Source organism: Temnothorax longispinosus, chromosome 9, assembly GCF_030848805.1.
Source record: "Temnothorax longispinosus isolate EJ_2023e chromosome 9, Tlon_JGU_v1, whole genome shotgun sequence".
NCBI classification, from domain to species: domain Eukaryota; kingdom Metazoa; phylum Arthropoda; class Insecta; order Hymenoptera; family Formicidae; genus Temnothorax; species Temnothorax longispinosus.
Window position 1 is genome coordinate 13,104,550 of NC_092366.1, and position 72,089 is coordinate 13,176,638.

The 72,089-nt window shown below is 36.3% G+C and overlaps 2 protein-coding genes, 1 long non-coding RNA gene and 1 other non-coding gene across 4 annotated transcripts in view; 3 read left to right on the plus strand and 1 right to left on the minus strand.

Moving 5' to 3' along the window:
• Positions 1-457: 457 nt before the first annotated feature.
• LOC139819151 (uncharacterized) lies at positions 458-20,282 on the minus strand. The gene is made up of 6 exons (XM_071788352.1): positions 11,888-20,282; positions 2,782-3,171; positions 1,948-2,115; positions 1,299-1,411; positions 1,057-1,231; positions 458-533 (listed from the first exon to the last, which is right to left on the minus strand). The coding sequence occupies exon 1, from the start codon at positions 14,054-14,056 to the stop codon at positions 13,157-13,159; it is 900 nt and encodes a 299-aa protein (XP_071644453.1). The 5' UTR covers positions 14,057-20,282; the 3' UTR covers positions 458-533; positions 1,057-1,231; positions 1,299-1,411; positions 1,948-2,115; positions 2,782-3,171; positions 11,888-13,156.
• A 2,084-nt stretch (positions 20,283-22,366) lies between these two features.
• On the plus strand, positions 22,367-24,651 carry LOC139819384 (uncharacterized). Its single transcript, XR_011733708.1, has 2 exons — positions 22,367-23,675; positions 23,776-24,651. It is a non-coding gene; the product is annotated as an uncharacterized lncRNA (long non-coding RNA).
• Positions 24,652-40,946: 16,295 nt separating this feature from the next.
• Positions 40,947-72,089, plus strand: part of Sprt (PDZ domain-containing protein sprite) — a 183,010-nt gene continuing 151,867 nt past the window's right edge. The window contains exon 1 of the mRNA XM_071789285.1: positions 40,947-41,781. The gene's annotated coding sequence lies outside the window, so the exon portion shown is untranslated. The remainder of the gene's footprint in view (positions 41,782-72,089) is intronic.
• Trnav-uac (transfer RNA valine (anticodon UAC)) lies at positions 53,774-53,846 on the plus strand. The gene has a single exon. It is a non-coding gene; the product is annotated as a tRNA-Val (tRNA).

Below are 72,089 nucleotides of genomic sequence, written 5' to 3' on the forward strand. Positions count from 1 at the left end.
ATTATATAGAGAATCGCTATAACATTAAATGTAATAATAGTTATAATATAGAACTATTGTCTCCTATTCTTGAAATTTATTAAATATGTATTGATTAAATACGTATTTATTATATTTAATGTTATTCTTGCAATTCTCTATGTTAAGTGGATATAAATACACATATATATCGTATATATACATATATGTATATAACATTAACATGTTTTTTAAATCATGTTTATCTGCAATAATTAAATTATTTATATTAAACCAATTATTATTTTTAAAATAAAAAATTTACCTGACAATGTGATTATTCCTTATCCACTAATTATTAATTTTCAAATAAGTAATAATTTATGTATTAAAAACACATGAAGAATATAAAACGATGCGTGAAACTGGAAACTACTGGAACAGATTCGGGTCTGGACTAGTTATTTATTGGTTCGGATTCCTTGACTGCTTGAACAGATCGACTAAGAAAAAGTTTATTATAATGGACCATTTTCCCGAAAATATTACATACATGGATCCAACTTGTATCAAACCTATGAATATTAATACGTGATTATAATCGATATAATTGTATATATTTATTTTTGTACAGTTATCTTCAAGAAATGACAAGAAATGATACATTTAATATTTGTAAATAGATTTCTGTTAGAGGATCTGATCATGGATTAATATTTTAATACTGTTTCTGATTGTTATCGGAATGAATTAAAGTATGGTTTTGTATTTTCATATTGTAATTATTATATTCAAGTCATTAAACTATTCATGTATTTTTATTTTCCCTCCAAATATTTGCGAAAACTTAACTATTTAGTAGAGCTACATAATCGAGTAAATGAATTAAATATTATCACATAACTGAATGAATTAAAATCACAGTCCTTAAAAATACAATGTAGCTACAAATAATATATATATATATATATATATATATGTATATTATTATAAAATAATATATATATATATATATATATATATATATAATAATCAGCTGTTTTATAATGAATCAATTGTACGATGAAACAAAGTTATTTATCCGGTTATAATATTTACAGTCCTTGAATCTGAATCCTTTAAACAAAATTGGACAATTCGTTGAATCTAAGATCAGATTTTAGCTTTCTTCCTATTTTTATCCGACACTGTATACTTGTCGTAACTTTTCGTTGGATCAAAAGGTTTCCATCTACTCGCTGGAAAAATGTGTTTGTTCCTCTCGTACCATGATCTAATGAAAAAAATAAAAAAATAACATAAAAGAGAATTATACAAAGTATTCTTTTAATAATAAATACCTAAGTAAAACTTTTCCAACATGTGATTCCTCGGTTTCGACAGAAGCATCGTGCATAATACGAATATCATCGTGAACGTCAAATGTGAACAGAGGCCTGCTCTTTCCTCGTGCCTAATCGCAATATTACATACATTACATACGTTCTCCGGTCCTTATACTAAAGAAAATCGATTTTCTTAAGATTTTCTTGAAACTGTGAATATACGTTAATTTAGGTGTGCTTTATGCGTGGTATAAATTTCAGTACCTCTTCCGGGATAAAAAATAAAGATACTGAGCCTCAAAGTTTCAACTTTTACTAATGAAAAAGATTTCCAGGCCAAACGGTAAAAGATACGAGGTTGGCCAAAAGGACCAAAGTTGCTCCTCTTGTCGAGTTCTATAAGGAAAAAATGCCAAAACTAAAAAAAATTAAATTTTAAATTTTTTTTTGAAACTTTGAGGCTCAGTATCTTTATTTTTTATCCCGGAAGAGACACTGAAATTTATACCACGCATAAAGCACACCTAAATTAACGTATATTCACAGTTTCAAGAAAATCCTAAGAAAATCGATTTTCTCTAGTATAAGAACCGGAGAACGTCCTTAAAATAACATGCCAACATTGTGATATTGCTTCATAAGTTTTATCATTTAGTATATTTACCTTAGTTACGATAAAATCAGTTACAGTTGCAGTAAAACGTATAATGGTGCGGTAATATAAGATTCTTCTTGACATACATTAACTGATCTGCCATTACTGTTTTAAGCTCGCTGAATTCACGCCTCAGAACTTCTAAACATCTCTGAAGAACCTAATAGATAGAATTACCTGTATGTGAAAATTTAATTTATGCAGCAGAACATTATATATCATGCCAATGTTACTCCAAAAGTGACACTGGAGTACTTTAATAACTTAAACGTTCTCTAAACCACTGACAAGGGAACCTCGCGAAGTGGAAAATTCTGATTTTAATGAAACTTTCCACACATGTAGGGGGAGTAAAAAGATGAATTTAGATATTTTTTGTAGCGGCCCAAAAACGGTTTTAAGGGGTGAAACCACTCCTCATATGTAGAGCGGTTTTTTGCTTTTCTCGATATATTTCGAAAAGTATTCGAGATATAAAAAAATGTTTCAAATAAAAGTTTTATGGTAAAATCTCCTCTATTTAACAACATTAATATAATATTTTTTAAAAATAATTTTTTAAACAAAAATTTTTTTTTCAAAATTTTATTAATGTGGTTAAATAGAGATGTTTTTACCATAAAACTTTTATTTGAAACATTTTTTTATATCTCGAATACTTTTCGAAATATATCGAGAAAAGCAAAAAACCGCTCTACATATGAGGAGTGGTTTCACCCCTTAAAACCGTTTTTGGGCCGCTACAAAATTCTAAATTCATCTTTTTACTCCCCCTACATGTGTGTAAAGTTTCATTAAAATCAGAATTTTCCACTTCGCGAGGTTCCCTTGTGAGACATTCACCTTTCTTCATTATAACACTCCGACGATGGTCAGATCCATCCCAATAACTGAATGTGATCTCAATTTCTTCTTTTTTCAGCTTTTTAGTCTATTCTTGTCTCAATTCTTCCCTAAGTTTATTTTCTTCCTCGTCCCTTTCCCTACTGGCAAAAAACATGTATCTACATCTGGATTTTTCTAAATCTTCTTAATCGCAGGGCCATCAGATTGCACATTTTCTGACTGCGGGGATTTTTCGGCATTGTCTTCGTCAGAAGACATCTCAGCTTCATCTTCGTCTTCGTCCAGATTAAAAGACAAAGCTTGAATCTGTCTCTTCTGTTTGTTCTTTATTTCTGTCTGCTTCGCCGCTAGTGCTCTTTCCTTTTCCTGCTCTTTTTCACGTTCCTTCTATCAAAGCATAAAATACACGTACAAAAATACAAATTATGAGATAATCAGGATCATAAGAAGATTGTAAGGAATTACTTGTGGGTATCGGGATTTGTGAATGTTCGCTCAATTTAACGCCGGATTTTCTCTTGCATTCTGCGTGACCGACGGTACATACACATTTCGTGGCACCGTCGTTTTCCGAATAAGATTGGTGCAGCCAATCCCGAGATATGATAAAAATTAATGCAAATAAAAAAATTAAATAACTTTTAAACCAGTAAGAGAATTGTGCTGAAATTTTACACAGATACTTAGACTTAATAATAGAACAATCTGTGAAAATTTTAGATTTTTGGTAATGCTTTGAGATATGACACATACATCCTTAATATGTGAATTTAACAACTTATTTATTCTCTACTCAAAAAGAATAAATACCGGGTCAAAAAATAACATCACAGGAAGATTTGGTCAATTATTTTCCGAAAGCGACTTTCGATATTGATTAATTGATTAATATTTAACTCCCCCCCTCCGGGAAAGACGAGTTCTACGTCAAAACTACACACTCTATAGCACTCTCCTGAAAATTCTACCCCTATTTCATATACTTGTGGCAAAAATTCAGTCCAATAGTTTTTAAGTTAAAAACGTTCAAACATACATTTCTCGGGTGATGTATGTTTGAACGTTTTTAACTTAAAAACTATTGGACCGAATTTGTATTAAAACCACATAAAATAGGGGTAGAATTTTCCGGGGAGTGCTATAGGGTGTATAGTTTTTCGTTATCTATTTTCTGAAAACCGATTTCTTTAAAATTTTAAATTATTTTCTAAGATCTTATTCTAAAACTTTACACAATGTAAGCTAAAATTCAAATGACATTTTTTCAAAATTCCATTTATTTAAAAGCCATTTTTTAGCTTAATCTTGACGGATGACTAATATCAATTTATAAATAAATGCGTTATATATGATCATACGCAGTTACGACCGCACGCTGATATTACTTCGAATAACGATTATAAGATACGGAAGATACTTAAGAGCTAATAAAAGACGAATTATGATCTAGAAGATATTGATTACTACAAGAACCTTGTTACAAAAATCGATTTGTTACGTATTCTTTGAATGTCAAAGAGGGGACTTGTGTGACGATTCAACCGCTCGGCGAGTCCGACTGGTCAATATTTCACTTCTTAACGCCCTGTTAAATCTTCGAGAGCAACCGCAGCGAGAGCCAAAACTTATGCAAATATAGTTGCGCCGAAATCGCAGCGGGACGAGACTTTTAACGAGCAAAAACGCAACGGACGATCGATCTCGCAATAAATCCGAGGACCTGCAACGATGGCATGTAACGAGTACTGTTAGGCATCAGGATTATTCGTCACGTGGAGCACGACATTTGTGCCGGTAGACCGAGTTTTTTTAAGCTTCTTTGCTCGTTATGAGAATAACTTTTTTGTCACCCAGGATAAATCAGTTAGTTTTATTGTGATGCAAGGCTGAACAGATTAAAGAAACAAATTCCAATTTTATTTTATATTGTATTTAAATGCCCGCTTGTTATATTATATAACTATTTATATAGAGATGAATTGTTGTTATATAGAAATAATTTTATTTTCGCCATGCTTTAGCAAAAATTTAATTAAAATAAAGTACAATGTAACAATCACATTATTTTTATATTTACAAAAACTTTAGGAGTACAGAAATAATCCCCCTTCTAATTTTTAAACATGAAAATAATGTAATTATTAAAGCAAAAGAAATTTTATAATTGCAGTTAGTACTTAAGTAAAATTTTTTTCTTAATCCAAAAATAATATTTTTACGCAATTTTATTATCTCCTTAAGTTCGAGACATTTAAACATTTATAAAGACATAATTATAATAACAATTGCCAGACACAATAAATACTAGAAAATTACTACTACTAAAAAAGATACAGCGACGTAATCATCATAGAGAAGGAGTCGTTCGAAGAGCATATGTTATTATCAATTAATATAATTCATTCACTCGACGGCGGTGGCCTTCGACCTGTAATAACACGTTGATGTCAAGTACGACATGGTCAATAGCAAGCTACATTTATCGTCGTCGTTAAGGGACACGCCGCGCGCGGGCATTTATTTCACTCTGTTTTGCCTATTAAAATGGTTGTTGCGTTCGGCGCGCATCAACCCTTTGCATATCGAGACAAACTGCCTCGTACGCGGGACGAGAAGGTGAAAGAGGGGACGCGCGGGGTGAGAAGGTCATAAAATAAACGTCAAGTCTAAACGCGCCGTAAAACACTCGCGAACGCGGCACCCGTGGGTGCTGGCTACACGCGCGTATCTCCTCTCTTTCTCTCTCACCTCACAAGCCCTTAGCCGGCATTCTGCGATTCGCACCGTCGAGAGTTTACGATGATCGCTGTTTATTCTTCCCGTGGGGTAATTGAAGAAACGGACGCGCGATGCGTCGCATCGCGACGCCTCGCGCAAAACGGATCTCTGGAAATTGAACGCGAGACCAAAGAGAAAAGCGTTTCTCGTAACCGGAGCTATATTCCATAGTCGGATATTTACGGCGACAGTTACGTATTCATCGGGACGTGATCGGGGATCCTCACGTCCCGCGAGGACTCGTAATACGGCGATGTCGCGGCGAGTTCGTCAAATAAATCGATCGCGATAGCGTACAATTCCCTCTATAGAAAATGACCTCTCGTCAAATCGGTGAATTACCTATATACCTTTGAATACCATTCTACGTACCAAGTATGCACTAAGTTCTCGGCATTATTGAAAATTTAATTCCTCGAACATGTGATATTTTATTCGTATATACTTACCGTCACGTTACCTTTACAACGATAATTCTACGCAGAATAAGAAATTTCTGAATCAAATGATGTTTATCGAACGATAATGCAAGTTATTCTAATTTTAGTGCTACAAAAAATTCTTCGCTTATTAGCAGCATTTTCATAGATCGTAAGTTATTATAAAATCGTCTTTTAATATACAACATCTGTGGAAACAGATGTAGGGGAGACCGGGGCTAGTTGGTACACGGGGCAAGTTGGTACACGGTACTTATTATAAAAGTGACAAAAGATAATATTGCATAAAAAATATAGTATTTCCGCAAAAACATTGCGATAATGTTTCAATTAGTTATTTTAGGCTAAGTAGCGTATTTTTACAAACAGAAAATATTTTTAGTTTTGTATAGCTAAAAGTAAAATAAATTAGTGATGTATTAAATATTATATTTATAAATCTGGTCGTCATATCATAATTCTAACTGTGTCTTTAAAATCTTTACTTTAAACGTAGCAACTTCCAGTTATGTTAATGTCTTAAAACATTTTTTTGTTTAAACAATAATCAAAATATCTAAATATGACAGGTCGGAGCTGGTTGTGACGGGTAGGTTATTACTGTTTTTCTACTTATAATTTCGACCAACTCCGTCGATGTAACACATAACCTCGGTATAACCAGCGGCAGATATTTTAATCTTATGTGAGATTTCACCATTAACATCTCTTATTACGTAGGTATCAGAACCAGTCAATACAGAACATTAGTTAAATTATATCTATATTATAATTTTACACTCAACAATGTAAATGAATATAACACATATCGTTACATGTTGTTATTTCTTTTTATTAAATATATTATACTTTGAAAACTGGATCTTTCATAACTTAATCCAGGACTGTAACAACTTACCCCGTATATGGGGCTGGTTGTTACAAATATCGTCACCTTATAATTGTTATTAGTGCAACAAAATTAATTATATACTATTCAGTTAAAAAAATAATTTTTGTGTTGTATAAGCATGCGGCTATTGAAAAATTCTTTTGCGGCTTGTATTCCATTTATTAGTTACGTGTAAAAAAAAATCTTTAAAAAAAGTGTACAACTAGCGGTCTCCCCTAATAAAAATTGGTTTAGCCAACATTTTATAAATAAATCATAGAATTTTATCCCAGATGTCCAAAGATTGAAAAAAGAGGCAATAAATTCTGACATTTATATGCATTATATACTTACGCCCGATTGTTATATACTTAGCTAAAAATAACCGCTACTTTTGCTAAGATTTACGTAGGATTATTTATTAATGAACAGAACTGCCATCCACTATTCACCGACAATCTACATAAGCTACCGATACATTGTCAATAGCAATTTATTCACCATCGCCATCGATTTCGCAGGCAGTGGCAAACCACGACACTCGTACGTTAATAATTTACACGTGATAATTTACTTATCCCTCATTCATTGATGTTTCTATGGATACTATATTTATCTACGAAACGATTTATAACCATAATCCACGCAAATTAACAATAAAAGAAAATTGGATTGGAAAATGCTGTCGCGTTTTACATTCGAATCAAATGTAACATGCTTCTTGCTAATTGCCACTTAATATATATTTTGAATAAAACATGACCGAAACTCCTACATGCTATATATTTTATAGAACTCGTGAAAAATAGAAAATATAAATGTACAAGAAGATATTGCGTTTCCAAAACTTTTTCAAGCCATATTTTATGATTAAATTAACTCATGTATTTTTTTTCTTTTGTAGAAAAATCGAATCGCAATATTTCGTCTTTTTACAGTTTTTTAGAATGCAAAACTTTGAATTTTTAAATAAACTTCTATATTCGTAACTTCAACACAATCAGAATTGTGCGGAATACAAAACGACATTTAACCGTAGGATATAAAGTTCGCAGTCGGCACGCCATTAATCAGTTTAAATTTACTTTTCAAGTTTGCGAACTACGTTACTAAAGTTGTAATGTTCGTTCCGAAGTGGATGCGGAGCCATTGCGATATTTCGTGAGAAACGGAAGCGACATGCCACAGTGCGATCCTGCTGCGCAAAAAAGCGGGAGACAATGAATGGGTTCTTAAAACGGAGCAGTCGGGAGCGCGCGTAATGATATCTTGATATTCCCTTGCACATAATGATATCTTGATACCTCCCTTCCGTTTGATATCTTTACCGCTTGCGTTCCTTGTCGTATCAACCTGACGCAATTTCTGCACGGTTGGTTGGAATGGAGTAACCACATCGAAATAACAACATCGCGTTATTATCTCCTGAAAATTCGCAATCAAGGACTCGACAAATATAAAAGATTTAAATCGCATACTGCAAAATCGTATATTTTTATCAAAGATAAAAATTTTTTTGTTCGAGAAACGTGTCCAACAATTCCTCCCTTGTTTCGGTGAACAAGGGAAAAATTATGTCCTACATATGTACCTACTCAATGACATACATAACTGTACATACCTATATATCTGAGCTATCATTTACGTCTTTGTGTAGTCATCGATCGAATTATGTAGTAAGGTGAGCACCCCGTGACGACAGAATACAGATAGAACGCATTAAAGCGAAACTATCGCGGTGTACATTAAAGTTTATCGCGGGATAGGTAAGATTGCAGTGATTGCATTATAATAAAAAAAAGTTTTTGAATTACTTGATATTTAACAAAGTAATTTGGGAAATAATGTTATTTCTGGGGGCCCCTCAATTTGATAGGTATGTTTGATAGGCACTGAGAAAAAGAATGCCGCAAATCACAATGCGCTACGATGCATAGTTTTCGAGATATCGATTTTTAAATGTAATAATAACAATGTCGAACAGTTGTTTGGTGGAACTTAGCGTTACCCGGAATGTGCCGCGTGGAGGCGTTCACCGTGCATTCCAACACATAGGACAAGAAAAAGACAAATACAGGACAGAACTAAGATTAAGACAGACATATAAGACGTGGACATTTAATTTTTGGACATTTTTTAGTTTAAAAATTTTTTGGGGTTTTTGGTTTTATTTGTCAATATTTACACTATTTATAAATCTACATTGTACATGTAGATTTTTTTCTAAGGTGGGGGGGGGGGACACAGGAGCTCGTAAAGCACGCCACGAACCCATGTGGCACTTCATTTCGCGTGGAAAGTGTATGCGTGGAAGCAGTAGGTTCCGCTCCTCTGCGGGGGGCTCCACTACTGTTAAACTAGACACATAGTGTGCCTTGCAAAGTACATGCGTGAACTTTCTACGCGTGGTAAATTACAAAAACCCATGTAATACAACAAAATATTGCTATTATTACATTTAAAAATCGATATCTCGAAAACTATGCATCGTAGCGCATTGTGATTTGCGGCATTCTTTTTCTCAGTGAAAGATCTATCAAACACACCTATCAAATTGAAGAGCCCCGGAAATAACATTATCCCCTTTTTTACATGTTAGACAAATTTAGATCTTTTTTTACTATTTTTCAAGATTCTCAAGGTAACAAGATTACAAATAATATTTATATATCATTCAAATTCAATAGTTTCTGAATAAATTAGATGAGATAATAATACTCATCAAATTATTATATAAGTATTATACAGAAGAAATGATATGATTTCAGGATTTCTATACAAATATTTGAGCAGATTCGCACGGTTTATTCAATATTATTAAATAAAATTATTAAATCATTAATTAACAGCATTCAATTAATAATTAGAGCATATCGGTAAAATTAAAAATTTTCCTAAATTAAAACCTGAGATAGCATCCATGTGAACGCAAAGTTTCATCGGGCAATTTCTCACATTTCTAAAATTTATCACCGGTACTTGCTCTATGAATTCCGAACGACAAGCATTGCACTAGGCACCACCGTTGCAAATTCCATCCCATCATTCTTCCGATCTCGTGCTGCTTGCCATCGTCTCGCTGCTTGTCGGGCGTTATCCGTTAGTGCGATTATTCATAGAGCATGAATAATGGAAGACTCATCGGCGGAATTGCAGATAACTGTCCTTAGTTTCGAGAGGAGATCAAGACGGTATTCGCATACAACTCGATTCTCGTGCCGACAACTGTAACGACAGGAGCGATGACGAATCTGCCGGAGATCACAGCATCGTAACCGTCGACGGAACGAGATTGCTTCGCGTGCCAATTCGTAAATCTATATCACGACAAAATCTGTGTGTCTAGCTATCGGCAAGAAAATTATTACGAAGACTGTTATCGTGCGACACGCGGTGATTTGACCTACCGGTAAATAATTGAGCTAGACTCGCACGATATATAAGCGCGGTATATCTCGAAGTGCTTCCTACATCTTAAACCTCGCATACGCTTTCCTTCACCTTGCTATACCTATATCATCAATTACACGGGACGAAGTGAAACTCACTCCACGGAATCTCGCGTGCGAATATGGCGGGATTATGCATCTCTTCACGGAATACGCTGTGGGGGGAATAATTTAATAATGATTTCCCGAAATGGAAAAAGACGGAAGAGTCTCAGTGCGCTGAAATGTTAATAAGTAGCGATAGACTCAATTTCATTACCTTTCATAATATCAATTTTCTCTCATCGTATTGTGTGTCGCACAATAAGAATATTAAAGTTTGAATAATAAAATTAATAAGTTCAAATTATAATTGGAGATAAGATTTATATATCTATATATATAAGTACCAGACGTCTGTCTGTCTGTCTGTCTGTCTGACCGCGAACTACTCATTTGTTAGTGAACCAAATTTTTATCAAGGGTACATGAAATAGGGGTAGAATTTCCCGGGGAGTGCCATAAAGTGTATAGTTTTTCTCTATATATATAAGTACCGTCGTCTGTGTGTATGTATGTATGTATGCTGTCTGACCGCGAACTACTCATTCGTTAGTGGACCGAAATTTTATTAAAAATATATGAAATAGGGGTAGAATTTCCCGGGGAGTGCCATAAAGTGTATAATTTTTTGTTACCAATTTTCTAAAAACCGGTTTTTTTAATTTTTCTAATTTTTTGGGATATAACTGACAGAATCTCAAAGTATTGTACATGAGACGGGGGTAGAATTTTCCGGGGAGTGCTATAAAGTGTATAATTTTTCGTTGCCGATCTTTTTGGAAGCCGGTACCGAAATTTTTCCAATTTTTCGGGAATTAAATGACCGAATCTCAAAGAATTGTATATGAAGTAGGTGTAGAATTTTTAGGGGAATGCCATAAAGTGTATAATTTTTCGTTACCGATCTTTGAGGAAATCGGTATTAGAAATTTTTCCAATCTTTCGGAAATTAATTGACCGAATCTCAAAGAATTGTATATGAACTAGAGGTAGAATTTTCTGGGGAGTGCTATAAAATGTATTATTTTTCGTTACCGATCTTTTTGGAAACCGGTTCAAAAATTTTTCCAATTTTTCGGGAAATAATTGACCGAATCTGAAAGAATTACATGAAATAGAAAGAACTAAAGAATGTAGTATCGATATTTAACGATATTAATATTTTGATTGTAGAGATTACAAAAATTGTAATTATAAATATTAATTAATTAATTGAGTTTTATTTAATCTTGCAAAACGTATATATAGTTCGTGGGTGTAAAAAAAATTTACTTTCAATAATATTTATATTTATTAAATAAATGTATATCTAAATATATATATAAATATAAAATAATATAATTAATAGTAAATAAATGTAATTGTTCGCGAAATCGCTGATTAATCCCGGCGATGGAAGCGGGATGAGAAGGACGCGCGTGGAAGGTATTAACTAAATATTCACTTTATTTTTGTGTAACTCAGACCACAGTCTGAGCCGTCTTTAATGCATCTTTAATGCGTCAAAATTGATACAATCTGACCTGAGAGTGATGAGCGGTGAACAAAGTGAGATGTATATAGAGTCCGTGTACATGAGAGGCAATTATATTAATTGCCGTCCTCTTCGATAAATCGCCCGTGAGCCGGTGAGACACGTGGCGGTCGGCACTCGCGCACATGTGAGCCTGAGTCGTCGTGTTGATGTACCCGAGTAGAGCTGGATGAGCGGTCGCTTTACATGTTAATGCAGTATCTCGGCAGCTGTTGTAATCACTGTGGTGGGCACTTCAATGTGTAGTCACAATCGAAAATGCACAGAGCACACGTCGTGCGTCTGATCACTGCGCGGCCATTTGTACGACTCTGAATATCGCGAGGAAGACGTTGGCGAGGTTGGCGATGAGCGCGCCCGTGCGTGCGCAAGCTGCCGCGGTGATCGGGAGTCGATACCCGATCGATGCTGCCATCTGATCGGACGGCGCAACGTTAACGGAATCTCGAACATTCCGCCCGCCATCAGCAACCTTGTTGATGATTCCTTACTCTTGATCCTTCATCCGGTTGAAATGGGTAATATGGCAAGCTTGGCACTTGGCCGAGTGAGTGTCGTGGTGGCCGTCTTGAGGGTAACCACCCTGGTAAGTCCATCCTTGCCGGGGTGCAGGTCCGTTACTCTGGCGAGTGGCCACTTGCACGGTGGAGAGCGTTCGTCGGTGAGCAGCACGATGGAACCCATCTTGATGTTGTTGTTAGGATGATGCCACTTGGATATCGCCTGCTGGCGTTGCAGATAATGAGCCGACCATTGTGCCCAAAAATGTTGAACATGCTGCTGAATGAGCTGCCACCGAGATAGTCGTGAGGTTCCTAGGTCATCAGAGATGGCTCGGGTATGGTAGTGATTGGAATGACCTGGTGTGAGCGCTGAGACGTCTTCAGGGTCGTCACTCAACGGTTCTAAAAGCCGCGAGTTGAGAATGGCCTCAATTTGCGTAAGCAACGTTGTGAGTTCTTCCGTCGTGAGTAGAGTCTCCCCGATAGTCCGTCTCAGATGAAACTTCAGACTTTACTATCGCCTCCCACTTGCCCCCCACGTGTAGAGCGCCTGGTGGGTTGAACTCCCATCCTGTGTCATTAAGTTGTAAAACTTTAGCAATCCGTGATGTTCTTGAGAGCCCTGGATGAACATTTTCTTGAGCGCGGCGTCTGCTCCAATGAATGTTGTCCCGCAGTCCGAATACATGGTCTGAGCAATTCTCCTTCTAGCTGAGAATCTTCGGAAGGCTGCTATGAATCCTTCTGATGAGTAGTCACTGACTACTTCGAGGTGAATTGCGGAGGTGGAGAAGCAGACGAACACAGATCCATCCCTTGTATGTTTTTGCACCTCGTCCCTTCCATGTCTTGATAGTGAGCGGTTTGGCATAGTCGACTTCTTGATGAGCAAACGGACGTGACGGCGTAACCCGAGAGAGTAGTTGGCCCATCAGTTGATGAGCACGGATCCCCCTCTGCCGAGCACACACGACACACCAAAAAATACAAGACTTCACCGGAGCCCGTCCACCGATGATCCAGTAATTTTGCCTGACATGAGCCAATGTCAGCGGTGTTCCTCCAGTCAGGGTGCGCAAATGAGCGTGAGCGATGATTAAGGTTGAGAAGCGTGAGTGGCGAGGTAAAATCGCCTGATGTTTGTTGTCTTGATCCAATGTTGGTTGATTGAGACGGCCGCCAACTCGGATGAGTCCTTGGGCGTCTATGTACGCAGTCAATCGACTGAATGCGTGAGCAGTTGGTGATCTCGAGTTGGCCGTGAGTATCTTGATCTCGTACGTGAAGTATGCCGCTTGAGTAGCCTTGATCCAGAAAAATCTGGCCTTCTCCAAAGCAGAGTGCGAGTCCAACGACCCGTCCCAGAACCCTCTCAAGAGAGCGATAAACCTGAAACAGAGAGCTGTTATTTTCAATAATTTATTGAAGGTTGAGTACTTGAATATGAGATCCCAATGATAGTTCGGCTGAGATGCAGCTGCATATAGAGCAATGCCAGGACGAGCCTCATGACCGTTCAATTCGTCCGGAAGCGCGGGTTGAGATGGCCATGCTTCAGGTGTGAGAATCCACGGTGGTCCCGTCCACCATAATGAGTGGCTTTGAAGTTGAGCAGTAGTTAATTCTCGTGATGCGCAGTCAGCTGGGTTGGACATACCTAGTACGTATTTCCAATGTGCGTTCGCAGTGAGCTCTTGAATTTAAGAAACTCGATTTCTCACGAAATCCTTCCAGCGCGATGCATGAGATTTGATCCACGTGAGTGTCACAACAGAGTCCGTCCACAGGTGAGTTGCTGTAACGTTCAACTTCGAGGTGGCTTGAACGTATGGCATGAGTCTTGAGAGCAGCAATGCTGCGGTGAGTTCAAGTCTCGGGATGGTGAGCCGTTTGAGCGGTGCTACCTTTGTTTTGGAGCACACCAATGAAATCGTGGCGCCATTAGAGCCGTGGACGGTGATAAATACGACTGCAGCCATTGCCAGTTGAGAAGTATCAGAAAAGCCGTGAGATTCCACTGACGAGGTACTCCATGTGATTTGAGAGGTGCTACCTTAGTTGTACCACCGAGGTATTGAGAGCTTGATCAAGCTTGTGAGTTCTTTTTTGATAATGAGCCACCGTGATGAGAGCTGGGATGGCAGTGGTTCATCCCATTGGAGCTTCATGTAGCCAAAACTCCTGCAAGAGCATCTTCGCCTTGATCACCACTGGTGATACAAAGCCCAATGGATCGAGTATCTGAGCCACTTCAGACCAAGCGAGGCGTTTGGTGAGATGATCGGTGTGCGACGAGATCCTTGTTGAGAATGTGAATGAATCTTCTTGAGGAAGCCATCGTAATCTGAGTCTTTTGGTTACGCAATCGTCAAATGTAATTTGTGAGCCCTGGTCTTTCTCTGCTTGAACCGCAGTGAGTACGTCTTGATGAGTCGCGTGCCACCTTGCTAATGGGAGGCCGCCCGCCATGCACAAGTCCGTTGAGCAGTATTGACTACCTGCTGAACGGTGTCGTCGCCTCCAGAATTGTCATCAACATATCGACCGTTGTTAGATGATATGGCACTTCATTGAGTTGTTCATCTATCCAGTGAGTCCGTTGTAACTTTCAGTCATCTTCATGCACGTTGATCTGCCTATACCCTTTGGTGATGTCAGTGGCAACTAAGTGCCGAACTTGTCGAATCCAGAGCAAGACATCGGTGATGTCGAAATGCAGTTTTGCTCCTGTGTGCATGAGATCATTAAGTGAGCGGCTGGATGTAGATGCACTCGAGCTATTAAATACCACACGTAATTTGGTGGTTGCACTGTCTGGTTTGAGCACTCCTTAATGGGGCAAATCTTGTGTGAGCTGACTGGAAACGGGTGAAGCCTTCTTCATGTGATTGAGCTCTCGATAGAGTATCATAAACTGATGATACAGACGTCGATAGTTGTCATCTCGTGAGAGTCTTCCTTGTAAACCTTTCAAATATCGATGCGCAGTGAGATACGAACCGCCAAGAGTATCAAGTGATGATTTCAAACAGTACTCTTGAAATGTTCTTCACATCTTTGCTCGTCAGGAGTAAGATCAAGATTGTTGCTTGCAGGCACTTCTTCTTGTGTCCAGATTTCGCCAGCAAGTCGTCAAGAGCATCTTCTCCCTCTTGAACGGAGGCATGATGTACGGTGGCAATTGCCGATGATGATGAATTAACAGGTCCGAGAACGAGCTATCCAAAAATTGAGAGCTGTGCAATTGGCATCAATGTATCTCGTTTGATGATGTTGGGCTCAATGATCTGTCCATATGAGTCAGCTCCAATGATGATATCCACTGGCCGTGGTGTCAGAAAATCTAGATCAGCCAAGGTTAACTTGGTGAGATGTGGCCATTCCTGGGGTGCCGCGTTGAATGATGGCAGGATGTTCGCTGACGCTTGCAGAACGTGAGCTTGAATAATGACGTCTGATCTTGAGTGAAGTGAGCGGAGCTTAAGCAATGCAACTCCTCGAGTTTGCGTTGCCTGTCCGCCACCAATTCCAGTGATGAGAATGACGGAATGATGACGAGTGATGTTGAGCTGGCGAACGAGAGATTCTGAAACAAAGGTAAGTTCTGAACCTGAATCAATGAGAGGCCATACGCATTGAGTATGAACAGATGAGCTGATCTGAGCCAGGGCCGTAGCTAGTAATGTTGAGTGTAATGAGCGGGCCAAAGATAAGTGAGCGACGATTGCACCATCTTCCTATTGAGCTGACGCAGCTGAGCTGGTGATCGGCTTCGCTGATGAGTTCGACTGATGAGCCTCATGCAGCATCGTGTCGGTTGGTGCACTTCTTGCACCCCCGTGAGCCTTTACATGAGCGGCCGTTGTGGCTGCCGAGGCATTTGAACCAAAGCCTCCGTGGTATGACTAATTTTTGTCGATTGCCTGTTGAAAGATTCCTAAATTACGTACACATCACAATGAAGTGAGTGCCGTTGCAACAATCGCACGGGTAAATTAGATGCTGCCGTGCGGGCCGGTTGAGCTGCCACATGCTGAGCTGTCAACGTGCGCTTTGCTGTTGAATGAGCGCCGACGGCTGTGAGGCTTCAAGATATGCATGCTCCTTGAGAAACGCCTTGTTCGCCTCTTCGAGATGCATTAAGATTTGGATGACCTCCTCTAACGGCATGTCCTCTGCACAAGTTGGCAGCGTGTCGCCAATATTCCGCACCGTTTTAAGAACGACGTATAAATGACGGAACTGCACAACTTATATCAGTTGTATCGTGGAGTCCACACTTTTATAATAAAATGTGACACACTTTTGGATTGATGTCAACGTTAATGTAACCTCATTTTTGAAGACTGATAATAATTAAATAAACAAAACATACATATATATATAACGCATGTATTTTATAACAAAACTCGTTTCTTAATTAATTATCAACCAGTCTGAAATCTGGCAACCAGTACTGGCGCAGTACTGAGCCGATAGTAAATCCTATACTGGGGCAGTACAAGTAGACAACGGCTGGGCCAGTACTGTCTGCCAGTATTGGACCGGAGTTATCATCCATGGTTGCACCAGTATTGTTTCGGTACGGTTACCAGTACTGTGCCAGTCTACCAACTCTGGGAAACAGTAATGGCTTAGTACTGGGCCGGTCATAAAATCCCATATGGGAGGTCGCTTGTGACAACGTGCCCCGGTCATCAAATGTAATTGCATGCAAAATGTTATCCAAACTGTATTCAACGTAAATATCAATATATTATAGTGCGCTGCAATGTAAAAAAGTAAAATCCTTCACAGAAACATTTATTTTATTTCAAAAAAGTACAAAAAGCACGAAGTTTTCGTTTTAATCTAAATACAAGAATTCCACTCGAATGCGCAACTTATTGATACACATTTTTTTTTTTATAATCATGTCGGTGATTAAACATAAAATCTTTTTACTCGTTATCGTCATCCGAAGATTCGCAATAAATTCCCATCAAATTCGTGCCCCGAGGGCATTTTTTTACTTCAAACAGCCTCATGGCCGACACGTTTGAGATATTCATAAGGTTAGATATTGCACGCGGTAGGTAAAAGTACATACTTTAAGATAATATAAAAGTCTATTCTGAAAAAACATAAGCTTCATGTCCAGTACGTTGAATATTAGACAATAAAATTTTACTTACAGTCGCAAAAAACTTTCAAGTTGATTTTACGTCAACACGGCTGGAGCAATCTCAACACTGTAAACCAAAGATGGGCATACACTAACACGTTTTGGGAATGACGGGTACTGCTCTCTGGTTATTAGTTTTTTAAATAAAGCCGATGTGACAACGTGCCCCGTGTGACAACGTGCCCCGGTCTACCCTATTGATTTTCTTAAAACTGGTGTTAAAAATTATTTAATTTTTCTGTCCGCGAAATATGTATTAACATTTTTTGACGTAGAACTACGTCTTTCCCGGAGGGTGAGAGGTAATTTCGGGTGCACGACTGCAACGTTTTCTTGTATATAAATAAGAGATGACTAAAATTTGAAATTTTTTTTTAAGTCTGTGGGATTTAGAAACAGCGTGGTTTTATATAAATTTTGAATTTTACATTATGTTATTTAGAAGATAGGCGCTTTAATATATACAAAAGCTAATTAATTAAATTTAATAGAAAAATACCCAGCTTATAATACCAGTAAGATGCCAATTATCCCGACAAGATAAAGAATATATTTTTATATATTTTTTCTTGATTACGTAAGCTTTTTCATTTTTTAAAAAAGAAAAATATCTCGAGATATTAAACAAATTAATACAAACAATATAAATATAATAAAAATAAATTTTTATGAAATCAAGAATTTTTTTTTACACATATGTATGTGTTTTTACGTATTAATCATCAAAAAGAATCAGTTTATTAGAACAAGTATTGTTAGAATAATTGATTTTTTTACTGTGATATTTATAATGACATTCGATTAATTAAGAAAACAGATTATTCGTGGAATAACGAAGGTTAGCTTATAAATAGAGAACGTTAGAAGGGTATTCTGTTATAGGAAAAAGAGCAAGACTATCCAATGAAACTGTAACATGTGATAAAATACGCTGAATGATTGAGACTGCATTCCGAGATCGAGAAATGCGCAATGCATCAGTTTTCAAATGGTAATAAATAACTAAACAAGAATTTTATTAATTTTGTTTTCAATAGACGGGAAAGGTAGAAGAATGTGCACAGAGGAGAATTTATTCCATGCCGATTAAGACTTCCTTGGAATCGACACTTCAGATATATATCGTTATTTACAGCGTACCGTAAAACACTCTTAGCTTTCCGCTACTTATAATATGTAACCAGCGTTAAAGCGTTTACTAATATAGGTGCGATGTATTTCAGGATAAGATACAGTAATATCTTAACTTCCTTCTTATGATATAATCCGCGAGTCCGTTTGTGAAATATTTGAAATTTTTTATTATTATTATTTCAGTTTAAAGTAATTATCATTGAACTATTGAATTATTGAAAAGTAAGTCTAAATTATTGTAGGTTTAGATTAAAATTATTGCAGCGTATGTGCGTAAGCTATAAAAAATACTTTATTGAAAACAAAGAGATTGCAAATTTTCTTTTCGAATAATTTGTCTCACATGACATTCGATTCTAGGCTTTTTATTGTTAGTCCGACTTATCTTCCTCATCACAAATTCAAACGAACGATTTCATATAAAAAAGAGGCGTCATTCGCGCAACTGCTGCCAGGAACGCAACGGTTACCGAAATCGTTGCGAGACAGACGCACTATTAAAGAGTGATATATCACTGCCAACGTAAACTAACACGGGGAGGAAGGTCCTATAATTCACGAAGAGACCAAGAAGGCCGGTCTGAATACCACGCTGATGGGCGAAATTGTCGCCAATTTCATTCGCGCTCCCGGCCTCGGGGAAGTCGGAAGGGCTCTCTTGTCCGAGATTTTTTTTCCCTGAGACTCCTCTGAATGCGAGGACATAAATCACGCGTCTTCGGCACGTGTCCTTGGAAGTGGTGTGAGAAACGTTAGGTAACTGTGATGAGAATACTATTATTATGTGAAATATATAATTATATGTAATTGAAAAAATTTTTAAAACGTTCTGATGGTGAAATAAATAGTTGCTCTCTAAAAAAGCCTAAGTTCATTTTCGAGTACATTGTTATATTAGGTAGATAACCACAGACGTACGCTTGGACAAAGGCTAAGCAAGGTAATTTGCGACAAGAAAACTCGCGATTATCGATTCTCCTCTCTCAGTGGCATGCAATTTGTCGAGCATTATACTGGAGCGATACCTCTGTCATATATTGTAATTGTCATGATCGCAACAGCTGAACTAACGCTTCGCAAATACGTCAGAACGCGCGGTAGAGTGGCGTGTTTGTAATAAGATGACTTTGGGCTTGGCAGATTTGCCAGCTCGCAAGTACCATGGGAAACAAGCCATCGCCAATTTTATTACTCGCGCCGTATTACATAAACGCCACAAACGCCATCCGTCAGCTCTGCTCGAATAGCTCGAGGTGTGAGTTTTTCGTTTCGGTGCGTCGAAGCGATTACATCTGATTTCGCCTTGCAGCATTGAATTATGAATGCTGAATGTTGCGCCGTTTTATTTGCGAACGTGTTGCCTGGATTCTGGATTCTTGTATCTCTCTATCATGTATCACGATTATATAATCCTGCGAGCGATTCATCTTGCATGGCGTTACTCTGTCAATAGAAAGTCCAAACGAGATCTTAACGAGTACAATATCTTCTAAGATTCAAAAAATAAGTTGAAAATGCAAATGTGAAAATATAAAATCAAATAGCGGAGTAAACGTTACTAACAAGGGAACAGTCAGAACTATCCCTCACCGATTTTTATAGGCCATGTCATAGAGCATAAAAAAATATAGAACCCATATTTTGTTAGCTGTTTATTTCAACAGATTTTTTTATTTTTAGCGAATATCTTCAAAAATATAAAGTAAAAAAATGTTTTATAAAATAGTTTTATGGTATTATATACTTTTTACAATAGTATAATTCATTTTTCGATATTCGCTAAAAATAAAAAAAGTCTGTTATTTTCGAGGGATTATTTCAACGCCTAAACATTGAGATAAGCAGCAAAAATATAGGTCTAATATTTTTTTATGCTAAAAAATCCATCAAAATCGATGAGGTATGTACACTTCCGTTTCCTTGTAAGTGTTATTAACTGCATTTTTGCACGTATTATTTTTTAATATGACTTAAATTTAAAGAGAGAAAGAATAATTTTTAATTATTTTTTTTTTATTTTTACTTTTCTTTAAGTTAGATTTATTAATCTAACGACATTTTAGGATTACTGGTTTTAACATAAATTTCTTTCACATAATCATTAAAAATTTCAAAAGGATTTTCGATTAATTGCTTTTCTAATAAACATGATCCAAACGTCCATGTTTATGTCATACTGTTATCCTGTGCAAAATTTGTCATTCTATGGTCATCCTATATCATCGAATGCCCAACGGCATAACGGTTACGTGAAACAGGATCGTAAAGATTTCCGTGGTATCATTACACTCGACAGTGGTGGCTTCATAAACAGATATATAGTTCCGCAGATTGCGAAAAAGGGTTGATGTATTCCGCCAATTATTTCCGCCCTACATGAGAGTAGTCACGCAACACGTGTAATTACGATTTTTATAGATTTTATATTCGTGCGTCATCGAAATCGCGTATTTAAAGCAGTAATAATACATTTAATTGTAATAAAGCGCTTTATTATTCTCTCCCTCTTTTTCTCTCTTTCTCGATTGTTAGATTTTTATTATATTTAAAATACAACTTTTTAAATAGAATTATGATTAAGAGAATTTTATCTTTCTTGAACTTTAGTAATGTTGAGATTATCTTTCCTGGATCTCAGTAGTATCACAGCGAAGAGGAATAACTAGACGACTGTTGACCGTATTGATCACTTTTATTATAGCGAAAGTAACAATAATAGCAAAAGAACTGAGACTTATAAACGGTGTATATGGAATACGTGGCGTTACGTGTAAAGGTGCGATTTCATTGACGCTAGAAACCAGCGGCAGCGTCAAGAAAATGTAGTGGGGGAAAAAGTTCTGTTGAATTTTGCGGTACGCTAAAAAGTTGATACGGTCTGAACTTCTTCCCCCACTACATTTTCTTGACGCTGCCGCTGGTTTCTAGCGTTAATGAAATCGCACCTTTAATAATCTAGATATCGTGATGATTCAACTTGCTCACGTATTTCAAATTACCCCAACTTCCTCTATACTTAAATAAAAACGTTTACGATACGACGCCGCGCGACATCAAGCTACATCAACTTCATCGGCTGCTACGGAACGTGATGATGAGGAAAGTCCGAAGCGGTAAGAATAGGATGACTCCTTCGCTCCTGGCGATTAGACAGACCTGTTCCAAATTATTGCACTTTATATGTACCGTTCGTCTCATTGTCTGAAGTTTCATTGTAAGATTGTAATGTACTAATGATGGGATATATCCCAATCTTCATCATCGTTGGATATATTTGTTTTCCGAAGACTCAATGGTGTCCAATAGATTGGTTATGTATTGTTTTCTTTCTTCTGCACTTAACCTAAAATAATAACATTAACTTTAGCAATAAGTAATATCTAAACATTTTAGCAAATATATTTGCTTGAAAAAAACTGTTTTTTTTTTAATAGTATGTAAATAACATTGTTCACCTTGCAAATTGCACATTCGATAACTCTTTCATCTGAGTATTAAAATTAGTTTTAATCGTAAGGCCGTAAGAAAATAGACCAATCACACTTGATTATTCTTCAAGTGCGAGGAAAATAATCGACTGTGATTGGTCTATTTTCTTACAACCTTACGATTATGACTAAAACTTTGTTACGTGCAATGGCCTTTAACTACATAAAATATGTCTGTTTACATTTTTTGCTGACTCAGCACTGAGAGCAGTGAGAGTTTGCACAGGCCGTACCTGTTTTAAAACTCGTTTTTTCCGCCCGAAACAAAACACAAAAGGCCTTTAGAAAACCCCTAAAATCGATGCCTACTGTTATAAAACAGCTGTTATAAAGAAATTGTTGCAGTGCATATCGAAAACACGCAGTGAGTATCCGGATGCCCATACATTGATGAAAAGGTAAACAATTGTGCATTGTCAGAAGGGTTGTGAATACTTGGGCAAAGTATCTTCCGCTTCTCAGTTTCTGCCCAGGCGTTTTATTTCTTTTTCAATGTTACTCTCAATCATAATACCAAAATATGCATGCAAAGATCAAAGAAATTTAGATTAAACTTTTGCTTAAACAATTGCCGCCTGCTTTTTTTTAACGGAATTCGCTTAGTAGCATAAATTCACTAATATGTATGTCTATATATATCAAAGTTAGAGTCGTTCTGAGGTGTTCCCCTAAAAGTAAATATTTACCGAAGTTTTTTTTAGAAATGTCAAATTATAATACATGGAAAAAGTATGGTTGTTTCATAAATTGGACAGAAGCAAATTTTCTTATTATTATTTTTATAGAAAGCATTATTGATCCACTCTTAAAAAAGGCGTGTTAAGTCGATAGTCGAATTTATTGTTACCTTTTTACCGCGATGCTGATTGGTTATCTCGATTGATTGCCGCGCCGTAGCTTGCTTCATCCCGTGAGGAACTGTCATCGCGGAGTGTGTTTTGACAGTTTGAACGTTAGCGTATTGTCGTGTGAGTATAATAGTGTAACGTAGTAAAAATCAAATAGTAGTTAAAATAAGTTATAATAAAAAGTATAAAATTTAAAAAGCTAAATAACGCGCGCAGCGCGCGTCTGTGAATGGTTGTCATCGAAAAATTTCAGATAAGTTTTAGATAAATTCTATATAATATTTTTATTATAATTTTTAGTATTTTATTATTTTACATAAGATACTTTGTGTTATCTTCTTATTTCAGTTATATTAACGGTTTTCATAAATGTTGCTATAACAATATGTTTTGTGTATGTACAAATGTTTTGTGCACACAACAGTAGTAAAATTACTACTACATAAGGTTATATAAAGATACGTATAAAGAGAGAGAAATATATGCATGGCCGGCAATCTTGAAACCCGATGACGTTTGAGAATATTGAAAAGAGACAGCATATATACGCACGTGTGCGCTCAGTGCAGACAGTGTGTGCAAATTGAAAAGTGTCAAAAAAGAGAAAAAAAGAGATGGAGACAGGGAGAAAAAGTGAGAGGTAAGCCTTAAACTAATAATTAAACTTATATTGTGCGTAACTCATTTACGATGAAGATAATAACGTGTTTGTTCATAATTTTTTTATTCTTTGTGATTAGATATTATTATACAAAGTTAAAAATGATGAACAAAAGGAAAAGAAGAAGACAGAGAAAGAAAGAGAGAAAAAGAGAGAGAGAAAGAGAGGCAGGTAAGCCTTAAAATAAAAATAAAAATAATAATAAAAATAAGAAGTTAAACTTATATTGTGCGTAACTCGTCTACGATAGAGATGATGATATCGTGTTCATTCGTAATTTTTTTATTCTTTACGATTAGATATCGCAAAGTTGAAAATGATGAACAAGAGGAAAAGAAGCAAACAGAAAGAAAGAGAAAAAAGAAAAAGAGGCAGGTAAGCCTTAAAATAATAAATAATTGAACTTATATTATACGTAACACGTCTACGATGAAGATGATGATAGAGCGTTCGTTCGTAATTTTTTCATTCTTTGTGATTAGATATTACAAAGTTAAAAATGATGAACAAGAGAAAAAAAAGGAGACAAAGAAAAAAAGAGAGAAAGATGGAAGAAAAGAGAAGAAAGTAAGTTTTAAAAAAATAATTAAACTTATATTGTGCGTAAGTCGTCGACGATAAAGATGGTGATAGTGATTGTGTTAGTAATTGTGTGTGTTAGTAATTTTTTTGTTCTCTGTAATTAGATATGACAAAGTTGAGGTTGACAAATAAGAAAAAAAGAAGAAAAGTCGAGAGAGACAGAGAGAAAAGAAAATAAGAAGAAGAAGAAGAAGAAAGAGATATTTGATTTGATATATATTTAATATGCCCAAGCATAGGCTGAAGCAAGGGCTGAAGGGCAAAGATACAAAATGGCAAGATAACGACATAAAAATATCTGTAAGAACTAGCATACATAAACAATAATTTTAAGAAAGAGAGAGAGAGAGAGAGAGAGAGAGAGAGAGAGAGAAGCAAGCCTTAAAATAATATTAGACTTATATTATGCATAATTCATCTACGATGAAGATGATGATAGTGTGATATTACAAAGTTAGATTATAGTTAGATATAGTAAATAAGTTAGATATAGTAAAAATGATGAACAAGAGGAGAATAAGTAGACGGAGAAAGAGAAAGATAAGGAGAGAAAAAGAAAAAGAAGGAAACAGAGAAAGAGAAAGAGAGAAGGAGGTAAGCCTTCAAATAATAATTAAACTTATATTATGCGTAACTCGTCGACGATTAATATTGTGATAGCGTGTTTCTTCATAATTTTTTTTCTCCGTGATTAGATGTGTTCAACAAAGTTAAAGATGACGAACAAGAGAGGGAAAAAGTAGAAGACAGACAGAGAGAGGGGAAGAGGGGGGGAGAGAGAGAGAGAGAGAAGTTGAGAATTTACCTTTGTAATCAAAGAGATAATAGGCATATTAAAAATTTCGTATATAATGAGTTATATGTATAGTTTCTCTCTTTCATTTTTTGAAGCTTTCAATTAATTATTAAATTTATTTTTCGAGACTTTAAATTAATTATTAAAAATGTATTTATATCTTTGCGAGACATAAAATCAATTTAAATAAAAAGATTTGTTTGTATAAAGTCATTTAAAAGTCATGTTGTTATACAACGTTACATTTTTCATGCATTGTATTCAAGCATTTAAACATTTAAATATTTTAGCATTTACTGCTACGTCAACAAATATTTCTCTTTTCCTTTTGAATGTATTCAAGATTATTTTCCAGATGAGTTTTATAAAACGTTTTTACTTTTTTTATAATTTTTATTATTCTTAATTTTTTAAAAATGATACTTTGTGTTATATTTTATTTTCAGTGAGAAGTATTTGTTTCCCACCTGTTAACATTGCTTATAACATGTTTTGTGTACAACATATACAAATGTTTTACGATACTGTATAAGGTTATATCTTATACATAGATGAATCTACGACATAATATGAGATTTAAAGTATTTGGATTAAAAAAAGAAAAGAGTGAAATAACGAAAGAAGGAAGGAAAAAAGAGAGTTTAAAAGAAAGAAGGAAAGAGGAAGAGAATAGGAGAGTGAATAAACGTGGGCAAAAGATGAAAGAATTGACTGATCCGCTTACTGCTTAAATTATACTGTTTACGTTTTGTATTTTTCTGTGTGAGCCTTACTTGTGCCAAATTTTTATTGAAAATTATTTTATAAAGTAAATAAGTTTGTTATATTGTATTTATAGACAAATTAGTATATGGTTCTTTACGATATGTATATATATGTATTGCTAATTACTTTAATGTACTACATCATGGATATTATATTATTCATATGCATTATAGTATTGATTGTCTTCGAAAAGAACAAGATATAATGGATGATTAAGTGTAAAAGGTAAAACTTGCAGTAGTGGTAGAAATTAATAAAAGAGATAATTTTTAATATCTTAAACTATAAATATATTAAAGTTAGATGCATAGGTAATTAAATTTATGAACTTTACAATAGTTTTATAAAATGTATATGGTAATACTTATAATTGATTATAATTTTATGTACAATTGTAAATATTAAAAAAGGAGAATTAAAAATAGATACTACTAATTTTAAATTTTTGCAAAGTCAATATGCTATCCTTTTTCGATAATATTATAAATTACATATTAGCATGTTGAAGTTAAAGGATATATAAAAACTAATTAGTATATTAGATTATATTAATTATAGTATAATATTATTCTCTCTCTCATATTTCACAGTACATATTTTATAGAAGAGAAAAAAGACAAGAAAAATGAATAAGAATGTTTTAAAAATTAACAGAGCAAAAATTGAGATTTCATATTTCACGAGACAAATACCCCAGGCATTTCAAACTCCCGCGCAGGGTAAATACATTCTTAGAGAACGTATCTTGTACTATTGTCACGGAGATTCTCAAGTATCACAAGTTGTGTGCACGGTGGATGCCTAGGATGCTAGGTGCCTAGGATTTCAGATCTTAAATCATCTCTCATATAGCCCTGACCTTGCTCCCTCTGATTATCATGTGTTTGGATTGAAAAGAGTCGAAAAAGGCAGAGAGAAAAAAAGAGAAGACAGAGAGAAAAAGTGAGAGATAAAAAGAGAGAGGTAAGCTTTAAAATAATAATTAAACTCTTATATTATGCATAACTTGTTTACGATGAAGATGATGATAGCGTATTTGTTTGTGTTAAGAAAGTAAACTCATTTTATTTTAATATTATGTACATGCACACCCTCGCACACTCTCGTTCTAGATCGACCTATCGATCTCATATTCTATGTCGATTCTCGATTATTTGTATAAGTTACACTGCAGAAATATAGAGCGCTCTCTCGCCATTAGCACACGTAGCACGCTGCATTGTCTGATTTCATCCCTGCACAAAATCCTGCACCATCAGGTTATGGGCCCAGGAGATCGTAGAATATCAGCAAACACGAATGAAAATATTTGAAGCAAAGGACTGCGGTAATATTTTCTTCTTTGCGTGAAGTCGTGTTAAAAGGGAGACGTTGCAAGTCACGCGCCGTAAAATCTAACCTAAGATTGCTCGCGGTAGAACGTTCTCGAAAGAAGATGTCTGTCTCTCAAGGATCTCAGCTAATCGAGAAGCTAAAAGGGAGAGAAAATTATCAGGACTGGAAGTTCGCCATGCAAGCGTGGTTGGAATACGACGACCTGTGGGGGTGCATAATCGGAACGGAACAAGACATAGCCGATCTCAGAAAGGTAACAAAAGCGAAAACAAGAATTATCCTGTCGTTAGAGCCCGTAAATTACGTACACGTCGAAGAATGTACCACCGCGAAAGAAGTTTGGGAAAAGCTTCAAGCAGTATTCGAGGATTCGGGATTGACGCGGAAGGTGAATCTATTGCGTACTCTCGTATCTACGCAACTCGAGAGGTGCAAAGACGTTGAGGAATACGTAAATATAATCATCAAGACGGCGCACAAGTTGAACGGCATTGGTTTGAAAGTACCGGATGATTGGGTCGGCACGTTGCTTCTCGCCGGACTACCAGAGGATTACCGCCCAATGATAATGGGCCTTGAGAACTCTGGGATGGCAATAACAGCGGATTTTATTAAAACAAAACTGTTGCAGGAAGTCAAGAACGTGAAAGGTGTTAAGAATACGGGCAGCAACGCAGCACTCTACACGAAGGGAGCCAAAGGAGCCAAAGGAGCCAAAGCTAAACCAAAGAAGATACAATGTTTTCGATGCAATGGTTATGGTCACTTCGCAAGCAAATGTAAAGTAAGTCTGCCGGAACAACCCGCTAAAGGCGAGAACAGCGAAGAGAAATCGACCACCAGTCAAAGTAGCTCAGCACAAGGTAAGAAGGTTTACTGGGCATTTTTAGCTTCAAAAGTTCAGAATGGCGAAACTTGGTACGTTGATTCATGCGCGTCAACTTATTTAACGGCGAAAGATACTGAATTGAATAATCAAAGAAAGAGCTCGGAAAAAATAACAATGGCGAATAACCAACAATTAATGGCGGAGTCGATCGGCGATGTAAATCTGAAAGTTCAGACACATAGCGGAGCGCAAGACATTATAGCACGCGATGCTTTATATGTACCTAATAGTATGGTAAATCTATTGTCGGTCAGCCAAATGGTAAGAAAAGGTCTCTCAGTGCATTTCACGCCACAGGGCAACGAGATTTGCGACGAAGAAGGGAACAACCTTGGAACAATGTCATTGGACGGCGGAATCTACAAGCTTGACGTAACAGCGGAGAGGAACTTCTACGTAGCAGGGAAGCCAACTGCAGAACTCTGGCATCGCAGACTTGGCCATCTAAACTATCGGAGCGTCATGGAACTGAGCAAGAGGTCGATGACAGGAATCAGTATGGGAAAATTCGAAGAAAAGCCATGTATATCGTGCATCAAAGGAAAGATCACGAGAAAACCGTTTCCGAAGGACGGAAAACGTGCCAATGGAATGCTCGAGCTTGTACACTCCGACTTATGTGGACCCATGGAGGAGGCTTCAATCGGTGGTTCGAAATACTTTATGACATTGACTGATGATTTCTCTCGTAAAGTCTTTGTGTATTTTTTAGAAAGAAAAAGCCAAGTCAAGGATACGATCGAGGAATTTAAGATCTTCGTGGAAAAGCAAACCGGAAAAGTAATAAAATCCATCCGAACAGACAACGGCCGAGAATATGTCAATCGAGACTTGGAGAATTTTTTTCGCAAAGCTGGGATCAGGCACCAACAAACCGTACCCTATAGCCCGGAACAGAACGGTTTGGCAGAAAGGATGAACCGTACTATCGTCGAAAGAGCTAAGAGCATGTTGTTCGACGCAGAACTACCCAAAAGGTATTGGGCGGAAGCAGTGGCGACGGCGGTCTACTTAATCAATAGATCACCAGCTAATGGAATCGACGGAAAAACTCCAGAAGAAGTATGGACCGGGCAAAGTCCGAATTTGCAGCACTTAAGAGTCTTCGGATGCAAGGCGATGGCACAGATACCTAAGGAGCGACGGCGAAAATGGGACCCCAAGGCAGATGAGCTGATTTTCGTAGGTTACGATGACAACGTAAAAGGATATCGTCTGATAGACCCACGTACGGAACACGTCGTAAAACGTAGGGACGTTGTATTCTTGGAGGAAGCTCGCTCAGAGAAAGCACAGGAACCCGACGAAACAAAAGGAGTAATCGATATCACGTTCAATGGAGAGAACGAAGATATAGAAGACGAAATTATAGAAGTATCGGATGAGAGTGATTCGACTGTTTCAGAAGACACTGTGAGGGAAGCGTCGGAATCCGAGTACGCAACGGACTGCGGTGGAAATGGGTCAACGAGCGACGAAGATTCAGCAGATGATCAAATTGCACAAGTAGCGAATGATGCGGTAACGGAAGGACCAAGAAGATCTACACGAGTTCGAAAGCCGGTCAACATGGAAGACTATGTAACCTACCTGGCAGCTGGAAGAGATGACGACCCACAAACAGTCGAAGACGCATTGCGTGGAGAAAATTGTGATCTGTGGAAAAGGGCCATGCAGGAGGAGAGGAAATCACTGGAAGAGAACGAAACATGGACGTTAGTGGATTTACCTCCGGGTAGGAAGGCCCTCGACACAAAATGGGTGTTCAAAACGAAGCGTGACTCATCAGGAAAAATCGAAAGATACAAAGCACGCCTTGTAGTGCGCGGATGTAACCAAGCAGAAGGGATAGACTATCAGGAAACCTATTCACCAGTTATAAGGCACAATTCCGTAAAGTTCTTATGTGCTCTGGCAGCAAAGTATGGGTTGAAGATGCACCAGATGGACGTCACCTCGGCCTACCTACATGGAGATCTAGAAGAGGAAATCTATGTAAAACCTCCAAAAGAATTTCTATATGAAGACGGAAAAGTGTTACGTCTGTGGAAATCCATGTACGGCCTAAAGCAAAGCGGAAGGGCCTGGAACAAAAAATTAGTCGACGCACTCAAAGCAATGGGATTAAAACAATCTCTGGTGGATCCCTGTATATATTATCTAAAGATTAAAAACTTTATATTGATTTTAGGTTTCTATGTCGATGACATGTTCATTCTCGCTAATGATGATGCAACAATGAACAAGATCAAAGCCAAGCTGTCACAAAATTTTCGGATGACGGACCTGGGCGAAGCGCGTCACTTCCTGGGCATACGGATCTCAAGGAACGAGACAACTGGGGAACTGTGCCTTGATCAAGAAACATATCTCCGCGGTGTACTAGAGAGATACGGGATGGCCGACTGCAAACCAGTATCAACACCATGCGATCCAAACCAAAAACTCACCAAGGGACTGATGCCAATGGACAAAGCAGAAGCTGAGGAGATGAAAAGCGTTCCGTATAGAGAGGCAATAGGTAGCCTACTCTACGCGAGTCAAGGAACTAGACCAGACATCGCCTACGCCGTGAACCTCGTTAGTCGGTTCTGTCAGGAGCCAAGGAGGATTCATTGGATCGCCTTGAAGAGGATCTTGCGGTACCTAAAAGGAACGCTCACAGTAAAACTAGTTTACAGCAAAGACGGAAATCGAAAAATTGAGGGCTACAGCGACTCGGACTGGGCGAACGATGAGAGTGACAGACACTCTGTCACAGGAAACATATTCAAATTCCAAGGAGGGCCTATATCGTGGCAAAGTAAGAAGCAGAGGACAGCAGCGCTATCTACGACAGAGGCGGAGATATGGCCTTGTCAGCAACCAGTCAAGAAGCTTTGTGGTTACGAGAATTAGCCATGGAGCTGGACAGTGACGCTGTATCATCAGGAATGACCATTTACTGCGACAACAAAGGGGCTGTGGATCTCGCTAAAAATGCTGGGTATCGACCTAGAACAAAACACATCGATACCAGGCACCACTTCATACGGGAATGTATCGAGAAAGGAAGTATAAAGGTGAAATACATTCCAACGGAGGAAATGACAGCGGACTCCTTAACCAAAGGACTCTTCGGGCCAAAGCAGCTTGAAAGCAGAAAGCAGATGGGACTGAAAAACTGATTTTTCTTTACTAAATAACATTCGTTTATGTGGGGGTGTTAAGAAAGTAAACTCATTTTATTTTAATATTATGTACATGCACACCCTCGCACACTCTCGTTCTAGATCGACCTATCGATCTCATATTCTATGTCGATTCTCGATTATTTGTATAAGTTACACTGCAGAAATATAGAGCGCTCTCTCGCCATTAGCACACGTAGCACGCTGCATTGTCTGATTTCATCCCTGCACAAAATCCTGCACCATCAGTTTGTAATTTGTTACTCTTTCTGATTAGATATTACAAAGTTAAAGACGATGAACAAGAGGAAAAGAAGGAGACAGAGAAAGAGAGAGATAAAGAGAAAAAAAGAGAAAGAGGGGGAGAGAGAAAGAGAGCGAGGGAGAAGGAAGAGACGAGTAGCCTTAAAATAATAATTAAACTTATATTGTGCATAACTCGTTTACGATGAAGATGATAATAGCGTGTTTGTTCGTAATTTTTTACTCTTTTTGATTAGATATTACAAAGTTAAAGATGATGAACAAGAGGAAAAGAAGGAGACAGAGAAAGAGAGAGATAAAGAGAGAAAAAGAGAAAGAGAGAGAGGGAGAAGAAAAAGACGAGTAAGCCTTAAAATAATAATTAAACATATATTGTGCGTAACTCGTCGACGATGACACAGGTAATAGCGTGTGGGTTCGTAATTTTTTTTTGTTCTCCGTGATTAGATATGACAAAGATAAAGATACAAACGAAAGGAAAAAAAGAAGAGTAGAGAGAAACAAAGAAAAAAAAACAGAGAGAAAGAAAGAGAGAGAGAGAGAGAGGGAGGTAGAAAGAGGGGAAGAGAGCCCAGATAGCACAGCTGATCTTTATGAATTCAAAAAGATCTGAATCTAATCTTTATGAATTCATAAAGATCAACTGTGCTATCTGGGAGGGGAAGAGAAAAGAGGTGAGAAAGAGAAAATGAGAGGGAGGTAAGCCTTAAAATAATAATTAAACTTATATTGTGCGTAATTCGTCGACGATGAAGATGGTGATAGCGTGTGTGTTCGTAATTTCTTCGTTCTCCAAGATTGGATATGACAAAGTTAAAGATGACAACTAAAAGAAAAAGAAGAAAAGTCGAGGCAGAGAGAAAGAAAAAAAAAGAAACAGAGAACGTGAGAGAGAGAGAGAGAGAGAGAGAGAGAGAGGCGGGACCGAAGAGTTAAGAATTCACTTTCGTAATCAAAGAGATAAGAAGCATGTTAAAAATTTTGTATATAAAAATTGTACGTATTTTTTTTGAGGTTTTTAATTAAGGCTATAATGAAAAGTAAGACCATTATACGAGCATTAATAGATGTTACGGAAAATTCATATCTTAATTTTTATATGTTTTTAATTAATTATTCAAAGTGTATTTATATCGTTGCAAAAAACATGAAGATAATTAAAATAAATTTTTTTTCTGTACAAAGTCATTTGGAAATCATGTTGTTATGTATATACCGTTAAATTTTTTTTAATGTGTTATTATTAAAGAACAATAGCGTTACAAATGTTGTTTTGTGTAATGATATAGAAAAAAAGCTAAATGGCGCGCGCGTATCGCGCTTGTAATGTTCTAGTAATACCAAAAAAATGATGTCAAATTTAAAGAAACGGGTAAATCTGCTTAAGTATAAATATTTGGAAACTGTTTGATCTAACTCAGCATTATAGAAAAATAGAAAAGATAAGATACATTATTACAATGTGCATGCAAATTTTAAAACTCGAACAAATAATCGCGACAACTTTTTTCTAATATTAATTTGTAATCAAAGTTACTTTTGTTCGTCTTTTTTTTCATAAACTTACTTACACACTATCGTTGCTACATGCAACATGATACAATATTAACATTTACTGTAATCGAAACATGGTATTGCAAACAGTTCCGAGCATCCCGTGAGATTATCTAGTTAGAGCCGTCAGCTTCTCGTCTATATTGCAACCGTTTCCAGTAATACTACGGGCCAAGTGTGCACAATTATCCGGGCTTTTTTTCGAGAGTGTTTAACAGACATGGCACTTTAAGTCACGCATCGGTGAACAATTTCGTTTCTTCGTCAAGGAAGCTTGTCGCTATGTGGTTAGGCTTTTATCGCGGATCACCAAGCACGGAAGAAAGTAATTACTTCTTTGGATATAATTAGCGGTAAAGCGGTCTCATCTTATTCGCGTGGCTTATTACACACACGCGTGGAGGACAAGCCTTATTCGTTTGCCCCATCTCGCTTCTTATCATTCTAGAAAACGCTCAATACTGCATTTACATTAGGATTCGCAAATATACAGGAAGTTGTATATGTAGCTATACAGGAAGAGCGCGAGTAAACGCGTACTCTGACAAAAGTGCCAGCAGTAAGAATGGTCAGCTGTAAAATGTAGTACCGTTGCTTTTCAAGTTCTCGCCATTTGTTTGCGATCAGGAGAACAAGCCTTAAAAGGCCTGACATTTATCAACAAAACTTGAATTGTTTCAAATTAAATTAGAAAGAATTTATTAAGGCACATTATCTCGATTTATTTATAATTTTTATAAAAATTACACACACACATACATTTATTGTTACGATGCAACTTGTTCAAAATTTGCTCGTCACTTTGTTTAATTTTCCTTTTCCTTGCGAAATGATGCTTGTCATAATATTGAATTATAAAAATTTAAATTTATTTTGTATAATTAACGTGTATATCATTTGTTGTTTTAATAAATTTAATTTTAAAGAAAAACTCGCACGTCTTCCTATAAGAAATGAATATAAAGAGCTACATCGTTCGCAACAAGGAAACATACACATGTGAGTTAATAAAAGACTCACCTGCGTTATTTGGTACTTTTTGCTTGACGTATATTTTGTTATTCTTATCTTGTGCAATTCGTATATTTAATCTGTTCAAATATCCATATCAAAATTAGCTTTCCTGATAAAAAAATCAAAATCAAAATCAGTATTCAAAATACTGATCAAAATTAGTATTCCTCAACAGAACATGGAAAACGTGGATAAAGTGTATAATCGTAAAAGCTAATATCTACGCTAACAAATGCGCGTTAAGCCACTTTCCTGCGACAATTCGCGGTGATTGCTATCGAAAGCATAGTGCACCTACGCGAGTCATTCTCCCGATTATCTTCCTCACTTTCAGAAAGAGGCAATCGCGAAATATTCGAGAACGCTTACGGAAGTTGGAGCAAAGCTTTCCAAGGATCTTTTATAAACGTTTCAGAGACACAAGTACAAATATGCAATATTTAGACAACCTTTGCAAGTGTATCAACGTAGAATCGAACCGATTTCAAAAGTAATATTAAAAAGTAAAAACAAAATTATAAAAAATAAAATAAAAGTAAAATTGCAAGAGATTACAAAAATATGTAATATTCCTGCTGAAAGAGTTCGATTAAAACCATCAGAAAATCCCATTCGGTCTAATAAGATTGAATTGTGTTTTTGTGAACCTGTATTTTCCATTAAATCATAATTACTCTCAAAGATTGCTATTTTACGATTGAGCGTAATCGAAACCAATATAGACATATTGAAACATATAGGACGAAATGTGAATATTTCTATTGAATCCGATTCAAAATCATAGAAACTTATTTATACATACTATTGGGATAAGTTCCAGTTCAACAAATAAGTACAACTAATTTGAGAGTAATTATGTTTTAATGGAAAATGCAGGTTCAAAAACACAATTCAATCTTATTAGACCGAATAGGATTTTCTAATGGTTTTAATCGGACTTTTTCAGCAGAAATCTTGCAATTTCAAAAATAATTTATTTTGCAATAATAATGCTTTATTATTACCAAATTACTTCCAGAATTACGCATGCAGACGTATGTTTTTCCGATGCATCTTATAGAAAACGATAAAATAATACATTTCTATAAAAAAAATTTCTAAACAAATGTGACAAAGTAGTCTTACTTCTCACTGCAAGCGAAGGTTTAATTAAGATTAATATTAAAGTTAAGTTTTATCGGTAATGTTATTATGTATCTCTCCATCTCAATGTTCGAATTGAAGACGGAATTCTAGTCGATTCTCTGATGCCGCCGACAATTTCTTCGGATCTCGTCTTGGCTATACCTTTAGATAAGCAAGAAACAGAAAGCCGGTTCTCTTGATGATTGAGAAAGAACCTTCCTAGAGCAAATGGGGACGAAATAACCATATTTTAGTGAGAAAAACTGAATTGGTGTATAATAATGTAGCAGATCTACGTTTTATATTTAAAAATTAAATTGACAATTTGAAAAAATGGTAGATTACATATCTTTTTCCGTCGACAAATTCAAGAGGACTTTATTCTCACCGAATTTTTACGTCAAACGCTAAAATTCGTATGTCATTTAAATGATTACGGAAGAGAAGAAACTGAATAATTGATCGTTAAGAAGAAGCTATAAAGAAATTTCTCGAAGAGGTTTCTTCATACAAAATAAAATAACTGATATTTTTTTATACATCTTGTATTTTACACCCTTTGCGAGAAATAAAACAATCTGTAACTACGTCTCTGCGAAGTGCTCTCGAAGGAAAGTCGTAACTCGCTTGACTGCACTTGAACGGCAACTGGTTTACGAGCTAAGCGCGCATATCGCGTTGTTAATTCAGTCACGCGATGACAAATAACATGTCGACAAGACACATCCATCAGCGCGTTATGTTCGCATTGTGCGCCGTGTGTTGTAGCGATATATCACTGTAGTAAGATTTTACAATGCTCGGTGGCGGAGACGTGCCTGGTTTATTTCGCCGATTATTTCGCCGTTTATCCGTCCGGCATTATTGCATAGAGATCGTATTACGATATCATAAACTCGCGTTACACCCGCATGTTCCTTGTTGCCAACGCTTGCTGCTGACGCTCCATTGTACGATTGCATTTTCTCTGCAGCGTTCCGGTGCATATATGCATTATATTGCGCGCGTCACTGCAACGCATATCAGTACCCTCGCTACGCACCGTCCGCCGTTTGCACCGCATTGTCAACGCTGACAAGACGTAATGCCGAAATTTGTCTCCGCGTACCTACATCAACCACATGCATATCACGTACCAATCCTTTGCGCTCGCAGACTCCTTTATAATTTTGTGGCGCTATATGTTTTAGACGATTAGAATGCTAAAGAAAAGAATTAGAAATTTCCAATTTTTTTAAAAAAGAAAACGATATTAAAATATAGTATATCTCTTTTAATTATTAAAAGTGAATTAGGTTCAATATCTAATATTAGATCATTGTAATCCTCTCAATGCCAATTTTCATTGTCTCCGTTATGTTATCGATGTTGATAAGATATGTAATGCTGTAAGATTTATTACGCATACATTCGCCATGTGTGCATCGTGTATCAATGACTTTCTGCGCTCACAAACCGGACTTCCTCATAATTTAGCATATTTAGACATTTTGGACAATTAGAATGATAAAAAAAAACTTGATATTTATCATTTGGCCAATTTTTTAAAGTTGATTTTATTCCTTAAACATGCTTACTTGTCGACAAAAAAATACGTATCAAATATTTTCTTTCCCTCTGCAAACTCACCATTTCATTAAAATCGAAGAGGAACACCTGGGACGCCTTTCCTTGTAAGTGTCGTATGCACGTGTCAGTCAAAGTGATAATATTTGCTTATGCTGCGCAAGGTCAAATTGCTCTTACACGGAACTATACACAGCGGTTTTACACAGCAAATGGGGAACTCGACAGCTATTTGCAGCGACAATCTCTGTTTGCGTACGTACTTCATTTTGATTACATTGGATTGCTGAAGGAGTCATTCTCATGCACATGCATGTTCTCAGAACACACTAAATCGCTGCCACTTCGCGCGCCCGCGCGCGCGTGCGTTGAGTTGAAATTTATGAAATATGTTTTTAGAGATTCCTCAACTCAAACGAATCTTTTCGCGTAATCCGAGTGAATAAATATATATTGCCCGTTTTTTGAGAAAAATCTTGAGCATTTCAATTTACATACGACTATACAGTGCCTTCCGAAAGTTCGGGGCCACCTAAATAATTTGTGAACGATTTAAAATATAGGATTGAAATTTATAGGGATACAATGGGATCACAAAGTCTATTATTTAACCACAAAAACACCCACCTCCACACCCCCGGGAGACGGGGGGATGGGGGAGCCAAAAAAATCTTAAATGGCATGTGGGGTTGAGTGAAGGCTCGTTCGAAAGGGATTTTCGAGACGAAGACAACGCGATGTCGCCGAGGTCTGTACGATTTTTTTTCGCAGAGTTATGATTATTTGAACATAGCAGTCAGCAGAGATAAAGACCCCACGGTTCGTAACTTCCGCGGTAGTTGACTCCAAAACCTCTCTGCTGTGTGTGTGTGTGTGTGTGTGTGTGTGTGTGTGTGTGTGTGTGTGTGTGTGTGTGTGTGTGTGTGTGTGCGTGCGTGCGTGCGTGCGTGGTGCGTGTGCGTGTGCGTGTGCGTGTGCGTGTGCGTGTGCGTGTGTGCGCGCGCGGGTGTGTGTGTGTGTGTGTGTGTGTGTGTGTGTGTGTGTGTGTGTGTGTGTGTGCGTGTGTGTGTGTGTGTGCGTGGGAATAACGAACCGTGGGGTTCTTATCTCTGCTGACACACACACACACACACAGCAGAGAGGTTTCATACACACCTCGGCGACATCGCGTTGTTTTCGTCTTTCCCTTTCAAACGAGCCTTCACTCAACCCCACATGCCATTTAAGATTTTTTGGCTCCCCCATCCCCCCGTCCCCCGGGGGTGTGGAGGTGGGTGTTTTTTGTGGTTAAATAATAGACTTTGTGATCCCATTGTATCCCTATAAATTTTAATCCTATATTTCAAACCGTTCACAAATTATTTAGGTGGCCCCGAACTTTCGGAAGGCACTGTATACATATACGTTTATCATGATAGATGCAACTTTTAGAGGCACACAAGCCCCGGATTAATCTTGGCTATACTGAAGAGTAGCGAAATACGCTAACTGTGCTATTGTAATTAATTATACTAATATACCTCTTTGGAATGGAGAACTGTGCAATATTTTAATTTTATTCGTCGTTTGATATCGCTGAAGATGGCTCGATCTATGAGCTGAAACGTTCGATTGTAATTCATTTGGAATGGATTTGGAATAAATCAGTGATTCTGATCATCTACGCACAAACAACTGCATTTGACTCTCATAGCCATCCTATTACGAATTTCCAATTTCGAGAGTCCTAAATTATTATTTTAATAATTATACTAGTTCTGTAATTTATTATGTGAATTGTAGATGTAAGTATATCGTATGCATGCTAAAGGATTACTCGGAAGTATGTACTCTGTAATTTTGATATAATTTTATACTTAAAATATGTTAGAAAAGAAATACTTAACCAAAATTAAGAAAAAAATATGTTGTTTAGTAAGATTACTTTAAGTACTTAATGTTTAAAACAATTTCATAGCATTTGATGTCTATGAATAACAAGAACAAAGTTTAGTTTTTTTTTCTTTTTTTTTTTAAACCTTGCGAGAAAGTACGCGTTTGCAATTCTATGGAAACGTACACGTTTTATTACATGCATTATTTTCTCACAATATAAATTCACTATTTTTTTTAGCTAAATTTTTTTATTGTTTTTTATATAGTTAGACTTTTTAGAAGATAGAAATGGAACTTCTGTTTTATCAACGACTATAATAAACAAGGATTAAGCTGACTTTTCTTTTCTATAATTTTCAACGGGCAGGCATCAAAGCAGAAATCCGTAACACTCGAAATCCCAAGAAGTACACACATCGCGCGAGGAAGTTTCAGCTTGATAGATTCGACTCACGCACACCTGACGAACAGCTGTGTAGTCGTCATAACTTTGTCACGGGTCTTGATCACGTATAATTCACCCTTCTTGAACGCCTTTTCTAACGTATTATCCCTCCCGTGCCTATGTGCGATAAAATATTTTATACCAATCAATATAGCATATGAAGCTTTTGATACAGCATCAGTTATTATTTAAGTCATAATTACAGCAATTAAACCGAATATTACCGCTATTTTTATCAAAATAGAAATTTTATAGGATTTTGCACATCTAACGCACAGTAACATTTTACTGTTATCCACATAATTACCTCTAATTACCTACTTTTAGCGGAATACGCTTCATGCATATATTCTTTTTCATTAAAATTAGTTCTTTCAAATAATTTAAAATAAAGATATATAATAATCTAAAATAAAAGCAATAATTTGATGAACAACTATTCCAAGCAAAAAAATGACACCATTACCTAAAGAAATTAAGTTATGAAAAAGAAAAGAAAGATTTAAACTTTTCAAAAATAACAAAATTATACTAAATAAATGTGAATATTTTATTTTTATTAGCTATTAACTTTTTTTACTACCTAGTTTACCAGATAATTTTTAAAAAATACATTGATTCTTATATAACACAAAATGATAAACAAAACTATAAAATATCAGTCTCGAATGTATAGACGGACACATGCGGATATCTTTCCTTCCATTGATTAACCAAGCAATCACTGCAGGTATTATGGAATATAAGATAAAACTCTTACAGTTTAGGACATTGTTCGAAAATAACGGAATATTTATCAGGAGTCACAAATTCCACCCGGTAGAGATTGTTCTAAGTTTTTGCACTACGCTAGTAATTCTAAAATAACTATTTTCAGACGTTGACGGGAAGAAAGCAATCTGCGCAAATTCACAGGCCCGCAAAAAAAAGTATATTGCTCTGGGGTTGAGACCACATTACTCCTATGTATTTTGACCCGCTGAACACGAATCTGCAATAAAAAATAAGGGTCGCCCAGTGGATTTCAGAGATAACTTTTTTTGTGGGCCTGTGTTATCAACCTTGATTGAGTTTCCAAATCTGTAACAAAAATCATCTAATTATTATAGTACTTTAATCACCAAAAAAATTAATATAACTTTTTCCAGATACTCGAGATGCAAGAAAAGCAAACACACCGATAAAGCATATGGTAACAAAAATATATAGCACACACATACACGAGGAGGTACACTTTTCGTAAATTTTTGCAGTCAGCGAGGGTATTAATACCCTGAAATGTAAGATCATATGTGTACAGTAAATTTATTACTTCCAAGTCCAGACACGAATTTCTCAACTCTATTGCAACAACGTCCAAGTTTAAAAGGTTACAACCCTGCAAATCTAACTCACGCATCCATTGATTTTTTTGCAGTATTTTGCAAAAACCTTGAGTTTTTATACAAGCATTATGAAGGTATAAATGTTCCAAACCCTTCAGCTTCTTGAGATACGAAAATCCTGTTTGCTTATGCGATAACAATTACTTAGATCCAATTCTAAGAAAAATATGTATGCAATTTACCAGTACCTTTGACAATCTTACATATTATATGTATACATATATACATACCTTTCAAATTTTTACATATCTCTGAAATTTTAAGTACAGCACGATTGCCGACAGATGAGCAATTAATTAATCTTAAGTGCGTTAAACGCGCCGTTTGCCGCAATTATCAGAAAAGTTTACGAAATCACTAACATCAAATTTGCTTCCTGTAAGATCTAATTGTTGCAAATATTTATATCTAGATGTAAAGTAACAAAACATATCATGCATATCTGTGCGAGATACATTTCGCATGTTCAAACGTGTATAGAGTTTATAGTCCTGTGTTACACTATTAAAGCGTTCATCTACATATTTCATGCGGTATAATGTCGTCAAATCTAAGTTATTTTTAAGGCTTCTGGATGGTCACCGCGGCCATATTGGATTCTTACTATCGAGGCGAGGAAAACACCCAATTTTGTTGTGCATGCCATTTTCAAATAAAAAGACATTTCAATAAAACATCACTATAGATCGTTTCAGAACACTTTCGAAATTGACCGAAAACTACCCGTTTTCCTCGACAATAAACAAACAGCCATAAAACGAAGCCTAAACATACGGGAAAAACAGCCGTTTAACGACTATCGAAAGGAGGTGAAAATCTTACTTTTCCGCATGCAAATCTTACTTTTCGGTCAATTTTACGACTTTCACGAATACGTTAAACGTTAGAGCACAAGCACAGAGCGAATAATAAAGAAATAGCATGCACAACAAAATAGGTTGTCAACATGTCACAAAGGACAGAATTCTCCATTGGAGAGAGTTCTTATTTCTGCCGCGACGGTACGTCGCCACCGTCAACGCAGAGTTCTCGGCTGACCATCCAGGAGCCTTAAATATGTTTAGTAGTATTTCATCCTGCAAAAATAAAATATAAAACTTTAATACACGAGATAACATTACAATAAGTATTATTATAAGAAATAAACTTCTTAAAATACATTACAGGAAGCACACACAAACTGCAATGTGATAGCTCCTTGGATTCACCCGAAGAGAGTTTCGAATGACATCTTGATAAAAGAAAACATGAGTATTTCTGTCTAAGAGATTGCACATAACAAAAGGGATTATCTCTCGAGCAGTCCTCACACCGCTGCAAGTAACATCAATTAAAAATTTATTTATTTATATTATTTATATTAATTTATAAACAATAGATTTTTGGCACTGGCAGTAAATATTGGAACGCAGCCTTTGTACAAGAAAATTTCAATTAACAAAAAAAATGTTTGTTTTATATAGAGAATATTATATATCGCTTTGCGTGGAAAATATTGTACAATCCAGAGAACCACGTACTCACCCATCCTCTCGCGGGGGAAGGGCGGTAGCCCCTCTCCCACCTACATGTGTACCGTCTATACACTCATATCAACAAATTACTTCACTTAGAACTAATGTTACTTTATAATACCTAAAAAAAAAATTATGTCTAAGACGTCATATGTCCCGATTTGAGATATGTGTGTCTGGGATATATCATTATTATTAAATAATTAAAATTAAAAAACAGTTTCTTAAAATTTTTCAAAATAGTGAAATATTTCTTTTTAATATCTAATATGAACCATCGCAAGCACGTGCTTTGCATTCTTCTTTTTGAAAAAAAAATTAATTTTAACAATAAATAAACGTGTTATTATTAAATATTTAAATATTAAAAAAAAAAGACAATTTCTTAACATTTATTTTGTAATAGCGAAATGTTTCTTTGTAAACCTGTGATATGTCGCGAGCACGTGTGTGCTCTATGCTCTTCTACCACGTGGATATGTGCACGAGCACCAAAGGAGAAACAAGAAATTGTAAAATTTAGATTGCTCACGTTCGCTACACTTACGCTTAATTTCTAAGTAACTAAAATTTTTTAAAGAATTTTTAATGTTATTTTATGTATCTTTTATCTCATTTTTTTGATATACGTAATAGCGATCTAACAATAAGTCGAACAAAGGGAATACAGTGAATAAAGAGAATTACCGAAAATTTAACTCAAAACTGAATCAAAAAATTAATCAAAAAAACTAATTTTTATTGATTTTTATACTACTTACTATTTATCAGCGAAGCAGATTCAACGCTTTTTCCTTATAAATAGAAAAATCATGAAAGAAAAGAAATGTTGGAACATGCGGTTGGTGAGCGCACACTTCTGTGTGCAAGGTCTATAACTATATAGTTATTTAATAACTATCCCTGCGTTCGTTTTCTCCCAATTTCTCCCATTGGGAGCATGTACTATACTAAAAATATATAGGGTACGTTACGTAGATTATAGATTTTTAATATAGTATATGTGCCCAGTGGAAGAAAACTAACGCAGGCTATATATTATATATTAGACTGCTAAAGCGTTGCCAACCTGTACGATAATGGTGGGGGCGTACGATAATTTAAAGTCTGGTACGATATACGATCTTGCCTGTACGATAACTACCAATATTATACGATAATTTTTCGAAAATGCAAAACGCATATATAAATATAGACCAAACATTCTCTCTAAAACGTGAAACCGGTAGATGGATACGTCACGTATTTAGTTACCGATCGAGGTTGAATTTGGGAACGCAGCTAGCCCTTCCCTGGCGGAAATATTTCTACAAAATTTAAAAAACTATAAAATATAATTGCCAGAATCTATTAAATTCTACATGAATTTAAGAAGTACTACAAAATCCTACATGAAAAGGCTAGAATTGGAACACTTTTGTAAATTTTTGTAGTATTCTACAAATAAGCAGAAGGCGGCGGTGTGGTCTAGTGGTAGAGCGCCAGACTCGTAATCTGAGGAACCAGGTTCGAGTCCACTAGAGCCATGAATCATGGAAAAGTTTTTTTCCGAAAAAACCGCGCCCCTCCGTGCAAGATGCGGAGAAAACTGGGCTCCGTCTTTCGGAAGAGACGTTAAACTGTTGGTCCCTTTGACTATATAACCATGGACTGCTAGTTGGCTGTTTTTGATGTAAAGAACATCAAGCGCGCCCCCATCGCACAAGTGGCGACTCCCGGTACTTCAATGAACTGTGAGCTCTCTCTCAGTCTGCTCCAGTAGCTCACGTGTGACAGCCAGTGACAGCTAGACTTGCGTTATCGGGTTTCGTATTCTCGTATAACAATGGTTGTTTATTGTTTTATTGACGGTTGCAAATCAACCAAATATAAAAAAGTAAAAGAAGACAGCAAGATTTTTTTAACATTTTTTGGGTAAGTTATTGTAGTTTATCGTAGTCTAATCTAAAATATGTGTCATATTTTAAAAGAGTATTTTGTATTTGAAAAAGTAAGTGTTAAAATTACTTGTATTAGACATATAAAATGTTTCTTTAAATTTAAATGTTATGACATAAAATATATATTAATGAATTAATTTGATTGGTATTACTTACTTACTTATACTTACTTATGCACTTACCTTTGATGGACTTCCAGCAAACATCTCTATGTGCAAACAATTAGAAGCAGACGTCTTTAATAACAAAGCCTTCTTTAAACATCCAACAGAAGGAGACGATATTTTAATATTTCTAGATGCTGCGCATATGCTAAAATTAATAAGAAATGCATTTGGATCAAAGCGCATATTGTATGATGCATACAATAATGAAATTAATTATAAATTTATTGAGAGGTTAGTACAATTGCAGAATGCAGGGTGTTTTCATTTAGCGAATAAAATTAACAACAAACATTTACAGTGGAGGAAAAATAAAATGAATGTTAAACTAGCTGCTCAAATGCTCAGTGAAAGTTGTGCAATAGCATTAGAGCAACTGCTACATGATAAACACCCTGACTTTCTAGGCTGCGCTGCAACTGCCAAATTTTGCCGAATGTGTAATAATGTATTCGATTGTCTAAATTCGAGAAGTAAATTTTCGAATTATTTTAAAAAACCATTGAGTGTAAGTACCGCCGCAAAAATTTTAGATTTTTTTGAAGAAGCCATAGACTATTTTTCAAACTTAAAGTTAGAAATAAATGGACCTTTAATAACGACAACAAAAGTAAAAACTGGGTTCCTTGGGTTCATAGTAAACATGAACAATTTAAAAAAAATGTTTCATGAGTATGTAAAGACTGGTTACTTAAAATACATACTGTCATACAAGTTATCTCAAGACCATCTAGAGATTTTTTTCTCGTCTATACGATCTATGGGAGGCTACAACAATAATCCCAATTGCATGCAATTTCTATCGGCATACAACTACACCATAACGAAGTTAAAGCATCAGCACAGGCAAATTGTATTGCGCTCGACAATACGAGTATTTTAACGGTGTCATCGTCGGCAAAGAAGTTATGTACGACATATGAAGCTTTGGACATTGTGGAAGACGATCGTAATGTAGTCGTGGATGATATTCCTCTTGAAAAGATTTCTTACAGTTTACACCACGCTGTATCATACATTGCAGGCTTTGTTGAGTTAAAAATTTTAAAAAAGTTGAAATGTTGTACATGTTTCCAGCTTTTAAATGAATGTGATGAATTTAACTCCGAATTCATTAACAAAAAGAGCTTCGGCTTTTTAAGATATCCCAGAATTGACACATATAAAATAGTTACAGTTTGCGACAAAATTTTTAATTTGTTTAAATTAGAAGATAAATTAAAAATGAGGAATATTATTCCTAAAATGGTAGGTATACGATACTTTCCAAAATTTACATTGTGATAATTTATTTTTAAATTTTAACGAGCATATTAAGGATTTAGATATATTAGAAAACCATAAATATATTTTAATCAAACTAATAATGTTTTATTTCGAAATTAAATTGTTTTACGAAGGTAAAGTAATTACCATTAGCGAGCAAAAAAACTTAATAAGACGTAATTTAACAAAAGCCGTCATTTTCAGCGGGCAATAATCTTTGCCAATATTATTACCTTTGACTATATAACCATTGGTTATAATATTATATATAAATTATGTAGTTTCATACATACTACACATGAGATCCGTTGCTATAATTTTTATTTTTTCTCAAGCTGTCAACCTAATCGCTATTCTCAGTAAGTAGAATATATATATAATCCGATATTTTTTTTAAACAGTAATATCATCTCCTGATGACGCGTGACTCCGTGACTGCTTAAGAGGTGAACTTTCTTTAAAAAAGAAAAGTTAAGGATTAAAGATCCGCATGAATTCTCTCTAAATTTTTTGGAGTGAAATTTTCACTCTAAACATGGAGTTACTGACCAGTTCACTCAAAAAGAGTGAATATTCGCTCCAATAGAGTGAATTTATTCACTCTAAGGTAAAAAGAGTTGAGTTTCACTCTGATTTTTAAAGTGAAGTCGTTAGAGTGAAGTTGTCACTCCAATTTTTACTCCAACTTGAAGTGAAATCGCCTTCCCGCTTCCCGCTTCGAGTGAAATCATCACTCCAAACTTCACTCCAACTTGAAGTGAAATCGTCTTCCCGCTTCCCGCTTTCCGCGTGTTCAATTGTTCCCGTGTAGAAATTTGTTAGGGATAGCCTTACATAACATAAGGTCCCGATTATTTACGAATATATTTACGAACACAAAATTTTATAATGATCCGGCACTGGTTTCTGACATTCACCCGACATTAAGAAATATTATATCATATATCTAATTCAAAATTTTATTACTCTTTTTAAACTGAATTTGTTTCTTAAGATGATTTTTGAAAAATTATATATTTGCGCTGGTTGTGATATATGTAGACTATATATAACGCTTACATCAAATTAAGAAGTAGTCTACCACGTAAGGCAGTTGGCTCACGATGCAGAGGTCCCGAGTTCGAATCCCACCAAGGTAAGTGTGTTTTTCAAATACGAGAAAATATTTATAATTATAGACTGCATCTTAAGAAACAAATTTAGTTAAAAAATAGTAATAAAATTTCGAAATAAATAATTTTTTTTATGTCGGGTGAATAATTATTCAGTGAAACATGTCACTCTTTCCAGAGTTGAACAATCACTCCAAGTAAAAAGTGAATAAGCACTCTTTCGCAAAGTGAAAATTCGCTCTATTTAGACTGGCAGTATTTTCATTATTCGTAAGAGTGGGATCTCACTCTTTTGGAGTGAGATTCCACTCCAAGAAATTTAGAGAGTTAATAATACGTTTTTAACAGATTACTACGTTTGAAAAATTCAAAAGATTACTAATCCCTCACGTGTTTATGGCCGTATAGGCGAAGTAGGTACTGCCTGGGCCATTATATATATAAGGTTGAAAGATTGATTGATATCATCTCGCAATAAATATATCTTACATATATTTTATATCATATTAATGATCTTTCTTCTTCTAATATTGAGAAAACTGTTTAAATATCTGTATCGATTATATATTATTGTCTACAACAATGATATTTTTTATATACTTGGCGCGAGACACTATATTGTGTCTTTTGATATTTTTATATATATCTTATATAGTTTATTTGATAATAAAATATATCGTTTAACATTCTGTATTTATTTTGTTCTTAATTTAATCACTTCTAATTTTATAATGGGAATATATTAACAGGACTACCTGCGTGTAAGTATTATATATACATTGTATATGTATATATACATATATAAAACTAATTTAGTCTTTATTTGTATTAATTTTTTAAATACATATTCTAGCAATCTGCTAAAAGTTGATAAAACAGCGATGAACGACTTATTCTGTCTCTCTCTTTCCTCATCTTTTACCATCAGGATCTTACTTAATGTTTCGATTTTCTGCCACCTAGACGATGAGGGCGCGTTTTATGTCTTTTACACATCGAAGCATTGTGAGGATAGATAACTGGCAGTCCATGGTTATATAGTCAAAGGTTGGTCCAAAGGAGGAAACAGTAGGGTAGTGGATGAATTGGAGGTTAGGGTTGGGTACGTCCCTTCAAAACGCCCTTTAAGGCCCCTTGGGGTATATAAAGTAAAATTCTTTATCTTTTTTTTTTTTACAAGTAAGCAGATGTTTTAATTTTTTAAGATTTTGTTTCTTTTTAAATTTTTAATTTTTTATAAATTGTAGTTTTTCATAAAATACTACTTGCAATAATTTCTTGATTTGAGAACATTGTAATTTGTGGTACTATTTCGTAGATATTTCTACAAAAAAATAACCATTTCTACAAAAAATTAAATATTTTAACAAAAATGTACAAATTTCTATTTCTAGTTAAATTTTGTAGTTATTCATAGAAATTTTGTCCGCCAGGATTGGGGACCTATTACGTATCTTTTCACGAGGTGAAAATGTGAAAAGTGAGAGAATTCACTAAAGTATCTACGATTTCATTGGTTGAAATCTAGTAAATCTATTCACTTTTCGTATATTTTTATCTCGTGAAAAGATACGTAATAGGCCCCCTGATTGATGCCAGCCAATCACAGCCATCAGAGGGCGTTGTCACGTGACTTGTTGGCGCCTGTCTTGAGACTCTTTAGGTTATCAATGTTATCACATTCTCGTTCGACGTTCACCATTGCTCGCGTTTTCAATTTACGAAAAAGGTTAATTCGTTTTTTATTTAATCGTTCAAAATGGAATTAGATTCAAATATTGATTCTCCAAGCAAACCAAAAAGGTTTTATGGCACACCTGAAAAAAAGAAAAAAATACGTGGTGATTCTAATAAAATAGTGTCTCATAGAAAACAAGTATTTAGAAATAAGTGGAAAAACAACCCTATAAAAATTGGCTCGGGGCAGTTAACGAAGACAAATACAAAGCTAAATGTATATTGTGTAATATAGTATTTTTTTGGCTGAATTGAGTGTTGTCAAACGACATAATGAAAGTAAAGGACATATTGAAAACATTAATTTAATTGGTTACAATAAACAGCCAAAAATTTTAGATTTTAGCGAGAGGTTAACATCAAACCGACATTTGAAAAAGAAATAAAAAGAGCTGAAATCAACCTTGTGGGCTATCTTGTGTCCCATAATCATTCATTTAATTCTGCTGATGATCTCGCTGTAACATGTAAAAAGAGTTTTCAAGATTCAGAAATTGCAAAGAAGATCTCTCTAGGAAGGACCAAAGCAACAGCTATTACTAAGAATGTGATCAGCACTTGTCATGAAAATGAGATTGTCATCTTCCTCAAGAACCAAAAATTCAGTTTAATTTATATCGACGAGTCCACAGATATTGGGAATATTAAATCACTATGCGTTTGTATTCGCTTTGTGGATCCTGTCAACCCTGGAATTAACACTATTTTGGGATTTGTTAGAAGTAAGAATAATACTTATTTTACTTAAGCTGCTTTTGCTGTTTTACTTTACATATTATTTGAATTTAAAAGATTAGAAAGTAATAACTTTAAGTAGGCACATCACCTTATAAATTAGTGTTAATAGCTAAAATATATGAAATAAATAATAGTATATATTTCTAAAATATTTAAAGTAGTAAAATACAATCAACTTTTTTATGTATGTATATAAAAATATTCCTAAATGTATATTTTTATGTGCTCTCTTTTTAAATTCAGATTTATTCACCTCAAGATGCTGATGCAGCTGCCGAAGGAGCAACAGCAGACAGGTTATTTACGAGAATTAAAAATTTGTTTGAGAAATTTGGAGTGCCCATGGAGAACTTGATAGGATTTGCCAGTGACGGTTGTAACGTAATGTTTGGAAAAAATAACTCGGTTGCTCAAAAGTTACAAGAAGCGTGTCCAAATATTATCACAGTAAAATGTATTTGCCATTCGATCCATATTTGTGCATCGGAGGCCTGCAAAAAACTTCCTCGAAGATGTGAGGATTTAGCCCGAGATATTTACTCATTTTGTAAAAACAGTTCAAAGAGACACAGGCACAGCTTGCACAATTTCAAGTTTTTTTCAATGTAGAAATTCATAAAATTTTGAAACCGTCACAGACACGATGGTTGTCAGTTTTATAAGTTGTAAAAAGAATATTAGAACAGTGGGAACCGCTTAAACTTTTTTTCAGTTATTTTTTCAGTTACAGTGCCAGACTAGAGTCAAGCTCAACAGGGTCTTCTTTCCCCGCTAATTTTTCCAAGCCCGTTCCCTTGGCAGTGGTTTCGCTAGATAGTAGATAGGGACAGTGGGAATCTCGTTAATTCAGACTTTTTGAAGAACGACTTATGTCTGGTAAAAACATACACGTTGCTGTGAATGATATTTTTGTGAAAATGACTTTTTATTTCTTCGAGTGGGCTCTTTCCAAATTTGTGCATTTAAATCAATATTTTCAAGGAGATGAAGTTTTGATTACAAGTATTCATGAAAAAAATGTGTGCCACTTTTAAAGATTTATTATGTTGCTACATGGAGACTGAGTTTGTTAATAAAAAGAACATTTAGGAAATTAATCCTGAAGATACCCCAGCAAATTTATAAAAATTGAAAATATTTACTCAGGTGTAAAAATTCTGCAAGCTTTAAACAGCGATCAATTAAAAACCTGTAGTGTCGAAAAGATTATAGCTTTTAAAACAAATTGCCGCAATTTTATTATCACTGGCTGTAAAGAAATTTTGAAAAGATATGATTATTCCAATCCAATTTTACCAAAATTGATGTGGCTAAATCCAAAGGAGGCTTTATCATCAAATGTTTCAAGATCACTCTGTGCCACCAACCATTAATGTGCTTACTTCCTAGAATAATAAAAGATGAACAAATTCAAATTATTGATGATCAATGGCAAAAAATGCCTCTCACAAAATTCCCGGATAATTTTAAAGAATTGCCTCCCGACAAGTTTTGGCTGTCTATAAAAGAATCTAAAGACCACTGTGGCTGCAACGAATTTGACGAGCTTTGTGATTTTGCTATTAACGTTTTGCTATTGCCTAGCTCATTCAAGCGCGGCTTATGAACGCGTTTTTTCGAAAATAAATGCCATTAAAACTAAAAGTAGAAATAGATTGTTACTGTCAACAACAAAATATTTAATTCTGGCTTCACAGTGTGCGAGTAGAGTGGGTGGTTGCGAAAAATTTGATGCTACCGAAGAAATGTTACAATGTACGAGAAAAAGTACTATGTACCCTGACAAGGCAGTATCGAAACCAAGTACATCCGCGAAGCCAACTATAATAAATCAATTATATAATGAAGATTTGTATGAAATGTTGGCAAAAAGGAATTGAATCGATATGAATCTAGTGACTAGTACGAAAAAACGTGCTGCATTTTTTTATTCGAGCTTTCTATTTGAGTTTTGCATCCAAATTTAGTGTGTCCACGATCCAAGTTTCAGTAACTTTCCCTCAGTCCGAGAACCAAGTTCTAGCATCATGAACACAGGCCTTTAGAAAGGGATAATACGGATTACATATTCTATTATAAAATGCGATTCTCGTAGATAGGCAGATAGGTACAGATCTAATAAATAAGATTTTCGAAAATAGAAGTAATTATATATAGAAACTTTTTAATAAACGCGTTTTGCATTGATCCTTTATTGAAATCTATTTCTGTTTGAATAGAATCGCAGGTATATTCGCTCATCTATTTGCGCCGGCAACACTATTATTTTAAAGCGATTTACGACAGCGTGAAACGCTTTACAGCTGGTTGATCAAACTCATAAAGCCATACGCGCGCCGTCGATGTGTAACGTACAATCATTATCGTGTTTCTATTGATGTTTCTCCCGCGGAGTGTATTCTTGTCAATGTCATTACGTGCGGGTCAAGGCCGATTTGTTAGACGCACTCGCAATTAGTCGTACTTTTAGAATATACGTGATATCAGTATACACTCGTACGTTGCGATAACGAGTCAATAACGAGCACGGAAGATCGGAACTGAACTGAAACAAATTCTATCACGTGAATGAATCTGGTTGTGCAATTTACTAATTGAAATCGACAGCGTGCATATACGCGGAAAGCGCATATTCGACTTTATATTAAGTATCATCGTTTATGTAATTTATTCATCTATCATAAATTATAATGTGCATTGCGTCGTATAATATATTATGTTTGTTATATATTTACTTGACACGTGCTACATCGCTTTGCTTTATCATGCGAGTTTCGATATGTTTTTTTGTTACAGAAGATGTGAATATTAAACAATTTGAATTTGTGCGTTGAATTGAATTTCATACACATAGAATATTTTTAATCTCGTTTCGTGGAATCTGTACTTTTAATAGGACGTTTATATATATATATATATATATATAAACGTATATAAGTATAGTATATATATATATATATATATATATATATATATATAAACGTCCTTTATAAAAAATTATATTATAAAACCTATATATATATATATATAGGTACTTATATATAAGTTTTATAATAGAATTTTTTATAAAATTCTATCCTAAAAACTTTTCTTGCAAAAAGCTTTTGTTAAAGTAAATGTGCTATATGCAGTAAAAAATATAACTTTATAAAAGTTATAAGTTCTTGCTTGTCCTTTCAACTGTGAATTTTTCATAAATTTTAAGTCAATATTTTGAAAGAAAATTTTATAAATTGCTATTCACAGTTTTCTAATATTTAACATTGAATATGTATGTAACTAAATTTTAAATAAAATGTACTAAAATAAAAGGTATTTAAAATTAGATCGACAGAAAATATATTTAGTTATTTGTATTTGTAATATTTAATTCTTATAAATGAATTTAATTGCTTACAAATTTCCTTAAACTCATACTAATTCATTTAATTTTTACAAAGCTGTCATTCGTTTTCAAAGCTTAGATGGAAAATATGTCAAAATCCGATCGAGTCTTTTCGTTTTTGAGATGCTCTTAAAATCGCACGGTGCATCCGATTATGCATCGACTGAAAACAACTCGCTCGATCCGCGCACGCAACGTGTCGCGTGCTCGCGTCTGTACACTCATACAGACGTACATGGATTTCCGCCATAGGCGGAGGAATGAACTTTCTCGTGCATAACTTATGCAAATTTAGTCGACCATTGTGTACGGTTGCTTAATGTATTTACGAATACTAATATTTTGTAGAGCTTTGTTCAAAACGATGTCTCCTAAGGCGCCTCTCCACGCTCCACAATTTTCTTTACGAGGCGCAAAACGAAGAATATATAAGTACTTCATATTACATACGTCACGCTACTTAGAGATATATAATTTGTTTTAATTAAATGTTAGAGTAAAAAAAACAGAATCATTTTTTACTGTATTTTTTACTGTATTTCGAAGAGAATTGAAACTTACTTGAAAGAAAATTGAAACATCAATCGTAATATCTTTTGAAATTCCAAGAAAACGTATTATTGCGTAAACTTTAGACTTTATAAATCATATCACATTTCAAAAGATAAAATTCTATTTATAATTTTATATGTTGTGAATTTTTTGATATTACTATAACGAGTGTTTTAATATATATTTTATCTAGGTATTCTATATCTTCAAATTTTTTCGTATTTAAGTATGTACATGGCACAAAATGAAATTATAAATAAAATTCTATTCTAAATTTTGACGCAAATTGTAGATTATCTAAAATCTAAATCATTTTATGTTTGCTGTATATCTTGATACCTATATGTGTGTATTTTAATATATTATAAATTTTATATGTGTCTGTATTCTAATTCTTTAAATGTTTTCGATGTTACATGAAACATAAAATTCTAATTCTCTGAATTCTCTGAATCTCGGGTTATAAATCGTCTAAAGTCTATATAAATCGTCTATAAAAATTTATAGAGAATCATCTATTTTCAAGAAGCACAATCTCCTCTATACGAAACGTTTATGAATTTTACCTTAAAAAAAAAACTATATAATCGGAATAAAGATCGAAAAAGTTTTATAACTCTTTTAAAACTACAAAGCTCAGCTTTGTAGTTCCCGTCTAAATATCCGCATGAGAGGTGCGTGGGTTGCACGTGCAGCGGGGTCGTCGTGGCGCCTCGAGATACACGTAATCGAGATCCAGACGAAGCGCGAAGTCGAGGCCGTTAGGTTGAAATTGTTGCGTGGGCCGCGCAACAATCGAACTCGACGGAAAATACTGAGTATCGCAGGTTTCGCGTGAAATCAATGCGCTTTGTGCGTACCATCGACACGCGTCCGGACTTCACGAGGACAGAAGTTTCGCGGAGGTTCCGTGGTGTAGCGGTTATCACGTCTGCTTTACACGCAGAAGGTCGTCAGTTCGATCCCGGCCGGAGCCATTTTTTTCTTGCCGCACTTGTGAACACACGAACAATCCTAGAAATCCTAAGTAATCGTACTTTATGATAACACTATTCAACAAAAAAAAATACTTTTTTTAGCACAAGAACGAAAACAATCGTTTCTTACAAATTTTTTGATGCGGTATGCGATTCTTTTTCTCAAATTGCTCTTTATGTCACAATTTTGAGAAATTTGCAGTTAAAGTTGCAAAAAAAGGGTATTGTATTTTGTCATATTTATATAACTACGATATGTGAAGTGTTGGAGAAATTTTATTGCAATCAAAATTAAGTATGTTGTTAGATTATGTTAATACGCGGTAGTATTCATACAATCCACGATCACTCTGCGGTGAACTCTATGTGGTGAACTCCATGCGTTGGCATAGGGCGCTGACATCTGGTGTTCCTTGACACGGGCTACTTACTCGCGCCATTTTCTATCCTTTCAAGTTCGCGGGTTTCCTGCCTGTACACATATTGCTTATTCATTGTCTAATAAACATTTTTAGTGCGATTTGCCGTGTTCTTCAACTAATCTATCCTTTTACAATAATTCTAATAGGTTATGGGCCCAGGTGCACTGTGATAGTTAAAATAATAAAATTTCCAGTTACGACAAAAGTTAACCTGTTCAATCATGAACACCGCGAGCGTGACACGAATCCAATGTTTCGGAAAGAGCAACCATGATATATGGAAACTTCATATGGAAGCTCTCCTTGTCAAGAACGACGCCTGGGCGTACGTGAACGGCGAATTTGCGAAACCCGAAGTTGTGGCCGGTGACGCCGCGTCGAAAGCCGCGCAAAAAGTGTGGGGCGATGCTAAGGCGAAATTCGATATCATTTTGATGATCGGCAGTTTCGAGCTGAAGCAGATTAAAGGCTACGCTACTACGCATGATGTTGGTTAAAACTAGAGGGAACATACCTGTAGCAGCAGTGGTTCCCTGTAAAGGGGTCAGGAGAAATAATAATATTAAACTCTCGATTACCGTGTCACTCTCTCTAGGCGTGCCCATCTGTCTCTATATTCTACACTCTCCATGTACTACTTACACTCTTATACACTACAATTCCTTTCTTATTTTTATTTGAAAATAAAGTAATTTGAATGTTTATTGCGCTAAAAGATACTTCTTTGGCGATTGTATTAACTATACGCAATTTGACTTAGTTTAATGCCTGTATTATTTTGATTAAATATTCTCAATCCTAAATTAACCATTTATATATATTCTGTCTCTATTTCTTTTTTGCTTGTCTCCAATCTCCAACTTCTTAAATTACGCCTTCTTCTTCTGTGGATTTTGCACCATTCTCTTTATCCATTTCCTTATATATCTTCCATTCCCCTTCAATTTTCTTGAGATGTACGACATTCCTCCTGTATTCTTGTCCTGTCTCATTATTCCTTACTTTGTATTCGTTTTCTTTTTTTCCAATAACAGTATGCGGTGTTGGATTAAAATTTGGAGTAAGTATGTTTCCTTTTATCCGTTTTCCGTATAGACCTTGTCTCCTTCTGAAATTGTACTTTCCGACGCCTTCCTCTTCGATCACTATAACGTTTCCTTTTTTTTTTTTTTGTATTTTGTCTCTATCTCTTACTTCTGGATCTTTATCCTGATTTTCTATGTCTACAATTGATGGAACTTTGTCTGTAAATTGTCTTCTGAAAAATAATTCAGAAGGTGATTTACCAGTGACAGAGTGTAGAGTGCTGTTATACATCATGAGGTAAGTATAAAGTTCTTGTTTCCAATCCTTTTTTTCTATCTGACTAATTTTAAGCCTTTTTGAGATGTCCCTATTTTGACGCTCAACCTCTCCATTTTGCTGTGGCCAATATGGTATAGTGTTGTAAAGAATAATTCCACATTCCTTTCAGAAATTAGTGAATTCTTCGCTTACAAATTGTCTTCTATTATCTGCTGTCATTGTAACAGGATAACCATTCCTGGAGAAAATTTCTTTTAACATTTTTATTGTTTCGTTGGATGTAATGATTTTTTATGTTTTAATCTCTTTATACCTACTAAAGTAATCTATCATTACTAAAATATAATCTCCGCTAGGTAAATGGCCTGAATAATCAATAGCTACATCTATCCATGCGGTTCCGACGGTAGCACTCAACGTTTCATTGGGTTTGGAGCGTTAGGCATCATTACTAATGTACATGTCGTACCAGGTACCTAAGTCGTCTACAGACAATTCCGAGTCTCGACATCAAACTCGCGAAACTCATGTTCGACCGTTAGACGCCGTGCCGTTGTAAGCGGTGAGATCCCGACGACGGGCAGAGGCGCCGTACGGCAAACCCTTTGCATGCCTTAACTTTCTTTTCAGCGTCGCTATCGATCTTAGGCCACCATACTTTTGTGCGAAGTCTTGCTTTCATTGCTGCTATGCCTGTATGTCCCTCGTGGGCCGAATCAAGAACTTGTTCACGCAATGTACGAGGAATTACTATTCTTGTACCTTTGAGGAGAATACCATCGTGGAATGTTAATTCTGTTTCAAATATGTTATAAATTTCTACCGTCTTCGCCCATTGTCCAGTAAATAATCCTTCTCTTACCCTGCGAATCTCTTCGTCTTCTTCTGAATGTTTCCTAATATCTGTTAGACGTATTGCTACTGGGCAGGAATTTTCAATTATCAGATTAATATAGCTTCCATTATCAAACGGTTCTGTATGAGTGTTCCTACACAATCGTGAAAGAGGATCTGCTATATTCGTTTTCCCTCGCCGATACACTACTTTGTAATTAAATACCTGTAGTCTTAACACTCATCGTTCTATTCTGGCACAAGATTTTGATTTTGGACCAAATATAACTTCCAGAGGTTTGTAGTCGCTGATGAGTTTAAAGTTGTCCTTTCCATAGAGGTATATTGCAAAATGCTCCACTGCCCATACTAGTGCCAAAGCTTCTTTTTCCGTCTGGCAATATCTCTTCTCGCAGTCGGTTAAACTTTTATTTCCATACGCGATTATTCTTGCAAGCCCCTTGAAGTCATTTTGTATAAGAATTGCTCCGAGTCCGACAGGACTAGCGTCAGCTATTACAGTGGTCTCATCTTTTGGATCGTAATATCCTAAGGTTTTTATCTCGCTTAATGCTTCCTTCAGTTTATTAAAAGCAGCGTCTTGCTCCGAATTCCAATAACGTGTGATATCAGCTTGTCTGCTCAATTTTAAACGTAATATCTTCCTCAAAGGTTTTGTTGTTGTTGCTAGATTTGGAATCCATTTACCTACGAAATTTATAAGGCCTAAAAAACTTTGTATCTCTTCAATTGTGTTGGGACGTCTAAATTGCCGTATTACATCAATATATTTTGCTAAAGGCCACATTCCTTGTTCTGATAAGTCGTGGCCTAAAAATTGTATCCTCGTAGTTTTGTACAGGCACTTGTCCTGGTTCAGCAATACATTGTTTTGCTCTAGAATGTTCAAAACGTAAGCCAGCCTTTTGTCATGCTCTTCTTCATTTCTTCCAAATATCACTACATCATCAATAAAGTTTACTGTGGGCGAAACTTCCGAAAACGTCCATGCTCAGATTTAGGTGAAACTTTGTGAATAGGTTCCTTTTAGATAGAAAACACATATACCAAAAGAATTTTTTGCGACTCCAAAGTTTAGCAACTTTCTTAACATTTTTAACTTGCTGCCTCCGCGCATACCTACATTTTCCACGCGAAACAAACCAAAACAGCTCTCAAGTAATGTAAAGTCATACACCATAAATTGATACAAAAAGTACAAATATATTAATTTATTTATATACAAAATAAATAAAAAAATAATATATATATGTATACATATATATATTACATATGTATACATATATGTATACATATACATATATATATATATATATATATATATATATATATATATACACACACACAATATATATGTGTGTGTGTGTGTGTGTGTGTATATATATGCATATATATATGTAGGTCCGGAAGTATGTTCCGGGACTTTTATTTTTTACATCGGTATATTCCGGACATTTGGCAGTTTCCAGGACTGTACATTTCATAAAAAACGTCCCGAAATGCCGTAGGACAATTTTTCCAGGACAGAACTGCCCCTGGGTAAAAAATAAAGTCCGAACTACTTCGGCCTACATATATATATTATACACACACTATATATATATATATATATATATATATAATATATATATATATATATATATACCCGGGAAAAAATATTCATATCTGACAGTATATATTTATATATGAACATGTAAAACTTATATATGTTCATATATGTTCATATATAAATAAGATATGAACAGATATAAGTTTTACATGCCCATATATAGAGCATATATAATCATATATGGTTATCTATTGCCATATATGATCAGATCGTATATTATACATGACACAAGGTCTGATCATATAAGTTCATATATGGTCAGACATATTATTATGTGTAGCAGATATGACACTATACATAATCGTATCTGGCCTTACATGATCGTATATAAAGAATGTTTGGCCATGTATTATCAGATATAATTATATATGGTCATACATAACTATATCGGCACTGTACATGATCATATATGACAAGACGCGATGTATATATGACCAGACTGGGATATAATGCGATATAAAATGTCCGGGAAAAATATTCATATCTGACAGTACATGAACATATATAAATGAGATATGAACAGATATAAGTTTTACATGCCCATGTATAGAGCATATATAATCATATATGGTGATCAGAATCATATATGGCGATAGATAACCATATATGATTATATATGCTTTATACATGGGCATGTAAAACTTATATCTGTTCATATCTCATTTATATATGTTCATGTACTGTCAGATATGAATATTTTTCCCGGACATTTTATATCGCATTATATCCCAGTCTGATCATATATACATCGCGTCTTGTCATATATGATCATGTACAGTGCCGATATAGTTATGTATGACCATATATAATTATATCTGATAATACATGGCCAAACATTCTTTATATACGATCATGTAAGGCCAGATACGATTATGTATAGTGTCATATCTGCTACACATAATAATATGTCTGACCATATATGAACTTATATGATCAGATCTTGTGTCATGTATAATATACGATCTGATCATATATGGCAATAGATAACCATATATGATTATATATGCTCTATATATGGGCATGTAAAACTTATATCTGTTCATATCTTATTTATATATGAACATATATGAACATATATAAGTTTTACATGTTCATATATAAATATATACTGTCAGATATGAATATTTTTCCCGGGTATATATATGTGTTTTAAGTCCGACAAAGTCCATATTGGCACGCAGTTTAAAAAACTAAAAAATGTATTTAATAATAATTGATATTGTGAAATATTATTAAGCACCCAGATCCACTTCGACCAAAAACGGCATCTCATTGCTTGTGTTATTTTAAATTTTTCTTTTTTTCTAATTTTGCATAAGACACTTAATCTTTTTTAATTGACATATTAATTTTTATCAAATATTTTTATAAATAATGAAATTTTACCTTCGTGAAAAAAACTGTTATATAATATATATTATAGTTCTTATAAATAAATATATTAATCGTATTATTTTGCAAACATAATATCTTATAATTTAAACTGAAAATCATATATAATCATATATGAACTTATATAGTCATATAAGATTATATATGATCAGATCAGATATTGCATCTCAAAGTATCCGATAGATGGCATTCGATGGGATCTGTTTCTCGTATTTAAAATTTGACCAACAGTGTTATAAGAATGGTATCAAAAGACACGACACTGTCTCGCGCTATGAAGCGGCACAATTTTTGTATGATCAGTTGTATCGTGGAGTCCACTCTTTTATAATAAAGTGGCACACTTAAAAAATAACTTTTGAAAATATATAACAATGTTCTGAAACTTACTTAAATATATATGTCCAGATTGAACTGTGTCAGTTCGTATCTGATCATACCTGATCATATCTGATCAGATATTAACATATACAATAATACCAGATCATATATCCTCAGATCTGGCCAATTTCCATATCTGACCATATATGGCCAATCATATATGATTATATATGATCATATATGAATATTTTTTCCCGGGTATATATATATATGTAGGTCCGGAAGTATGTTCCAGGACTGTCCTGGAAAAAATTCATGTCCTACGGCAATTTTCGGGACAGTTTTTTGAATCTGATTACATATATATGCGTTATATTCCAGGACTGTACATTTCAAAAAACGTAAACAGTCCCGGAACATACCTCTGGACCTACATATATATATATATATATAACCTATGTAGTTTAGTCGACGCGCTTTAAAAGTATTTAAGTGTTTAAAGCGCGTCAACTAACCTACATAGGAGGCTTCGCCCCCCCCCCCCCGTATGCGTGAACTTTTCATGCGTGGAAAGTTAATATGAATTTTTAAATAATATATACTTCAATTGTGTGTGTATAAATAGTACATACGTAAGCGAAGAAAGGGCTACCGTACCTCCCCTGAAAGCAGGGGGAGGTGGGGGTGAACCTCGGTTCGCGTGAAAAGTGTATGCGAGAAGGCAGTAGGTTCCGCCTCCCTGCGGGGGGGCTCCACTATTATTAAACTAGACACATAGTGTGCCTCCAAAGTACATCATGCGTGAGCTTTTCACGCATGGAAAGTTTTAAACTTATGTGGCACTTTGTTTCGCGTGGAAAATGTATACGCAGAAGCAGTAAATTAATATATTTGTACTTTGTGTATGACTTTATGGTTGTTTACATTACTTGAGAGTTGTTTTAGTTTGTTTCGCATGGAAAATGTATGCACGGAGGCAGCAAGTTAAAAATGTTAAAAAAGTTGCTAAACTTTGGAGTCGCAAAAAATCCTTTTGGTATATGTGTTTTCTATCTAAAAGGAACCTATTCACAAAGTTTCACCTAAATCTGAGTATGGACGTTTTCGGAAGTACAGCCCATTAAGCGCTTGTGTCGATATAATCCTTTGCTTGTAATAAAAGTAGTAATATATCTCGATTGTGGCGTGATCTCTACTTGATGAAAAACATTTTTCATATCTAACTTTGAGAAGTATTCGGCCTTCCTAAAACGTGGTGATATTTGATCCATTGTGGGTAACGGATGGTTTTCTCTAATAATAGCCTCGTTTGCTCTTCTCATGTCGATGCAGATCTTAATCTCGCCGTTCTCTTTTAAGATTGGTACCATTAGAGATATCCATTCACTCGGGCCTTCTACTTTTTCAATTATGTCTTGGTTGATGAGTTCTTCAATCTTCTTATTTACCTTTTCCTCCAGTGGAATAGGAATTCTCCTATACGGTTGCGCTACTGGTTTGACACTTTTATCAATGGGAGTATCTACAGAGATATCTTTGAATTTAGGAAACGTTTCGATGGCATTTACTCGTGTTTTCAAATGTAAAACTCCTAGTGTAATTGCGGTGTTTTTTCCCAATAGATTTTTTGTGCCTCCTTGTATCACGTAAATGTGGCCTGTGTTTTCTCCCATTCTATCGCAATGTTCGCTTGGAATAATCCACTAACGCTCAGAGGTTTCGTACTTCCATAAGCCATGAAGACTTGTTTAGGACTTTTTTCTTGATTTGACACCACGATCTTTCTTTTCTTCAGCTCCTCCCATGTACTAGCCGTAAGGAGATTACATTTGCTGCCCGAGTCAATTAACATCTCTGTGTGAACTCCTCCAATAATGCAGTCAATCATTGTATCGTCGTCGATGTGAAAAACGTAATCGACCTCTTTACTTTTGTCTTTTTCACTTTTGTCATCTTTCCTACTCTTTGATTTTGGATCCTTGTTTTCTGAGTCCTTCTGCTGCCATTTCCTTTTCCTCGTCCTACAGTGTTCTCTGAAGTGCCCCACGTATCCACACTTCATACATTTTCTATCCCGAACTGGACATTTTTTATCCTCGGATGTATGTTTTCCGCTTCCGCATCGAGACCAAATACTTTTTTGTATCTTCTTTGCCTCTAATTTGTTAACTTCCGTTAGTGTAGCTTTGCCTGTAAACTCTTCGAGTTGCCTATTTACCGTTTCGAGGATGTTTGCTTCCCTGATAATCTCTTCTAGAGAAAAAGAATCTCCTGTTGTTAAGATTTTCTTCCTTAACTTTGATAGAGTGCACTTTTCTGCTATCTGATCTATTAGGTGCTCTTTTAAATTTTTAAACCCGCATTTTGCTGCTTGATTTCTCAGTCTTAAAATAAATTTGTCAAATTTTTCCTGCGGTTCCTGCTTTATAAGCCTAAACACGTGTCTTTCGAAAACCCTGCTACTCCGCGCAAGGAAATATTCATCTAATTTTAAGACAGTGTTCTTATACACGTCTGTTGTCTTGTCTGGATCCGATTCGGTGTTAATCCCCGGTAGATTATAATATATTTCCTGTAGAGCCAATCCTCCACAGTGTAAAAGCGTGGCTCTTTGCTTTGTAGGATCGCTGATATTCGATGCTTGAAGGAACAATTCAAATGCTCGTTTCCATTTTACCCAGCGAACGCCGACCGAATTTGGATCCTCTGTGCAGTCAAAATTTTCCAAGACTGGGATTGACGCCATTCCTCCGTGTCTGTAATTTTAAAATAGAATGACCATCTGCTAGGTTAGGTTTACTACCGTTTTTTTAAATATTTTATTGCATAATTACGTAGTATTTGCTATTAAAACAAATTTCCCCGTCGTAGCTCTAATGTTAACTACCGATTTACATTGCGTGGTGCTCGGGGGGGTATTAATCGCTCCCCGGATTCGCGATTGGCCTGTATTAGGGTGGTTCGAAGGACCAGAGGGACCAATCCCCTCACGATTTCGATTAGGCGAATAAAGCGAGATAGCAAACGAAAAGCGAGTCACCGTTTTGTTGCCCGATGTTCTCGTGGTGGCCTCGTGGCTTCCGGTCCTCCCTGTGGTGCTGGAGAGCGGAAGGCGTGCAGCAGGCTAGGATGTGCAGGCACTCAAGTGCCGCAGCAGGCAGGCAGACAAAACGTGCAATACGGGCAAGCAGGCGGTATAGCAGGCACATGTGCAAGAGGCAAGCAAGCAAGGCCCGAGATTACTGAGACGACTTGTCGTGCTCCAAATGTGCGGTTCACTCGATCAACTCCGAACGGTGAGTGTCCAAAAATGTGTGTTGTCGAGTCCACGTTCGAACAGCGAATAATAATTCTCACGGTACTCCTCGGCTCACGCACCTGCGAATTGCGGCCGGAGCGAGTACTCATAGTTCCAAATAATTGCGGGCCACCCGTGGGCAGGCAGCACGAGTCGGGTGAGTCGCGCGAATATTGACACCTGTCGCGGTCCGCCAACGTTTCGCGCGAGTCCCAAATCACGATATCGCAATTACCGACGGTAACTCTAACGATCAGGAGCTTAATGACTAATATACAATGAATATACGCGAATCAACAACCATATCAATATTATATACATGAGACAAACCACTATATTACAATTATATGCAAACGAGCGCCAACCACGTGGCCCTTTGGCTTTACAGATTTGCGTTATTTCGCTTTACAGATTTGTACTACGTGGCCCTAATACCGATTACAGATTTGTACTGCATGGCCCTTTGGCGTCATTTCGCCTTACAAATTTATACTGCATGGCCTTAATACCGATTTCAGATTTATACTGCATGGCCCTTTGGCGTCATTGCGCCTTACAGATTTATACTGCATAGCCCTATGGTATTTACTGCGATGCACAGACTTAGTTTCAATTACTCAAAACCAGTCATTTTGTTATTATCAATGCGTGGCCTTTATTCGTATTCGCAAAAGCCTTATAACATGACCAGCGGTTTCATGTTTTCCTTCTTTATAGATGGCTTAACCTGTTTTAGGTTATAACTTACCGTTTCCTGCTTTGCTTTCTAGCCTAGCCTCTATTACGCCCTCAATGGGTTTGTTAATTACTATCGATTCGATTCGTCTTTCACCTCGTCGCCAATTGTAGCAGCCAGTGGTTCCCTGTAAAGGGGTCAGGAGAAATAATAATATTAAACTCTCGATTATCGTGTCACTCTCTAGGCGCGCCCATCTGTCTCTATATTCTACACTCTCCATGTACTACTTACACTCTTATACACTATACCAATCACGGGAACCCGCCAGAAAAGCTACGCGTTGTTACTAAAGCAACTAATGTTTCATCGAATTGAGGAAGGCGACGTTCGTGAACACATAAGTAAGTTTTGCGATACAGTCGACAAGATGCAAGACATGCAAGTCGACATATGTACAACATTCCGATGTACTGGCAACGATGCTTTTCTATATAATCTGCCGGCGAGTTTCGATAATTTCAGGTGCGCAATTGAAGCTCGTGACGAATTGCCCGCACCCAACACCCTGCATGTTAAGATTGTTGCTAATATTGTGGAAAACGAGACGCAAAAGACAAACCGCGAAATCATAGACACATAATATACCCTAGATCATAGACTAGGAAGCAATAGACGGAACGTAAACTGCTGAACAAGGGAGGATAGGATGACGCGAGAGGGGAAATCACTACTTAACTCGACAAACTTTGGTTGGACTCGGAAACATTCAGACGCTCGACAGTACACGAACGTGGTTGTTGCTTAAAACATATATACCTGGCTTTGCTTTATATCACTTGCAATTTTCTCTTCGTGAAATAAACGCAAAGGACTATGCCCAGTTTCATATGAAAAATTGGGCCCCCGGTGAACAGCAATCAGACATGGCTAAAATTGTATGGCATCAAAAGAGGATTGAAAAGTTCCATGGGCACAACTTTATAACGAGTTTTCTGAGTGCTGTCCAAAGTTCGCTATTATGACCATGTACCACTGGTCTGGTCCGATTTCTCTGCGTCCAAGCCTTCCCGCGATGACGGCGATAACAGATTATACCAAAGACATTGAAATAATAAGCAATTTTTGGCGTGACTCTGGTGTTACGTCCTGCGGACTCCACGATATCCCTTTTTCGCGGGAATTCTTATGCACCTAAGATAGCCCTAAGATTAGGATAAACAAGCCGAGTACGGACGGTTATCGATCGGGGTGAGGTTAGATCTCGCATTCCTTTTTTTATGATCGAACTACCTATTTGCTTGCGCAACTAAAAGCAACCTCTCAGATGACAAATTACTAACAGACGGGGAATATGGTGACCAGATTCTCGTCAACCTCGTCTGGCCCATAACTATAAACCCGGCGACACGACGCGCAGAAAGGAGCCTTAACTCCAGACGGGGGATGATGGAGATCTGTATTATATCGCGCGACTCACTCAAAACTGACCGTGCGATGTTCCGACAAACAGAAACAAAACCTAATACGTGCTTTTAAAAATCTTAAGAGCACGTGGCGGAAGTTTCTGTTTGCAATAAAACTGCACTTAAAATTGAGAAGTATGGATTGTCTGTCAACATAAAAACAGGGTCGCGAGATAAGTAAGGAACCCCAATAAAAGAGAAATCGGCGATAGCCGAAAAACAAATGCGTCACTGGAAAGAACCGATGGGTTACACCTCCAATAAGACAGTGAGGTTTTAAGAAGGGGCTCACCAATGGAAAACCGAAAAAATCGATAATCGTCTCTAGCTTTCTAGGATAGGCGTAAACTCAAAATCTACCCCTTGGGCGAGAAACATCTCGCCCAATAAGAATTCCCTTAAATAATAATTAAAAACATCCCGCCAACCAGAAATCCTTTAAACGAAAACCAGACACATCCCACACGAAATCCACCCCTTTCATCTTTCGAACCTTCCTATTTAAATCGCGACGTCGCAGGACTCGCTCTCAGAGAAGTTTTCTCAGTTTCAGTCTGCATTGCTCGGTATTATAATCTGAATCTCATTCGTTTCGAGTCTCGACTCCACGTTTAGAGTCAGTGCAACAGATCCGACGAACCATCAGTCGCCCCCGACTCACCCACCGACGAGTCCAACGTCCATTTCAGAGAGAATCAACAACCACCAGAAATTCATCAAGTAGTAAGTCCCGTAATTCTCTTGATCCTTTCCTTTTCCGCGTTATCGCCCCCCTTCTTAAACGGTCTATCGATTGTCGGATCCCCGGAAGCTTATTACTTTGGGGTCGGTCGGTGTAGGCATCAGGTTCCCAGCGGTCGTTGGCGTTGTCGTGGGCCTGACTTGGCTCCCGGCGTCTCGTCGCTGTCGCGGACTCGACCTGTCCACTGACCTCCCCCCCTCGAGCTCGTGACGATTTCCTTTTGTTCGCTTCCGACCGGGTCCGAGAGAGATTGACTAAATAAATAAATAATTTTAGTGGACCCGAAAGTCCTACCCCCTCGAGGACAGAATCTCCGCACGATCAAGCGACAGAGAAATCGACAGAACAAGCGGGCGCGACGGGAGGTCGAACTCCCCCGGGAGCAGCTCAACGCCGGTCCTCCGCGACTCGCCAATTCACCGCCCCTACCAGCTTTTTCTGAGGAACCCTGTTCTTCACATCAGAATCGCCCCGTTATCACGTCTTATCGCCCAGTTGTCCTACCCTCTCGCCCAATTGCTGAACATTCTCGCCCTATTTGCCGCGTGGCTCCGTTTCCCGTGGTCCCGCCTCGCGTAATCCCGGTTCGCGTGGTCCCCGTCAACCCCGATCCAGCCCGCTTCCTAGAACCTCCCGATTCCCCCTCCTCTTCCCAAAGTCCGTCCCCGACCTCCTCAACCGCCTCGACTCTCGATCTCGAGGACATAGGCGATCCCGAGACCATAACATTAGACTAATAACTATAGTTATTATAGAAGTAACCTTTATTTATATAGAAGTAACCTTTATTTTTTTATATGTCTTAACTTCATAATTTACATACACTTTAATTTTAAGCCCGACTTAATTTAGTTTACACACATATAACACCTACCCAAATTCATGTAATCACATTCTGATTTCAATTGTAATAATAGCGGGCAGGATGTTTATTTCCAAGTAGGTTTAAAGATCTTGCCCGACCACCCCCGCACCTATGTAACTCCCGCGATAACTACACACTCACACACACTAATGACATTCATTTCGCCTCCGTTCATTCATCTCAATTGCCTCACAATTTCAATGTTTTTTATGTAATTAATGTTCAGCTCAATGTTATCAACAAATATCATTTTTATTGTAATAAATGTTTAGTTGTTAGTAAGGTTAATTTTTTTTTTTTTTTTTTTTTTTAAATAAGACCTTGCCCACAAATTACCTCCCCTCTCGAAATTGCACGAGGTCCGATCCTGAGTTAAAGGGATTAAATTCTCTGACTCGAAAAAGGACCGACGATCGCACCGCTCACGAAAGGCGTCCTAACGTCTTTACGGATGTTGACCCTTTCTGAGTCATAAAAGTGCTTTCGGCTCGCGCCACGCGTCTCAGAGCGCGTACCTGCGAGCGACATTTGTAAGTATCTAGCTGCGTCCTCCCTTCCCCCGACCCCTCTGGTTAGCCTTTCCCTTGCTTCCCAGATTTTCATATCCTAATCCCGGGGTTGGACGTAACACTGGTATAGGCAACCAAAGTGTACCAAACTGCACCAGCACCAATAGCAACCACCGATAGCAACTTTGGTATATGTACCAAACCATACCAACAATCGCCAAAAATCTCCTAATAATGTATTTGGGATAATTATTTACAAAAAGACCCCACTCGCCAATGACCTTGATTTTGACATATGTTGTCAAGGTCACTCTCCTGAGTGACCTTCAGAAGGTTTTAGCCGGCGGTCGTGTTTTATTAAAAAGTTATTAACAAAAAAAGTTTGAAAAATATAGCAGCTATTTTGAGTATTGGAAGGCATAAATGACTAATATTATGTCGAAATAGTTCACGCATCCACTTTCCACGCGAAACGAGTTGCCATCGTTTACGACGTATTGTAGAACCGGCTTAAGCAACGCGATAACTACATAATGCATAGTTTATGACGTTTATGTAGATTGGAAATTTAGAAGCCATGGGCAGAATGCAGATACCATAGCGCATGCGCATATGGCTTGTGCATTCTGCCCATGGCTCCTGCAATTTTATGTGCTTCTACCTATAGTGTACCTATATATATATATGTTATAGTCAAAGCCCGAAACGCAAGCATTCCTAGGATTGACTAGTCAATCCTGAGGAACGACCAAGCGTCTTGGTCAAAGCCCGAAATAAGTTTTGCGTTTCGGCTTTTAACTAGTCAATCCTAGGAATAACTAATACGGCTGGTTAAAGTTAGAAACTAAAGAAAAATCACTTCGGCATTTGACTAGTCAATCCTAGAAATAACTAATACGGCTGGTCAAAGTTAGAAACTAAAGAAAAATCACTTCGAACTTTGACCAGTCAATCCTAGGTGTGGCTTAATTTGGACTGTGTGACTGTTAACAAATAAAATCAAGTTTTTTTTTTACTAAATTAAGTTCTTATTGTTATTAATGCCCCGCGACGCGAGATATTAAACGTTAAAGTTGACAGGAATCAGGTTATGATTCCTGTCATACCGACGAGCTGTAGCGACTACTGGCGACTACAAACATGCCCTGTGGCCACATACGCATGTTCAGTGGCCGCACGCGCATGCAAAACTGCGCAAATTTTAAATGAATAAATCGTGCAGAATAACCCAAGCATCTCGATTCAAGCAGTTAGGTCTCACGCTGGGAGTTTCATTAGTTTAATTATGCGTGGAAAGCACACACACACACACACACACACACACACACACACACGGGGGGTGCGAAGGGGGGCCTTCGCCCCCCCCTTCCCCGCACCCACCCCGTCGGTAGGCAGCGTGGACCTCGCTTTACAACATAAAGTACATGCTAAGTTGTAAAACGAAATTATAAAGTACATGCATGGGGGAGGGTGCAGGGGAGAAAAGCCTTTCTGTTCACGTGCGCTCACGCATGTAAGCCCCCTTGCACCCCTCCATGCATGTGCTTTATAATTTCGCTTTACAACTTAGCATGTACTTTATGTTGTAAAGCGAGGTCCACGCTGCCTACCGACGGGGTGGGTGCGGGAGAGGGGGGGCCGAAGGCCCCCCTCGCACCCCCCCGTGTGTGTGTGTGTGTGTGTGCTTCCCACGCATAATTAAACTAATAAAACTCCCAGCGTGAGACCTAACTGCTTGAATCGAGATGCTTGGTTATTCTGCACGATTGATTCATTTAAAATTGGCGCAGTTTTGCATGCGCGTGCGGCTACTGAGCATGCGCATGTGACCACAGGGCATGTTCGTAGTCGCCAGTAGTCGCCGTAGTCGCTACAGCTCGTCGGTATAACAGGAATCATAACCTGATACCTGTCAACTTTAACGTTTAATATCTCGCGTCGCGGGGCATTAATAACAATAAGAACTTAATTTAGTAAAAAAAATCTTGATTTTATTTGTTAACAGTCACACAGTCCGAATTAAGCCACACCTAGGATTGACTAGTCAAAGTCCGAAGTAATTTTTCTTTAGCTTCTAACTTTGACTAGCCGTATTAGTTATTCCTAGGATTGACTAGTCAAAAGCCGAAACGCAAAACTTATTTCGGGCTTTGACTAAGACGCTTGGTCGTTCCCCAGGATTGACTAGTCAATCCTAGGAATGCCTGCGTTTCGGGCTTTGACTGTAACATATATATATATATGTATATGTATATATATATATATATATATATGGGACAATCCACGTCACTTTTACCCCCCATCTGTCCAAAATTGGTATGGACGGACTAAGGGCGGAAAATGTTCGTCTTGAAAAGAGCTTTCGAAAGGCGTGTGGCATATATGCGCAATTCAACATGGCGTCATAGTTATGGCTGCTTAAAGGGATAAATTCAAAATTTTAGATTCAAGTACATGACGCCATGTTGAATTGCGCATATATGCCACACGTAAATAGCTCTACGTAAATAGCTATTATTATTATACAATGGGAATAAAGGCCAACAATCGAGCAAAACAAAATATCAAATCAATAGTTCATTTAATAATATATACAAATGACGGGACGTTTCGAACACACAGTGTCTTCTTCAGCCGACAAATTCAAATAATTACATGAAGTCGCGCAATAAACAAAGTATCAAATAATAATAAAAAATAAATAAAGAGGTAAAACAATCGAAGACGGGCAAAAATTTTTCTCGATGGTGAATGACAGAGCCATCCGGGGTCACATCTTACATGAGAACGTTACAATGTAAAATTGTGTATAAATAAATATCTGTGTATAAATATGTCGACTATTGCAATGTAAAATTGTGTATAAAAATATATCTATAGAGTCTATTGTGAAATGTGAAATCGTATATGTAGTCAGTTCGCAAGTCTGCATGCAGTCAAAGGTAAATCCATGATTTATTCTTCGTTGGATGGCGAAAACGAACCAAGTCAGTTGTTAAGGTAGCTGTCTCGTCAGGGCATGTATTAGATAAAGTTTTCGATTTCGGTTTTTATATCAAATTATATGATCAGCTTTGCAGTCGATTTTTTCTGTGGCTCCTTACCGACTATTTACTCTAGAAAATCGATCTCGAAAATCACAAATTTTGCACTACTTCATACAGAAAAGAAGGCTCTATCACGGTTTCAATCACATATTTTCGTATTTTTCGATTAGATAAAGTGAGAAAAAAACATTGCTTTTTGTACATTAGATTTCGAAGAATCCGATGCAACCATAAAATATATAGGTTACCGGAGATTTCGCTGCTAATTTTTTAGTTTATTTTAGTGAAAATGCGGTAATCGAGCAGACATTTTTTGGTCGAGGTGAGGTTGGGAAGACTTGGCAACGCCGCTGGCTAATCACTGTAGTTGCAGGTTATGGGGCTCGTCTTTCTTAGCCGAATTGGATAGTGATTGACACCCCTGTCATGCGTTTTGAAACCCTTTCTCAGTAATTGTCAAAATTCAATCGAAAAGGAGATGTAACCTTTCTCGACGACTCGCATGATCAGCTGATCAAAACGGAGTCAAATGAGAAAAATCACATAATTTGGAAAAAGTAACATACTTTGTCACGTATGAAATTTTACACCATAATTCATAAAATTATTTTTCCCTTAGCAAAAATTGCCTGAAATATATTTCTGAACGTGAAAACCTACAAACAGTCACATGACTAGCACGTAGCGAGACAGCTACCTTAAAAGCGTTAGATCTTAGGTCAGTCAGCGGTGTGGTCAAGTTTATAATGCGTTCTGAAATTCGATGTCTCAATAGTGGAAGGAAGCTTGTGCGGTTGTTTAAATTAATCACCGTAAGGACTTACAATTACAAAATTAAGTCGCAGTCCGATGTTTCGCGCTCTCACGGTCGATGTTAGCTCCTTTGTGTCTTAAATACTAATGACAAAACGTTCCCATTTGGTTAACAGCGATTTTTCGAAATAATAATACATCGAAACAATAAATAGCTAGATGTCGGTGAGTTCGCTGAGAATACTGTTATATGACTCATCCAGATACTCTGTGTCCTTATTCAAATTAATGCCGTTTTTTTGTTCTTTAATATGTAGCATTTCCGAGATAAGTTTCTTATAATAATTAGGTTCCGTATCTAGTATTTTAACGTTGTCCCAATCGAAAGAATGGTTAAAATCTTTAATATGTTCCGAAATGACCGAGTGTCTGGATGGGTCCGTTTTGCTTCCTCATAGAGGAAGCTTTGTTTTCGTAAAAAAAATTTTTTTTGAGTTGCTTTTGCCAATGTGTTCAGAATGTTCTAAAACGTCGAAAAATCGCTATTTTAAAAAATGTCGGTATGTGTGTATGTATGTGTGTATGTGTGTATGTGTGTATGTGTGTATGTGTGTATGTATGTGCCAAATTTACCGAAATTTCTATAACTCCAGAACTAATCAACCAAATCTTAACGAATTATATATGAAATAGGGGTAGAAAAAACTGAAGAATATATAGAATTAATAAAAATTGCTAATAATCAAGGGGTTCTTTTTTAATAAAATTTTGAATTTTTGCAGAAATGTTTGTTTATGCTTTAATTTCCGCAAATTTGGAGATATCGATCTATTTCTAATTTTATTATATTTTTCAGTCTTTTCTACTCCTATTTCATATATAATTCGTTAAGATTTGGTTGATTAGTTCTGGAGTTATAGAAATTTCGGTTTTTGCAAGTAGAAACCTTTGCTCACAAAGCTTCCTCTATGAGGAAGCCAAAA

Bases quoted from the DNA above. Each gene is read 5' to 3' on its own strand.
- LOC139819151 (XM_071788352.1), bottom strand. From the start codon at position 14,056: ATGTCCAACCCAGCTGACTGCGCATCACGAGAATTAACTACTGCTCAA.